The sequence below is a fragment of the Aristolochia californica genome, unplaced genomic scaffold (genome assembly GCF_029961685.1).
Source record: "Aristolochia californica isolate CCGP_79_NKW_82.1479 unplaced genomic scaffold, dmAriCali1.0.hap1 SCAF_11, whole genome shotgun sequence".
Lineage (NCBI taxonomy): Eukaryota > Viridiplantae > Streptophyta > Magnoliopsida > Piperales > Aristolochiaceae > Aristolochia > Aristolochia californica.
The window spans coordinates 31051384-31121828 of record NW_027181782.1 but is presented as its reverse complement, the minus strand read 5'-3'; the positions used below and the strand labels follow the sequence as shown (position 1 = coordinate 31121828).

General features: G+C 38.6%; 5 protein-coding genes across 8 annotated transcripts; 4 read left to right on the top strand and 1 right to left on the bottom strand.

Annotated features, from left to right (window-relative positions):
• Positions 1-2750: 2750 nt before the first annotated feature.
• On the top strand, positions 2751-7114 carry LOC137944768 (probable serine/threonine-protein kinase PIX13). The gene is made up of 6 exons (XM_068790513.1): positions 2751-2955; positions 3401-3726; positions 4966-5101; positions 5755-5897; positions 5995-6118; positions 6493-7114. Exons 1-6 carry the CDS (start codon positions 2886-2888, stop codon positions 6918-6920), a joined length of 1227 nt encoding a protein of 408 aa, XP_068646614.1. The 5' UTR covers positions 2751-2885; the 3' UTR covers positions 6921-7114.
• Positions 7115-11385: 4271 nt separating this feature from the next.
• LOC137943778 (pentatricopeptide repeat-containing protein At2g17210) lies at positions 11386-17828 on the top strand. The gene is made up of 4 exons (XM_068789211.1): positions 11386-12235; positions 12315-12358; positions 12394-14342; positions 17722-17828. The coding sequence occupies exons 1-3, from the start codon at positions 11386-11388 to the stop codon at positions 13582-13584; spliced, it is 2085 nt and encodes a 694-aa protein (XP_068645312.1). The 3' UTR covers positions 13585-14342; positions 17722-17828.
• Positions 17829-23689: 5861 nt separating this feature from the next.
• LOC137943932 (probable galacturonosyltransferase 3) lies at positions 23690-28531 on the top strand. Its single transcript, XM_068789373.1, has 8 exons — positions 23690-23722; positions 24272-24373; positions 25337-25411; positions 25492-25629; positions 25889-26038; positions 26130-26464; positions 26946-27894; positions 28132-28531. Exons 2-8 carry the CDS (start codon positions 24314-24316, stop codon positions 28420-28422), a joined length of 1998 nt encoding a protein of 665 aa, XP_068645474.1. The 5' UTR covers positions 23690-23722; positions 24272-24313; the 3' UTR covers positions 28423-28531.
• A 732-nt stretch (positions 28532-29263) lies between these two features.
• LOC137944767 (uncharacterized) lies at positions 29264-61899 on the top strand. Of its 2 annotated transcripts, none has more exons than XM_068790512.1 (39): positions 29264-29478; positions 30196-30275; positions 31439-31538; positions 31848-31955; positions 33060-33176; positions 33362-33512; positions 33624-33871; positions 33982-34173; positions 34317-34393; positions 34483-34600; positions 34721-34804; positions 43507-43602; positions 43707-43808; positions 46987-47055; positions 47218-47313; positions 47418-47525; positions 47684-47797; positions 47887-47970; positions 48104-48232; positions 48834-49032; positions 49199-49342; positions 49499-49542; positions 49731-49814; positions 49936-50004; positions 50102-50178; positions 50307-50376; positions 50492-50641; positions 51628-51693; positions 51788-51932; positions 52080-52144; positions 52234-52299; positions 58764-58857; positions 59031-59067; positions 59475-59532; positions 60297-60407; positions 61059-61126; positions 61276-61342; positions 61433-61501; positions 61617-61899. In XM_068790512.1, exons 1-39 carry the CDS (start codon positions 29434-29436, stop codon positions 61704-61706), a joined length of 3891 nt encoding a protein of 1296 aa, XP_068646613.1. In that variant the 5' UTR covers positions 29264-29433; the 3' UTR covers positions 61707-61899. The 2 variants fall into 2 exon arrangements, with proteins under 2 accessions (XP_068646613.1, XP_068646612.1); XM_068790511.1 differs by having other exon boundaries at positions 49490-49542.
• A 1131-nt stretch (positions 61900-63030) lies between these two features.
• Positions 63031-69679, bottom strand: LOC137944761 (protein NLP5-like). Of its 3 annotated transcripts, none has more exons than XM_068790501.1 (6): positions 69221-69679; positions 67710-68703; positions 67391-67438; positions 66242-67259; positions 63548-65148; positions 63031-63377 (listed from the first exon to the last, which is right to left on the bottom strand). In XM_068790501.1, the coding sequence occupies exons 2-5, from the start codon at positions 68649-68651 to the stop codon at positions 64250-64252; spliced, it is 2907 nt and encodes a 968-aa protein (XP_068646602.1). In that variant the 5' UTR covers positions 68652-68703; positions 69221-69679; the 3' UTR covers positions 63031-63377; positions 63548-64249. The 3 variants fall into 3 exon arrangements, with proteins under 3 accessions (XP_068646602.1, XP_068646603.1, XP_068646604.1); XM_068790502.1 differs by lacking the exon at positions 69221-69679 and adding an exon at positions 68906-69133; XM_068790503.1 differs by lacking the exon at positions 63031-63377 and adding an exon at positions 66046-66118 and having other exon boundaries at positions 65065-65148.
• Positions 69680-70445: the final 766 nt, after the last annotated feature.

Here is a 70445-nt window from a genome sequence, read left to right as displayed (position 1 = left end):
TCAGACAACCATGAACCGTCACAAAAACACATATCACAAAAAATAGAATACCATGTGATGGATATTTATCACACCCGAATCTCCTCACCACATGGCAAAATTATTCCATAGCACTTTAAACAATTTCAACAACATTCTAAAATATTTCAAAATTAATCAAACTATTTCTATTGCAAATGCACTAAACAATGCAAAAACACACACATCAAGTCCAAATTCACCGAACACCCCTAGTAGAGGCCCTTATGACTTCGCATTCACTACGAACTGTACCTCATCAGTGATGGGGGTCAAGTTTCATTGGCTAATGGACGTCCGTGTAGGCGACTCAACCTTATTTGAACTGGATTAAATACCCCAAACTCTAAACCCTAACCGAGAACCTAAAAATATTTGAAAAAAGCCCAAACCCTAAATCCAAAACCTAAACCCTAAACCCTAGACCTTAAAAACCTCAAAAGCCCTAAACCCCAAACCCTAAACCCTACCACCCCAAAAACCGAGAACACTAAAAAAAAAAAAAAAAAAAAACTAAACCCTTAAATACCAAGCACTAAACCCTAAATACACTAAACCCTAACCTTAATCCCAAAATTAAACCCTATAAAGATGAAATTGAACCATAAATACCATAAACCCTAATCTAAATCTCACAATTATGCAATAATCAATACAAATTACGCACATAAATTAAAATTAAATGAAATACAATACTAAATTAATCCAAAAAAATAGGGTTTAGGCTTACTTTTTGGAATTTGGGGAAAACTGACACCAAATGGTGAAATCAAAGCCGAATCGAAGTAGAATAGTAAAACTCGATGCCGAAATGTAAAAAATCAAAGAAAATAGAAATCGAAATGGGGGAAATTGAATGAAATCGGGAGGCATTTTGGGGGAAAAGAGAATAGTGATAGGGAGAAGGGAGAAAAGAGGGAGGCCAAGAGGGATAAGAGAGGGAGAGCGAGTGCAATGGAGAGGGAAGGAGGCCGCAAGGACGTTCACAACGATAGGGAGAGGAAGAGGGAGGGAGGCCGAGAGGACGTTCACAGCGAGAGGGAGAAGGTAAAGGGAGGTCAAGAGGGAAAAGGGAAAAGGGAGATGGAGGCTAAGAGAGAGAAGAAATTTTTTTCAGAGGCAAAAGAGATGAGAGGAGGAGACCGAGAGAGGCAGGGTGCGGAAGAGAGACTGGAAAAAAAATTGACGAGGGTTCGAAGCATCGTACCCGCTTCATCCGAATGATCATAATATACTACTGAATCCGGATTTTCGAAATTAAACCATGAAGATGATTTTTAGATTTATTTGATTCATCAACATGAATCACACGGGCTAAAAGTTATCTCCCATGTCTTAAGTACCCCGTAAAAATCCACTTTCGTTGACATTTTCTGCTCTACCTCTATTGCTGTGTTTATCGACAGCCCTACACAAACTTTCCTTTTTAATGGATTCAAGTGGCAGCGGACGAAAATAGATGGTGGCGTGGCAGTCGGCGGCACGAGAGAATAAATCGTGCAGCATCTATGAGACACGTAAGCAAGAACTTTTCTTTTTAATTTTGTTTTGTCCATCACACGTGACTCATTCCCCGTTTCCCTGCAGCTTTCAAATATCAAAAAGAGAGACGACCAGAACGAGTTTCCCAGCCGATTTCTCCTCCTGACGCGGATCCATTGAATCGCTTTTTTTTATCCGTAAGTTTCCCTCCAAATTCTCCCCAGCCTGCCACTGGCCCCCCCCCCCCCCCCCCCCTCCCATTCTGGTCAGAATATTCATTATTTATTATTCTGTTTTTCAATGATTCTATGATGTGGGCCCCCGGATATTTCTTCGTACGATTCGACATGCGTCGTATGATACATCATCTCATTTAATTTCAAATAAAATTACAAACTACAACTCTCAATATCTTCTTGTAATTATTATTAATGAAATCTTACTCTAACTACATTATTACTAATGCTAATATATATAAGCATTTTAATTAATAATATATTATATTAATTTAAATTTTTAAATATTTTTAAAAAAATAACTATCTCATATGTCCGATGGTGATTAACGACTCTATCTAAGCCATCTCATCAAATGACTATTCTCAGGGATAGCGGCTTAGCATATTTTGCATACTTTTCGTATTTTATCATATTTTTTAAAATAAAGCAAATGAATTTCCGGTTGGGTACGTTAGTCCAGACCGGCATAGCACAAATCCACAATTCACACATTGACTCAAACTCGGACCGGTGCGGAGTCTCTTTGCCTTTCTTCAAAGAAACCAATCTAATTGACCCAAATTTTCCTGGGTTTTAGTTGTCTGTCTAAATAAACTAATCAATCTTCGGAGTCAAATATTTGAAACCAATTTTGTTTCGCTTGATCCGACCTAACCTCATCGGTTGCCACCTAAGCCTTAATTTTTTCTCCACTGGGTCCCAAATTGATTGCCGGCTGGGCCCAGATCTTGATCGATGAAAGATACCGCATGGGACTCCAAAACGGGCCCACTACGAGGAATTGAAGCGCAAACAGGTAATTTCCACGCGTCGGCGAGGTTCACGCTACGTGTGGCGGACACGGCCGTTGACCACGCCCACATACTCTTTTTCACTGACCATCCAAGAAGCTGTGTCGCAGCGGGAACAGAACATCCAGAATAAAAAATTCAGAGGAGAAATTTGAAACGAAAAGCAATATATAGGTGAGACTGCAAGTCGTAGAGGACAATCGTTCGGGTTTTTCTTCTCCCTGCTTTACCTCTTCTCCAAGAAATATTCGGGATCGTGGATTCCGTCCTCTACCGCTTTCTGGCATAAAGCACAGGGGTGTGACAGTTGGAGGATGTTCGCAACTTGGTAGAGAAAAAAAAGGAGAGAGAGATTATGGGAAACTGCTGCGGGACGCCTGTTAAGGCCTCTCAGAGTCCGAGCACGACAAGAACCTCTAGCCCAGGTTGGAAAGGTTGCTTTGATGGCAGCTTCAGCTTCAGCCGCTTTATATTTTTTTTTTTTTTGTTTTTTGCGTGGAATTGTTTGGGTTCTCTACCTCTTCTCAATTTGTGCTCTGTATGAGAAAGCAAAATTGGGTAGCGGCATTTGCTCTATAATCGGCTCAAAGAACGACCCTTCTTTGGTGGCTTTCGGGGTTTTTACCTTTGGCTCTGTTTTCAGTTTTATGTAGTGAGGAAAAATAGGAGTTACCTGTTTATCTACGATTTGATACGTCTCTTGTTATTCCATTTCAAGCAATTCTACCTTAATTTTTGTCTCCTGTTCTTTCAACTTTCGAAATTATTGCCACCTCCTCCTGAATCATAAAAAGAAACTTCTTTCTTTTGTTCCTTTTTCAAATAATCAGCTGCTTATGTACTTATCTGTTTATTTTAAATCGCATACAGGCACTTCAAAAAGCACTAGCAATTTTTCTAGTAACGGAGGAGTGTTTTCGAGTAGTACGGGGTGTTCTTCGAGCAGCAACGAAGAGATTTACAGATACGGACAAATACTGCCTACTCCTAATTTGAGAGATTTCACTTTTTCTGAGTTAAGGAGCGCTACTAAGAACTTCCGCCCTGACACAGTCCTGGGAGAAGGGGGTTTCGGAAAAGTTTTCAAGGGATGGGTGGAAGAAAAGACGCTCAATCCGGCCAAGAGTGGCAGCGGAGTTATGGTCGCCGTGAAGAAATTGAATTCGGAGAGCATGCAAGGTCTGGAAGAGTGGCAGGTACCTCAAATTCGATCTTCTGATAGAATAAAGTTTTTTGGTTTTTTCTTTTAACAGTCGTTATTTTTGGTTGCGATTTTATTTCTTTAACAAAAATTAATCCTACTCATTACTTTGTGTTTCTTGTTCTCGTGATGGGTATTTCTATTTTCTTCTTTGTTTAATGCGTGATGACGCAGTTGTGGGACTTGCTAGTTGAAATGTTAGGAACCAGGCCTGCAAATCAGTGCATCCAGATCTTAGCATTTAACGTTTGACTTTGGTTACTTGTATTTTTCCTTTATTTTTTTTTCATTTTGAAAAGTTGTAAAGTGACAGGTCTAAGAAATTGGCAAAGTCAAAGTCAAAAACATCTCAGTTGCAGAGTTTGAATTGAATCAAGATGTTTCTATTTTACATTTTTCAGTCAGAGATGTTTGGTTGAAAAGTATAACGTGAGAGCGATAGAGAGAGAGAGAGTTTTCCTTACTACAGTGCTGAAACTTGTGCTTTCTGACGATCCCTCTGATCAGAATCTACTGATAAACTTGATTGACTAGTAATCCATCCGATGAAAAATGGAATAAGATATGATTTAAATTTTCTTATGCCTCTGAATCTTTTTGGAGTTAACTGAAATCCATGTCTTGTAGAGTGGATACCCTTGAGACATTGTTTTGAGGTTAAACTGCATTTATGAATGAAGAAATTTTTAACCATGAAGGATAAGTAGCAGGTGACTCTTTTCATAGCATAAGATTGTCGGTAGAAGACTTCCACCCCCTTCCCATTCATTGTCTAGGTCTGCCAAGTCCAAACATTTCTAATCGACTACTATATTGAGAAAGCTTTTGAGCTTGTTCTAGGTGGATTTGTGTATGGACACATACCATGACTTACTGGTTAATCAAGTACTGGAAGAGAGGCAAAAAGATAATGTGTATTTTTTTATAACTGGTTGGTGCATTGTTTCATCAAACTATAGTGAGAACAGATGTGTAAGATTCACAGTGCCACCTATGGGGACTGCTTGAGAAAATATCAAACCATTTTGTGAAAAGAAAAAATGATTCAATGATGCTACATGTATGGACTGACCTTAGGGTTTTCAATTTGAACTCAATTAGTATTATAGAAGCAGGTCTCTTTCATGCATAATACATCCCATGGATTGGACAACATGTCTTGACTATTTAAACCATGTGCACAACCATAGAGTACTAGAGTTTCATCCTCACTGATTTCATCGTTTCCATGCAGTCGGAGGTGCAATTTTTGGGGAGACTTCATCATCCCAACCTTGTAAAGCTGTTAGGATACTGCTGGGATGACAGAGAGCACTTGCTAGTCTATGAATTCATGCCAAGGGGAAGCTTGGAGAATCACCTCTTCAGAAGTACGTTTTCCCGGACTAGAATTTTGTTCACTATTTTTCATTGGTTATGGTTTCCAGATCTAGGGAACTACTTAATCAAGTTTGATCTACTGCAAGTCCTTCATTGCTGGGCTTGTTACTTCCACTACACTCTTCAATCACATGACTATACTTTATATTTCACACCTTCAGTTAGATGTTTTGAGATTTATGTTATCCCTCTGAAGAAAATTGTGTTTAAATTAGAAAAAAGTATGTCATTGGACTCAGAAAATGCGTTGCTTATTTTTCTTGATTTATTACAACAGTTTGGTAAAATTATATTAGAGTCAGAGACCCACTAAGTTAGAAACCTACTGTATTCAAAACTGAGCTGCAGAAGCAACTGAAAATGAAATTTGGTAGCAAGATCATTACTGCACATATCCTCTAGCTTTTGGACATCACTTTTCATGTTATACTTAAGGTTCAGTGATTGCTACCATATGAAAAAGTAACACAAGTGATGAGTCTAAACCGCCCATAGTGAAATGCAGCCTTCTTGTGGTTATTTTTGTCCTTTGCTTCCCATTTTCTGTTTAATATTCACATTGAAAGATTTTGCAAGTGCCTAGCTAACTTGATCATTCTCTTCAATGGTGTGATATATTTTGATCTATACTTTGGTTCTGCAGGGGGGTCAGCTTATCAACCACTTTCATGGAGCATACGACTCAAGATTGCCATAGGGGCTGCTAGGGGTCTTGCTTTCCTTCATACCTCAGACAGACAAGTCATATACAGGGATTTTAAAGCTTCGAATATTTTGCTTGACTCGGTAAAAAAATGAGTGATCTCAAACTCCTTCCTTCTTAATTAATGGAGATTTGGAGTCTTACATCTCTTCTTCGTTCATCTCTTCTTATTTTTCACAGGATTATAATGCAAAGATATCTGACTTTGGATTGGCTAAAAATGGCCCAATGGCTGGAGATTCTCATGTTACAACACGAGTCATGGGCACTAATGGGTATGCTGCTCCCGAGTATGTGGCCACAGGTACCTCCCTATAACTAGTAACCATGTGAAAGAATTGCTTATATGAGGATCTCATTGCTGATGTAGTCAAGCATCCTGGTGACATCAAAATGGAGGATCACAGGCCCAGTGAGATGTCACCAAAGAGGATCTGTCTGTTTTTTTACACTTTAAAGTTTATATACTCATTCAATTCTCAGAATTTTCTTCCCTTTGTGTTTAATCAATCTCTGGTGCCTTATTTTCCTTCTTCTTCTTCTTCTTCTTTTTTATGTTTTTTTCCTTGTCTTAAATCCCATGTATCTGTAGCTTGTACTGGGATGTCACTTGCCATTTCTTGTAACTTTCAAAATTCATGGCCTTGAGAACAATATTAACACCTTCCATCTGTGCAGGCCATCTATATGTAAAGAGTGATGTGTATGGGTTTGGTGTTGTGTTACTAGAGATGCTCACAGGACAAAGAGCACTGGACTCAAACCGTCCAAGTGGGCAACACAATCTGGTTGAGTATGCAAAACCGTTTCTCTCCCACCGGCGCAAGATAACCCATATAATGGACCCAAGGCTTGAGGGGCAGTACCCATCAAAAGCTGCTTTCCAGGCTGCTGAACTCACATTAAAGTGTCTTGGATCCAATCCAAAGAATCGACCTTCCATGAAAGAAGTTAAGGAGGCTTTGGAGCAGATTGAAGCAATCAAGGACAAGCCAAGAGAGCCCAAAGCTAGGGGTTCTCGCCCCAATCGTACAACGCACCGGGGGCATCAATCTCCTCTAGGTGGGGGATCCCGAGCTCACCAGCACTACAGTAATTCCAGATGAAGCACATGGAAGTGAATCTGTGTCCAATTATTTCCGTTTATTGGACCATCACAAATGTGTCAAATTTTTGTTCTTTGTAAGTTTTTATTTTATTTGTTCATGTGAATTCATTTTTGTTTGTGTGGACTGTATAACTATTTATTGAATTAGATACATACTCAAATTGTAGAGTTGTAATCATCTATTATTTCTGTTGTAACTGTATCAATGATAATCACGGTAATATTATTTTTTATTCTTATATTTTACATGGTATCAGAGCTTCCGATTGATCAATCAGAACTAGTTTGTTATATCAATGATTATCACGGTAATATTATTTTTTATTTTTATATTTTACATGGTATCAGAGCTTCAGATTGATCAATCAGAACTAGTTTTTCGTTGGTAGAAATCCTTATCAGAAACAGTCTTTGTCGTTGTAGCCTATTGCTATCGCCCATACCTAGTACTTCTCTTCCTCTTTTCTATACGATTTCATCGGAGATTAACTAAAAAAAAAACTATGGTCACCCATAGCTGGTACCTCTCTTCCTCTTTTTTATACAATTTCAACGGAGATTAACTCAAAAAAAAAAACAACTATTATCGACCATCTTTGTCGTCGTTGTTGCCTCTGCCTCTACCATTACCACTTCGCATGACGTCCTTGTCGTCGTCCATCTTCACTGTCGATGTTGCTTCTGCCTCTACCATTGCCACTTTGTGTGATGTCCTTGTCGTCGTCCATCTTCACCGTTCCCCCCACACACACACACACACCCACATACACCCGTGTATCACCTTCTTTGCCACCCATTGCCAGTACCTCCATCGTCACTGTCACCCTGCCACCACGCCTCTATCATCACTGCTACCACTGTCACCCATTGCCAACAAATTCCGTGCAACGAAAAAGCTCATCTCTCCCACCACTATAGCCGCAATTGCTCTCCCAACGTTGTCGCTTGATGTTCTTGTCACCAACACCCCGCTGCCACCGCCGCCACACTTAATCCCTCCCCTCACACATCGCCTTCTCTATCGCCCGTTGCCATCCACAACTGTAGCCACCATCGTCACCCTCCTCCTCGTCACCGTCGTTCGCCCCTACGTCCACAGTGCCACCCAGAGTTCTTCCCTCCTGGCATGTCTCGGCATAACTGAGATACCTAAGTTGAGGGGGAAAATTATTTTTCTCCTTCGACACCTCGTCCCACATAGTGTGCAAACTCGCACGTGCAGTTCACACATGCAAAAAAAAAAAATTAAAAAAAAACTCACTACAAAACCTCTTCTTTCCACCGGACGATGCGATTCCGTCAACCTCAGCCGCTGCTCTTCTACTGGACGATGCAATTTCGTCTGCCCCAACTGATGCCCTTCCTTCGGACGATGTGATTCCGTCCACCCCAGCCACTGCTCTTCCACAGGACAATGTGATTCTGTCCGCCTCCAATGATGTTGCTCTTCCCAACCATTGCTCCTCTCAACTGTTGCTCTCCCTACCCGCTACCAGTGTCGTTACTCTTCCACCTCTATTCACCGGACGATGCGATTCCGTCCGCCCCAGTCACTACTCTACCACCGGATGATGCGATTCCGTCCACCCTAGTCACTACTCTACCATCGGATGATGCGATTCCGTTCGCCCCAACCACTGATCTTCCACTAGAGGATGCAATTCCGTCCGCCCCAGTCGCTGCCCTTCCATCGAACAATGCGATTTTGTCCACCCCAGCCGCATCCAGTGCCATTGTTCTTCCTCCGGACGATGCGATTTCGTCTACCCGAGCTGCTTCCAATGCCGTTGCTCTTCCTAGCCGCTACCAGTGCCACTGTTCTCTCCAAACCATTTTCGAGAACATGCTTCATTTTTTTGAAGATCATGATTGGACTCTCCTCTCGGAGCTCCATCTTGCGGGGCCATAATAGAGATAAATATAAAGATAAAGATAATGATAAAGATAGAGATAAAGATAACTAGTGATTGAATTAGAGACATACTCTAATTGTAGAGTTGTAATCATCTATTGTCTCTGTTGTAACTCAATAAATAGTATACACTTGATAAATAATAATCACGGTAATATTATTCTTCATTTGTAAGTTGGATAATAGGGTGAACGGAACTAGTTTCTCCAACATGCAACGGCAACTTCATTTTCACATTTAATGAACCTTATTCTTTCTATAAGCGGTCAAGTTCTATTTACTTGCAACAATTAGTTTAATCTTTCCCTCTTTTCAAAGTACTTGCTTTCATTTGTTGGGTCTGATGCTAAAAGTTCACTTTCAGCATTAATGCATGTAAACGGCAGGTTGATCACCATCGAAAGAAAAATCCTTTTTCTTGAGCAGAAAAGAAAAGGAAAGAGATGCTGAAGGAATCCCTTGGTGGGGATGAAGAAGATAGGGAGGCACAAAGGCCCTCCAGCACTTGTAAAGTTACAAAGCAGCAGTTGCAGCTTTATCTTCTGCTACTTGCAAGGCTGAAACTTCATCACTTATGGCTACTTTTTTTTGTCTGAAGTGACAAATTATTAGATGCATTCCTAGATGTGAGGCAGTTTTGAGTGCTGCACCACCAAAAGCAGTTTTTGAGGTCAAGGAGTTGCACTTGTATAGCATTAAGTGAGAAAAATATCCTATTTGGAAAAGCTATAAATGATATTCCAATACATGAGTCCATTTGGAACCCACCCCTCCCCCAATAAAAGAGTCAATGCATCTCCCAATAACTAAGTTTAATTCCAAACATGATAAAATCTATGATTTTGATCATAATAAAAAAAATGGTTTTTTTTATTTCTCTCAAAATTTTGATTTTACCATTAGAATGAGATTCTCTTGGAATAAATACTTGTCAACTCTATAAAAAATATGCTATTGTTTCTACTCCAAAAAAAATCATATATTGCACACAAAAGTCAAGCCGATTTATAAGATCAAAGAAGTGAGGTAGAATGTGATCAAGATCATGAGCTCAACCCAATTACCTGTTAATTTGTGGAGACTAATTAACGCTCTACGCTGAGTTAGTTGCAGATTGACCTACGAGGTTAGGTCACTATGGGGGTTGGAAGGTGGGCGGGAAACCCCCCTCCCAAGGGTGTAGAGGGCAGAGCCCTCGCTTGGTCCACAATATATTAACTGTTATTTTATTAAGGGTAATTTGGAAATTTCACTCTTGTAATACGGTTGCTATAATTTTATCTTTATAATTGAGGGGTACTACTATTAGGGTTTTATCATCTTATACCAAGGAGTATCTCGAGTTGTAGCCCGAGAGGTTAGAGAGAAATACCTGTAAATGTGAGATTTCTGTTGTAAAGTATTTCATCTTTATAGTGGATTACTGCAATAGCAGAAGACAGGATGTAGTCTCACCTTGAGGCGAACCTGTATAAATTTTGTTGTGTTTTTTTATGTTTATTTTTTTTCCTTTTTCCGCGTTTATTATTATTGTTCCCGTTAGTTTGGAATTAGAGTGTCTAATTCCTAATATTACCCAATCATGTTGTCACTTTTCCTATGTGCTCTATATACATAACATTGTATGATGATGTGAGATTAAGTTAGTGCATGATGTGAGCGTAACGCCTTAGTATCAATACGACACTCACCTCTCAATGAACAATTGCCAAATGATGAATTTTATGAAGTCAAATAATGCATGTACAAATTGGTGAAAAAGTCTTTCTTGCCACATAAAAAGAACTACTCAACATGCATGCAGAGTGTTTAATGAATGGTACAAATCTACAAATTTGGCAATTTCTTCCACTCACATGAAAAGAGTGATTTATACAAATGGGTTCCTTTCACTCTTTCCATGTAATTAGAAGGGATTAACTAGGGGTGGCAAGGGAGTAACTAGGGGTGGCATCAATTCGAGTCGATCATATGTTCAAGTTGGTTTAATTTAAATACTTCGAACTTGAACTCGAGCCAAGCCCAACCTTGAGCCTGAATTTGGAATCGAGTTCAAACCCAATAATTTCTAAAGACCCGGTCGAGCTCTATAAAGTAAGTTTTTATAAATTTTTGTGATCTAAATATACAATTTCAGGTTCCATCGTTTATTGAAAAAGTAGGGTGATCCATTTTTCCTGGGTATAATGAATTCCTCTGCAACATTCCAAATGTGGTCAGGTAGCTAATAAAATTCATATTCCATTTCCTGGTCAGTTGTAAATGTCCTGAACACTTCCACGTCTTTACCATATTTAAGAGAGAAGATGTTGAGGTACCTGCTTTTGTAGTAAAGAGCGCTTCCTTCAGGAGCATTTTGTTGTAACCAATTCTTTTGCAGCCTCTGGCACTCTGGCTCTCTTTGGGTCTCTTGATTGATTGTGTTTTTTTTCTTTTTTTTTTTCTGTAAATTTGATCTCATTTGATTCAAACTACAACAAACTTCTATTATTTACAACAACGTGTTCAAGAAGTCCTATTCCCTTTCTACTCTAAAATCTTCAGTAATGAGATGCAGATCCGAGCTGCACCTTGTAACCAGCATCTATTGGTCGAAGAATTTGTATCCAAGTTACGGTGGCATGAAGTCCTTTCACAATATCATGGACTTAAAAGAGCAGGCAATGTGCCCGTTGATCCCTCTTTCATCCCACCCATTCTCAAAGCGTGTGTGAAGCTTCAGTACTTTAGGCAAGGCACCTGCTTCCATGCCGAAGTGATAAAGAATGGATTTGGGTTGTATCCCTCCATCCTCAATTCCACTATGGACTTTTACATTAAATGTGGTTCATTGAGTTCTGCTTTGATTGTTTTCAATCACTCTGCAGTACGGGACTCTGTCTCTTGGAATGTTATGATTCACGGGTTTTTTGGTCAACTTGCGTACGAGGAAGGACTAAGCCTGTTTAAACATGCTAGAGTGGCAGGATTTCAACCGAATGTATCCACTTTGGTTCTCGTACTTCAAGCTTGCCGCACTCTGGGGGACATTACGGAAGGATTAAACATTCACAGTCTCATAATTCGAAAAGGGTTCTCATCTGTTCTTTCTATCCAGAATTCTCTGTTGAGTCTGTACGTAAAATCTAGTAATGTTGAAACTGCCCGAACATTATTCGATGAAATGACTGACAGAGATGTGATATCATGGAGTGTGATTATTGGTGGTTATGCACAGAGTGAGAAACCTGAGGAAGCATTTAGGTTGTTCAGAGAGATATGTTCCACGGGTGTGGTGAGCCCCGATGGGGTTGCTATTGTAAGCATTCTTCAAGCTTGTAGCTATACTGAAAATAAAGATCAAGGCATGTTAATCCATGGCCTAGTGATATCTAGAGGGTTCGAATCTGATACATTTGTAGGTAATTCACTAATTGATATGTACTGTAAGTGCTTTGATATTGATTATGCTTATAAGGTCTTCAATGACATGCATCACAGGAACAATGTCACTTGGAATTGTCTCATCTCTGGATTTGCTTACAGTGGGAGGTATGTAGAAGGGTTGCAGTCATTTAATTTGATGCAGAGAGCCGGGTTAGAAGCTGATGCTGTGACATTAGTTAATCTCCTTCAAATGTGTTGGAGTCTTGGTGAAGCAATTTGGTGCAAATGCATCCATTCTATTATAATTCGAATGGGGCTTGAGATGAACATACTCGTTTCGAATTCTTTGTTGCATGGATATTCAAAATGTGAAAAGGTTGATTTTGCCTGGAAATTGTTTCAAGAAATTGGGCAAAGAAATTTGATCTCTTGGAGTATAATGATCAAAGGGTTGGCCCAATGTGGTATGCCTGATGAAGCCATGAGCCTCTTCATAGAAATGATACTATCAGAGGAGAAGCCTAGTTCAGTTACAATGTTAAGCCTTATAGAGGCTTGCTCTGTCTCTGCTGTACTGGAAAGGTCAAGTTGGACTCATGCTAAGGTGATCAAAACTGGGCTGCTAAATGATGTGGCAATTGGGACTGCCATTGTGGAGATGTATGGCAAATGTGGAGACATAAATTCGTCACAAATAGTGTTTGAGGAAATGAATGAAAAAAATGTAGTAACATGGAGTGCAATGATAACAGCCTGTGGTATGAATGGCCGGGCACAGGAAGCCATATCTTTGTTCAAGGAAATGGTATCCGGTGGCATTTGTCCTAACAAAGTGACAGTTCTTTCAGTACTATCAGCTTGTAGCCACGGTGGGTTGTCAGAGGAGGGATGGTCTATTTTCAAAGAAATGATTCAAGATCATGGTTTTGAGCCCGATTCTGAGCATTACTCATGCATGGTTGACATGCTTGGACGGGCAAAGAAACTTGAATTTGTAGCAGAATTGATTAAGAAGATGCCCAAAGGCTTGGATCCTGGTGCAAGTTTTTGGGGGGCACTTTTGAGTGCTTGTAGGAATTACGGCAACGTTGAGCTTGGGCAAGAAGCTGCATTGCATGTTCTGGAGCTAGAGCCTTCAAGCTCAGCAGGTTATCTACTTGCATCAAGCATGTACTCAAAAGAGGGTATGTGGGCTCATGTTGCAAGAATGAGAAGACTGGTGAAGGAGAAGCATCTAAGGGTGGTGGCTGGCTACAGCGTGGTCTATATTGGTCATCTGGCATGCAAATTTGTTGCCACAGATCAGTCTCATCCACAGACCTTTGAGATCTATAAAGTCATTGAGGATTTGCATAGCTGCATGAAGCTAGAGGACACAACTTAGTTTTTCAAGTGGTTTTACGCAATTACAGAGGATGAACTTCTTTTCAAATAACATCTGACCATAAGCAAACCACAGATTGGGCTAAGGATATGATTATAACCCTACATGAAGCTCACTTTTTGCAAATGTTGTAGCTCACCCAGGATTCTGGACATGAGTCCTAGCACTCAAGGATGTCCATTCATGCAGGTACCACGTGAATCGGCAGTCCTAAATGCCATGCCACGCTGAGATAAGTCTTATATAGTCCATGGAGATGTAGCCTGTCTGACCTACTTGGCCCAATCTGCAAAGAAATGCTTATTGTAGAAAGGGCAGCTGAGATAGAAATCAAAAGTTTACTCAGGGGTTATCACAAATCATCATTCATCTCCGTTCCCTTAGCCCTTACAAAAGTGCACACTTGATAGGACCCTCAAGGGTTTTAGGTACTTCTATCAAGGTGCTTGACTGTCACTTTTGTCATCATATATTTGCTTCTTGTATAGACTAGAGAGTATAGAACAGAGTGCTTTCTTGAGGACCTATACATCTGAATGGTATTGGGCCTTCAAGGCGAATTTGACAAGAGCTATCATTGATTTATGGTATGCACTCGACTATTAAAAAAGAAAAGAAAAAGATGGGACCTGCCTCATCTCTTGGAGTACACCAACTTGAAAGACCGTAAAATCCTATGAACGCAGCCCCAAGAATTGTGAGACGGGTATGAATTGTGAGACAGGGCGCAAGTAATCTCTCTGTCGATTACAGACCAGGTATTTACCAGTTCATCAACAATTCTAATTTTTTTTTATTTACTTGAATTTCCATTGCTTGCTATGAGATTGGATTTCCTGTTAATGGACATACTTTTGACTCGATTTTCAAAACTGATGCATGTCCCCTCGAATGTGCTAATTGCTAAATTACATAGGCAGAGGTATTTTAGTTATTCTCATATATCTAATAAGTGTCATAATGTATCAGATAGGTAGTTTTTATGTCATGATCCTATGTTTCAATTTTTGTGAAAATCTAAGTTGTATAGAGAGACCCCTTTTTAATTAGCAAAAAAAAAGAGATATGGAGGGTTGTACTTGAGGGGCATTTTTATCCTTTCATCTTGATTTCACTTAAAGTAGTTATAAAGAGGATTAGTCTCAATTTTCAGAGACTAATCACGCAGCCTCCACTGCTACTTCTCTCAACTTTCTTTCCCCTTTTACCTCTCCTCCTCTTCTAACTCAAAGTTTCTCTAATTTCTTGGTTTTTATCATGGTATTGCAGATCATTTCTCTCTCAGATTTCTCAATGTCAAAGGTAGAAATCTAATCGACCCCCTCCTTGGTAGGGAAAAATAATTTTTTTTTCTTCTACTGTCATGACCTCCTTTCGTGGATGGCTACTGCTGCTATTTGAGCAGTTGTCCAATTGTCTATAGAAGACTGACTGGATTTTTTTTAGCCTCAAACCTGCCTGCGTTGCCTTACCCTTGCTAACATCATCCTTCCCTTGCTGAAGTCATCCTGCCAAAAGTCGATTTTATGTTGTATTGAAAGTTTTATTGATGGAAATTGGTTTAATTGAATCAGTTGTGCAAGATTTGAGAAGGGCGTGCCCTAATTGGAGTGTGGGAACCACATGCCCTAATTTTGGAAAATTTGAAGTAAACTTCAATTGAGTTTGGTACTTCCTCTTAACTAGTTCAGTACACTTGTTGGGGTAAATTTAATACAGAAAATTGCAAAATTAAGCACTCAAGTTACTGCATTTAGACATTCAAAGGCTTCTAAGTGTAAAGAGTTTGGGTCTATTTAGATCACATCTATTAATTTGAGTGGGTCCAATTATGTGAATTGGTCTAGGTTTTTACTAATATGAAGGCCAAAAAGAAGGTACATATATAAGGGATGATCCTCCTACACCCATTAATGAAGATTGGGAAGTCGAGGACAACCACGTCATGACTTGGTTAGTCAACAATATGGAGTGTTTATTGGCCAAATTATGACCTATGGGATAGCCAAAGCAATGTGGGATACTCTAACTTCTATATTGTCATAAGATAACAACCTTTTCTCGCATATATGAGTTATATGTCCGATATTTTAACATGAGAGGGGTGATCATATAGTAAGCCACTATTTACTGTGATGAGAACTGTATTGCAAGAGATCAATATATTTCATCCATTTACTACAAATGCTAAAGACATCCGAAAGAAGAAGAATCAGATATAGGTTGCTCGTTTTCTTGGTGGTTTGAGATCAGAATATGATTCCATAAGGGCACAACTACTGGCTAATGATGATACCACTACTCTTGAATAGGTATTTAATAGAGTATACGGGTAGAGGGAGTAGTGGTAGGCAAGGAGGAGAAAAATAACGACTATTTGATGCAACAATTCTCCACCTTCATCCTTCATATAATAAGGTTGAGAATAGAAGAGATTCCTCCATGGTCGGAATGATAGAGGTGACATGAGATGTATTCACTGAGGAAATAACCATTTCTCAAAGAAATGTTAGGAGAAGTTTGGTATGCCAACTTGGGCTAACTCTATTATGACAAGCCCAAATACATCTTTTCATTATGGACTTCAGGATGACATACAATAGTTAATGCGGAGAAATGTTAGGAGAAGTTTGGTATGCCAGCTTGGGCTAACTCTATTGTGACAAACCCAAATACATCTTTCCATTCAGGACTTCAAAATGACATACAATAGTTAATTCAACAGTTGGGTTAGTTTACTATTGCTTCTACTCTAGCCACTACTACCATTGTGTCTGACTCCTCTACTGCAACAAGTGCCACAATGACAAACACATGTATGAGTGCATTAAATATGTCACATTCTCCCTCCTGGATCATCGATTGAGTGTCTATTCACATGTCAAATATGAAATCTTTGTTCCAATCAATTAGTTCCTCCAAGTCTTATCGTCATGTGGTCTTGGCTGATCTACTTCCCAATTTAGGGGGAGGTTATTGTTCTTCCTACTCTAAAAATGTCATTAGACTATTTTATGTGTTCCTACTTTTCCAATTAATTTGCTTTTTGTAGTCATATACTAAGTCCCTGATTTGTTCTATAACTTTTTCTCCTACCTCATGTATGTTTCAGGACTTGAAGATGCAGAAAATGATTGGTTATGAACATGATAAAGACGGGATTTATGTGTTGAATGGTGTTTCTACTCCGACGCCAATGACATTATTTGCAAAAGATTCTTCGTTCTTATCTCATCTAAGGCTGGAACATCCATCACCAGCAAAACTACATTCATTTCCATCTATCCCTGCTGGTGTTTATTTTGAGTGTTGGTCCAGTCAACTAAGAAAACGTCATAGGCCTAGTTTCTAACTAGTTTTAGTAGTAGTTCTTGTCTTTTTTAATTAATTAATTCTGATATATGGGGCCCATGTCGAGTCTCAAGTCCATTTAGTTTTAAGTATTGTGACTTTCATTGATGACTTCAGTTGGGCGACTTAGTTGTATTTTTTAAGAGAAAAATTTGAGGTCTTTGATGTATTATAATGAAATCAAAAACCAGTTTGATGTATGTGTTAGTGTTTTGTACTATTAATGGACTTGAGTACCTTAATCAACTGTTTATATCTTTTTGTGCCTTGCATGAAATTATTCACGAAACTTCGTGTGTTTATACTCCCTAACAAAATGGGGTTGTTGAGTGTAAAAATCAACATCTTTTTGAAGTAACCCATTCTTTATTATTTCATATGAACTCCCAATATCATATTAGGGAGATCTAGTGTTGACATCATGTTTTTCGATTATTCGGATGCCATCATCTGTAGTACATGATAAAATTCTGATCCAGATTTTAGAGCAAGGATGTAAGTTGTTTGATGTTATTCTTTATATATTTGGGTCTACCTGTTTTGTTCATTCTTGTAGTCAATCTATGGATAAATTGTTTCCTCATGCTATAAAACATGTCTTCATAGGTTATTCCCAGAATCAGAAGGGATACAAGTTCTATGATCCAGTTAACAAACAAAACAAATATTTCTTTTGATATCACATTTTTTTAGTCCACTCCATATTTTGCTTCTTCCATAGTGTTTCCTTCAATGCCTTGTATTGATAACCCAGTTCTATTGCTGTTATGGATGCTCCTCTTGCAGGTCATACTCCACTGCAGGTATATAGCAGGCATTCTCATTGTCTATTACCTCCACCAGCATCAACAATCCAACTAATGAGTTCCTTTCTCATGGCCAACCATCCCTCTTTGCCTACAAGTCATACTACTTTTGGTTAGATCTTCCAATCGGTCTTTAGAAAAGTTAATGATCTTGTACTTCTCATCTAATTTCCCAATATATTTGTTTTGATTTCTTGTCTCTCCTACAAATCCTTTGCTATGTCATTGTCCTTTTCTTCTGTTCCTTGTTCAGTGCAGGATGTTATAACTTTGCCTGAGTGAAAACGTGTTATGGATGAGGAAATGAATACTTTGTTATCTAGAGGTACTTGGAGCCTTTGTGATCCTCTTTTTGGAGTGGTTGTTGTTGGATGTCATTGGGTACTATCGAGTATAAAGTTGATGGGACTATTAAGCGATGTAAGGCCAAACTAGTAGTCAAAAGCTATATACAAACATTTGGCATGGATATATTTAAGATGTTCTTACTTGTTGCTCAACTTACTTCTATCCTTAAATTGTTTTAAGTGGTAGTGAAATGAGGTTGGCCGTTGTATCAGTTGGATGTGAAAAATGCATTTCTATTTATAGATTTGAAGGAAGAAATCTATGTGGAACAACCTCCAGGTAGGGGTGGCTTCGAACCGAGCCGGCTCATGAGCGGCTCGTGTTCGGCTCGGTTTCGGCTCGGTTCGACTCGTTATATATTGAGCTCGAGCCGAACTCAAACTCAGAAATGGGCTCGTTTAGGTTAATGAGCGGAGCTCGAGCAGAGCCAGGTTCGGCTCGTCGGCTTGCAAGCCGACTCGTTAATGGGGCAAATTTTTGGGAGTCTCGCACTCTCTCTCCCAAAAAAAAAAATTCGGTCTCTCTCCAGCCCTCGCTCTCTTCGTCTTCTCCTTCCCTTCTCTCTTCTTCCTCCGAAATTCCCTCTCTCGGCCTCCATCTCCCTTCTCCCTCTCGCCGTTGGTGCCCCTTCCGTCGTCGCCGCACCTAATCCTTCTCCCCGCTCCTCGCCTTCTCTGCCTCTCATCATCGTCGCCGTCGACTCCCATATCGCCTCGTCGTACCCCAACTAGAGTGGCTGCTCTGGACCCTCTTCCGTCATCGTCACCCCCCTACCACCGCCTGCTGCCGCCGTCAAATCAGCTAACCACCGCTCTCGCCGGAAAGGCACAGAACCCCCGGATACCTGAAGTTTGGATACCTAATTAGAGGGGGGGGGGGGGGGGGGGGGGGGGGATTATTTTCCCCCCTCAACGCTCCGTCCCGTACAACGTGTGAACTCGCACGTGCAGTTCACACATGCGAGTTTCGCACGTGTGATTTTTTTTAAAAAAAAAAAAAACTTGCAAATCCTATTCTCAGCTTATTTTTCCTTTGGACAATGCAATTATACGTAAAAATATAGTGTGTTAAAGTTAGCATTTGATCAAATTTTCTTGTTTATTTTTTTATTTTTTATAATTAATCATGTACACAGTTAATTGGCTCACGTAATTATTGTATTAATGTATAATAAACTACAATCATTAAATAATATAATATCTAATTTAATTAATTAATATATTAATTTATTTTAATTATACATTAAATTACTTATTTGTGTTGTAATCATGTTTGTTTTACCTAATTTAGGGTTTAAATATTATGTTTTAATTAAGTATACTTATAAGTTACTCATTTTCTTGTTTTTTATATTTTGCTTATTTTGGGGCACTAATACTGGAAACTGTTTTCCAATGTATATGAACTCGTCCACACTAACACCAAGTTTGAAATTGAATTTCATGTAGAGGAATTAAATGAATTTGAAGCAGGAGATGAAGATGAACTTCAAATTTTAAGTTTGTTGACTAACCCCCCTTAATTATAATTTTCATATCCACAGTAGCTTTGGAGTCATTATTTAGTACTGGTGGTAGAGTAATAGACTCGTATCGTTCTTCCTTGGTACCAAATACATTTCAAACTTTGATTTGTGGCAGTGATTGGGTTCAGACTCTTCACGGTATAAAGAAAAATCAAAAGGTGAATTTCTTTGATTAATTATTTATTACGATATGTTTTAGTATATTTTTTAGTTTTATTTATTAAAATTTTGTTTTATGATTACAACCTGAGAAGAAGAGTGCAGAGATAATGCTACCAGCTACATGATTTTTCATGGTTTTCTCATCATGGTAATTTTAATCTTTTTAACAACATTAAGTAAGTAGTAGTGGAAGAGTATTTTTGTATCTAACAATAAATAATTTTTTATTTTTTTTTTGTCATAGGTGGAGATTTTGCTCAAGCAAGGTCGTATATTATTTTCTAGCATGAAGAGAAATAACTATAGTTTGTAAATTTATAATGGATTTATAGTTTTTATTTGGGTGATTGTAAATTGATAGTGATATTTCATTTAATTTTGTTGTGTTTGATTATTGTATGAAATTTATTTATAATATTATGCAGTGTATGGAGTGTTTAGACTACTTTATGGAGTGTATAAACAATTTCTTGCAGTGTTTATGGAATGTATAAACAATTTTATGGAGTATTTATGCAGGTATTATGTATGTTGATTATGCCCAATTTTAAGTAGAGGTCATGTCGAATTTTATATAGGTATTATATATATAGATTATGCTTAATTTTAAGTAGAGGTCATGCTCAATCTTATACATGTATTATATATATAGGTTATGTCCAATTTTATGTAGAGGTCATGCCCAATTTTATGTAAAATGTATGCATAATTTTATATATATTTTATTTGATATATATTTTTTGAAAAGTTTTAAATGTATGTTGAGGCTCGAGTTTGGCTCGAAGCTCAGCTCGAAATATTTAAATCAAGCTCGGCTCGAACATAGGCAGGTTCCGGCTCGGCTTGGCTCGATGCCACCCCTACCTCCAGGTATGTTGCTTAGGGGGAGAATATTAAAGTGTGCAAGTTGAAGAAAACTATCTATGGGCTTACACAAAGTCCAAGAGCTTTGTTGAATTTATTGAAAAGATAAATACTTTAATGACTTGAAGTAATTTACAAGTAGAATTTGATTCCAATTAACTATTTTTGTCCAGTTACACTTAAAATTAAGTCTTAGCATAATTAAACATCTGAAGATAAATAGAAGACTGAAATAACTAAAATACCTTGTAATTCAAACTCTTTTGTGAGACATCATCCCATGAGACTCTTCTAAGATTCCACCATATTAATCACTGCTCTTAGAGAGTCATGTAAGTCTCCCCATACTTGTTCTTTAACACTCCCCCCCTAAGTTGACATTTATAATTTTAGCTTGTAAGGGAAAAGATTATTGGTCTCTGATCTTCTTTTGCTGAAAAAAAACATCATCATCATAGATGCAAAATGTATTTTTTTCTTCCCTTTTTTGAATATTTTGGTCACATAAAAATTACCACAACATTTGGAAAAAAAAAAAATACCTCTTACATATACTTCTCCCCTTCAAGCTAGGGATAAAAAGGACATAGAAACCCAACTTAGACAAAACTCAATATGGGAGAAGAAAATCACTCCTAGTCATACACCAAGGAAACAACGAGTACATGGATAGAAAAAGAAGAAAAAGGTAGAATACAAACCTAATTTCTATAAAGATGATAAATCAGAAAAGAATCACATTATCTTTGTGGGTTGACCGAGTCAACTCACGTAATCCTCTTTAATACCATGTTGAATTTTTTAAAAATAAAAATACTTTACTGATTTGTAGTAATTTGAGTACAATAAGCCTCTATTTATAATAGAAGAAACAAGTAGAGTTCGATTACAATTAATCGACCCTTGTCCCAGTTACACCCAAAGTTTAATACTTAAAGATAAGTCTTATCATAATTAAACAACTGAATAAAAATAAAAAATTGAAGTAACTAAAACATCTTTTATCTGAAACATTTTGTGAGACATCCTCTCATGAGAATCTTGTAAAATTCCGCCATATTAATTATTGCTTCATAAAACTTCTTCTTGTGGGAATCATGTAAGACTCTCCTATACTTGTTCTTTAAAAAACTTGATTTAAAAGGTTAAGTATCTTGGCCCAAGTGGCTTCTCAAGAGGGGGGTGAATAGAGGTATTCAAATTAAAAACAACTTGTGCATGTAATTAAAATATTATGCATAAAAGAAATTCAACGTAAATAACAAAAGGCATACACCATAGAGGCAAATAAATTTTTTGTTATCAATGTTCTCGTAGTTGTAGTCACCGCCCTAGAACCCGTGCTTGGAAAAATTCCACTATTAAGTTCTAATAGCTAAAAATTACAAAAGAGATTCTGGCTCGTTTTGGCCTCGTGTAGGTCAATACATGATTTTTCACAAGCCAATCTCCCCAAGAGATTGCTGCTAGATTCCAGCTGCAGTTAGGCCTTTCTATCTAGATTAACAGGTTCTAGATGAATCTTTCATAAATATATTAAAAAAAGAAAAAAATACACCATTAGATGTTTTTCCTTGAAGGAATCAAACTGCCTCCTTCTTTGTAGCATGTTGAGAATAGATCAAGAAACTTGTACTATGATGAATGTAAAGATGATTGAAAGAGAATGAAGGTTTTTTAAAGTATGTGGTTCTCTCTAAAGCACTTTGATGGAACTTTGCAAGATCTTTTAAGGATTGTGGCTTGAAGATATGGCAATAAAGCTCACTCACTCATTTACTCACAATTTTGTGGGGTATTTATAACTTCCCCAACTTAAACTTGTTGTTATTTGCCCATTTACAAAAATTAGTACTTTGATTGATCTATCACTGGTAAGTAATTGATCAATCAATCGATTATAACATCTACTTTTCTATCAAACATTGACTTATTGATCTATGGACTGATCAATCAATATGTTATCGTTAGTCCAGAAAAGTTAAGTTGATTGATCACTGCCACTGGTTGATCCATCAATAGAGATTCCCTTTGGCTGTGTCATACAAGTTGATCGATCAATGTACTTTCCTATGATCGATCATGATTGAAATCCCTTAATGGCAAAGTTCTAACTAATCGATCAATCTGGGACGGTATTGGTATTTTGTGCAATCAGATTGTAATGAAATGATATAATAAGAATGCTTCCATTTCTTTTTACATTGTCATTGTACAATTAGTGTACAATTTCAATGAACATGCATATTTTGGTCATTGAATGTGTGGTGGAAGTATGAATGGTAGTGTTAGGATTATCTAAGTCTCATGTTTGCTATTTAAGACCTTATCATGTTGATATAATCAGATAATTTAGTACTCTATTGGTAAAGCAAATAAACTCAGCTATCTCATACATAATTTTCTAGTCTTAGTCCACAGTTCTGTGTTAACCACCTAATATTAGTAGGATTTATTATAGATTTAAACTAATTGCATCATGTAACAAAAGTTTATGTTGTTCAATTATTCTTTATATAATATATTTAATTTCTTACAAATTTGCCTGCCTCTAGGACAAGCATCTTCGACTTGTAAAAGTGAAGGACAGGCTGATTAGCTTGGTAAAGAATGTTCCTAGTATTAAGTTAAGCATCTTAACTTAAGCGTAAAGGAAATATACCTTAAAGAATAGTTCTACATGGATTAGTGAGTACAAAGATCTTAAGTTTATTACTTGAGAAAGAGGCTAATTATTTTGGGATGGGTTTTGGACTCAATTTCACATGGTATTAGAGCAGGTACTCATATGTGGGTCTTCACCCAAATTATCTACTTGTAGAGCCACAAAAGAGGGCCTACACATCATGAGGGGGAGTCTTAAGGAATTATTTCACATGGATTAGTGAGTACAAAGGTATTAAGTTTATTAGTTGGTAAAGATGCTGGTTATTTTGGGATGGGTCTCTCAGATAACTTCCCAATATATGATAAAAGGGAATGTGATGGTTTTAACATTAGCAAGAAGCAGCACTAATTTAGATGATGAAGATAGGGGCGGGATAAGAAGCAAGAAGGCGCACTAGCACCCATAAAATTTCTGGTTAGTGCTTGAATTATCTAAGCCTTAATGATCATCTAAGCAATTTCTAGTTAGTGCTTGAATCATAGAAGAATTTTCTGTCCAAAGAGGGATTATCTAACCAAAGTTCTCTCCGTAATGATTTCTTTCCCGTGGAGTTCGATAACGATAGGAGATTAAATAGAACATGGATGTGTAAAGTGAAAAATGTTGTTAAGAATAGATCTGAAATGATGCGTATGAGGGGGATCACGAAAGGCAACAGCCAAGAAATTGATCAATTCCCCAGCATCGCCTAGAAATTTTTACCCTTTTTAGCTTCAGATGCCTTGGAAAATCATGTCCAGTGGGCCAGTGGCCACTTCAAAGCGCGCTCAGTTGTGATGCGTGTGTACAAAATGTTAGATACAGATTAGGGAATACGGATACACTGCTAATGGGATCTCCAACTAATACGAAATCGTACTGAACATGGAATTGATTGGCCATGTTATTGCGTTTCGCGCTGTACGAGGAGGAATTCCTCTCTAAAGGATTTGATTCGGTCTTTGTCTCCTCTCTCTTTTTCAGCTTTTGCTCCAGCTCCTCCATCGCCATCGCCATCGGCCGGCTATGGGAGTCTCGCCGGCTAGCTTCGCCAGCTGCAGGTTTCTCATTCCCTTCGTTTTCCAGGTGACATTTGATCTCCGCTTAATTGCAATGTTTTGGATTATGTTTTTCCAACCTTTACCCGTTTTCTTTGTTCATCTCATCAGGATCTGATCGTTTTCGCGTTTGTCTTTTTATTTGTTTATTTCTGTTTTGGGTTTATTGCTAATATTTTGTTTTGACTATAGTCGAGGCATGTGCGGGTGATTTACAGAAATGGTGAAGCAAGGGTATATAGATATAGATTTTCTTTAGCATTTGGTCGAACCTGTTTATCACCTGATTTGGCTATTCACTTATTATCGGGTTAGTACACTCTGATCGAGTGCATAGAATAATTTTGTCTTCGAAGATGCGGAAGGAGATCCATCCCATCTGTATCTTTTTACATGAATAAAAATCATTAATGTTTCGAGAACTCATCTTCTGAAAATTCGATACTTCTATCTTTTTTTAAGCATTTGATATTTCTTGGTACCGAAATTTCTGTAGAATTGGCACTTTGCTTGCCGCCTACACTTTTTGTAGAGAAAGGTTTTGGGTTTCTTTTTCCTTTTAATTAGTTTACCACATTGCCTTTCACCAGCTTTGACTTTAGACTTTTGAAATGTTATTTTGATGAATTTGGTGATTGAAACAAATTGCTTTGATGGTCCAAGTCTTATTCCAACTTGTTAGGTAGAATTTACGCCTGCCTATTTAAGTGAAATAGTAAATACACAAGTTGGTTCTTCTTCTTCTTCAATGTATGCTGAACTGTTCTGTCTTGGTCACTCTAGTTGTCAAGCTTTGTGTCTTATATCAGTGGAATGGCCTGTTAATTTAATGCCACTACTATGAACATTTTATAACTGGTCATTGTAGTGTTTTATTACTTCTTTCTGGTTGCTCTAACCATTTTGGCAGTTGTTTTCTTTTTCTCTGTGTTGTGTATGAGAACTCTCTTCAAAATTAGCTGGCTAATTGACATTTTCTTTTTTGTTTCAGCTCATGCTTTCTATAACTCTGGTGAGAGCTGGCATGTTAAGTCATGGTTCCCCTGACAAAAACGAGAGAAAAGAGGTAACCAATTGGGGTCCATTTATGTTCTTAGAGAATACAAACTTAGATTTCAATTACTCAAAAGTTCAGGTTTTGTGCAGAATGTCAACATATTTGCAACATACACGGATGCCTCTGGTGATATTCAAACAATCACTATAAATTCGAAAGATCTATCTGATTCATGGGTCTGGGAGAATTCGGCAGATAAGAATCATGACTTGTTTAAAGATACCGGAGTACACTCTCATTCTCTCATCATTTACTCTTACTCAATACAAAGGCTAGTTGAAGCAATAACTAAAATGTCTAGCGACCCCATATTTTAACTGAGCCTTTGAATAGCTTAGGCACAAAATAACGCTGAAGAAATGGAATCAATTATCAATCATATGAAGCCTAGGATACTGAACTTCTTATTATATCCCAGTTATGATTGGTAAAACCTTAGCTGCTTGTAGTCGAAATGAAAATTCAATTCATCATTCTTGTTCTCAGGAAATTGCTGACATCTTTTCCACATTTCACTATAAGGTGACTGGATTAGAAGACAGAGACCAGAGCACTACAGATGAACATGGACCAGGGGAAGGAGTATTCCTATATCGACACCCCTCACCAATTACTCCGGTGAAGCTTTTGCGGAGGGTATATTGTGTAAAATCTACTGTCTATCCCCTTTTTGCATATCTTATTTTAGTTGATTAAGGTGTCCCTCTTGCCTTGCCTTGCCTTGTAGCAATTGCGACAAATGCGAAGGGAAAATAGAACTGCAGGGCTAATCCAACCGGATAAAATTTCAGAGTACCAGATGAAAGTAGCAGCAATTGAACGGGCCAAAAATCTAAACAACACAGTCAGGGGTAGGTACAGCATATGGAAGAGAGAGTATGATAATCAACGTGGGGATGATGTTCTGAAACTTATGAGAGATCAGATCATAATGGCTAAAGCATATGCAAGCATTGCTCAGGTTAAGGATGATGTTAAACTATACACTTCCCTACTGAACCGCATTCGAAGAAATCAAAATGCCATAGGAGATGCTAATTCAGATGTTGAACTGCACGCAAGGTACTTCTTTGTTCATTTTTATGTTGTTTTTCAGTTTTACACGTATGACCATGCCCGGGAAGTTATCTGGTTTCGGTTCAAATAAACTCAAGAACATTGCATAGTCTGTTGTTTCACTCTGCACTTGTCCTCCAGTTCAGTTTAACAATAAAACTCTCTCTTTTCCGATTTAAAAAAAGAAGTTCACATATACAGAACTTTTTTAGAATTTGTGATGACCTTGTGTCTTCAGAATTTTTTTTTTTATAAAATACTTTAAAGAAGAAAAGGAAAGATTATGCAAGGTAACAAGAATTCCAAAATGAAGGAAATAAGGTATAGAAGAAAGAAAAACAGTGATATGATGGACTGATGCTAATATGAATTATTTCTATTTTCACTTTAGAATTCTGCCTGTCTTACTTGTGACCACTTTCTGATCTCTTAGTTTTATAAGTATGGCATATATTTTACTCATGCTTGAAAACCCTCATTTCTGCAGTGCACTTGAACAAGCAAAAGCCATGGGTCGTGATTTAGCAGTGGCAAAAGACAGGCTATATGACTCTAATTTACTGGCAAGAAAACTGAGGGTCATGCTTCAATCTACCGAAGATAGTGTTACTGTACTGAAGAAACAAAGTACATTTTTAATTCAACATGTTGCAAAAACTGTCCCGAAAGGTCTACACTGCCTCTCTCTGGATCTGACCACAGATTATTTTTCATCGGATCACAGTAGTGAAGAAGAACTCATAGACACGGAGAAGCTGATCAATCCAACTCTCTATCACTATGCAATATTCTCTGACAATGTGCTTGCAACATCTGTGGTGGTCAATTCTACTGCCTCACATGCAAAGGAACCTGAAAACCATGTATTCCATATAGTTACTGACAAGTTGAACTTTGTTGCCATGAAGATGTGGTTTCTTGTTAACTCTCCCCCAAACGTGACCATTCAAGTCGAGAACATTGATGATTTCAAGTGGCTTAATTCTTCCTATTGTTCAGTTTTACGTCAACTTGAATCTGACCGGCTTAAAGAGTATTACTTCAAGGCCAATCATCCTACTTCCCTATCTACTGGAACAGACAATCTTAAATATAGGAATCCAAAGTATTTGTCAATGCTGAATCATTTGAGATTTTATCTTCCTGAGGTGTATCCAAGACTAGACAAGATCTTATTTTTGGATGATGATATAGTTGTTCAGAAAGATCTAACTCCACTATGGTCAGTCGATCTTGGAGGAATGGTGAATGGTGCAGTGGAGACATGTAAAGAAAGTTTTCACAGGTTTGACAAGTACCTTAATTTCTCTAATCCAAAGATTTCAGAGAATTTTGATCCAAATGCATGTGGATGGGCATTTGGGATGAATATGTTCGACTTACAGGAGTGGAGGAAGCGGAATATTACTGGCATATATCACCGCTGGCAAGATATGGTATGTCTTCTCTTTCTTCTCTTGCATTGATGATATAGAGCAGATTTCTTAAGCATGTTTTAGTTATTGTCAATCAGTTCTTTGATTTTTTTTAAGTAACATAAATAATAAAAAAATCTTCAATATTTTGTATTCTTTCCGTTAGCTCTTATTCATACGCATCAGACAGCTTCTGCTTTTGTCTCCTCTCCTTTGCTACACCTCTGTGCTGATATTGGGGAATGAATGTTAGTGCAGAATGAGGACCGTACCCTCTGGAAGCTTGGGTCTCTACCACCGGGTTTGATCACGTTTTACAATCTCACTCATCCTCTAGATCGGAGCTGGCATGTGTTGGGCCTGGGTTATGATCCTGCCCTCAATCATACTCAGATTGAGAATGCTGGAGTCATCCATTATAATGGGAATTACAAGCCATGGTTAGATCTCGCTGTGGTCAAGTACAGACATTACTGGTCCAAGTATGTATTGGCCGATAATCCTTATCTCCACCGCTGCAAGATTATTGACGACGAGGTGACCCAATAGCCACTTACTTACAATATTCATTATTCGTTGTAACCATTTTTTAGACCAATTCCCCTTGTATAGTTGATACCAAATTTTGTTCCCAGAAATGCATTCTTTATCATTTCTACGTTCAGATAAATTTTGTTCCTAGAGACATGAGACGAGAGGAATTTCACGCTTCCGAGGCGCGGCGCGCCATCATGCTTCGCAATGATGCGTCTCCTCCCACGGTCAAAGCTCAAAAACTTATCCCCCATTATTGCTCCCACCTCCTTCACACCTGCAGTCTTCTGGGCCCACCTGATGGTTTGTTGTGCTTGTGCCCCGTGGGCCCGTGCATGATTCCTATCGGAGGGGAGGGGGTTGGAACGAGGTGGTTGGCACATGGATGCGGTCGTTGGAATTACGGTTGCACCTAGTCAAATCGGTTCACAAACCGAACTCAATTTCACATGCACACTAGGTGTTGGAATGTTCAGTTTTTTAAATTTTTAAATAAAAAAATAAAAAGAATAACTGATGACCCGGCCCATTGACTAGAGTAGCAAGAGAGAGTTATCACTCTTCCGCATGCAAGCCACCGAATCAACTGCATGCACCATGTGATAACGCGTGGCGTTTCTCTTCGCTGCACGCGAGCCTCGCTAGCACTCCTTTTGGTGGCCGGGCCCAATCTCGCAATTATTCTGAATCTCTGATATATTAGTTTAAACGATTGCCAATGGAGGAATTCAATTCCCTTCCCTATCCACGTTCACGCGAGAAACCAGACCGTGATTCAGTTATTTACGCAACGGAAGCGGGCAAGTGAAAAGACGTAAATACCCCGAATGCGAGGCGGATTCTCTTCCTCATCTTCTACCAAACCCTGTCGTTTCGTGCTGGAAACTGGGTTACAGTAGGGCGGAAATCGAGGGCTTTTTTTGTTGATGAACTATAAAACACTGGAGCTTTGACCGTTGTTGCTATTTGCAAGCTTTCTCCAGCAGAGCGGTTACGTTCTCACCGAGGTACAGGGGGCAAGGAAAAATGGCGCTCCCATGGAGCCTGCTTCTGGCGGCGTGTCTTTTACAGGTGAGAAATTGCGAGACTGATTCGTCATGTTTACCTTTTTGTTTTGACTGTTGTCCACTTGTCTGTTCATCGATTTTTCCCTGGTGATAGAGCTTAGATTTTTTTGTGCTGTGATCGGTGGAGCATGGATTAGCGTCTAAGAGGTTTGGAATTCGTTCAAAGGAGTTGTATAATTTTTTATTTGTGTGAGGAAATGGAGTTCGTTTTAATCGGTTGACTTGTTCAGTTTAGTTACAATGTGAAGCTGATGATTACTAGTCGAGTTATTAAGCTTTGAGCTTGTTAGCTTTCTCCTGGGACTTTGTTTGTAATCCGCAATCTCTAGAGTAGTTTTTCTCACTAAAACATATGCATTAGGAAGTTATTGGGAGGGCCGGAGTAGAAGCTTCTGATTGCGGGCTTTATAAATCAATGACAATGACCCTTTGTCGGCTGATACCAATATCGACAAATTCATAGCCACCTTCTTTTCTTTTTGATCCCTAGTTTCTTATTAACTCGTCATCCATTTACTCAATCCTTTTTTTCTTCCGACGGTCCTCATGTTCCTGTTCTAACTTTTTTCTTTGGCCACTATGGCAGGTTGTGTTTTTATACTCTTTCTAGAAATTTTGAGAATTTTTTTAATTTTTTCCTCAGTATCCTGTCTAGAGTACCGGATACATGCCCTTGAAGGTTAATGGCATTAAATGACCTGCTGCAATTTTACATACGCAGGCTATACTTTTTGTGCTGCCAGTGACTGCGGAGGAGACATATGATGCAAGATTTCTTCTGGAGGCCAGTTCCACTTCTAAGTAAGTCATTTAAATGTCAGGTCTTTCTAATCAATTGGAATCTGATAGATAAATATGTACATCCTTTCATGTATATTTTTAGCACAAGTTACAATTTGGGATTGTTTTACTCATTTCACTAGACTTCAGTGAATTTTTCTCTTACCTGTTACTCCTGTATGTGATGCTGCCAATATAAACTGAAAATTGTATTTTCATTTAATATTTTTGAGATATCATTACGTCTATTTGTTTGAGCCAAGGGTGGGTGGATGGATGGCCAATACGTATCGGGTTTGCTTTATCCAATACACCGGTTATGTATTAGATTTTGTGGTCCCCAATACCAACCCCTTTGTTTGAGCCAAGGGTGGGTGGATGGATGGCCAATACGTATCGGGTTTGCTTTATCCAATACTCCGGTTATGTATTGGATTTTGTGGCCCCCAATACCAACCCCTTGTTTGAGCATTGTCAAATAGGACAAACAGACTTTGATAGAAGGTGCAAAACTTCTCACAGAGATAAAGCAAGTATGCTCAATGAACCAAGAGATCTAATTGCTTGTTCTGTTTAAAACATCTTATAGAGATTAGCGGGCCTATTTGTTAAACATTTTTTGTGGGCCTGCACTTTGCTTCTGTTTCAGATTCCTCAGAAGATATTATGCTCTAGTTGAGTTTTATTTTCAAATGGAAGAAAGTAGAATTTTATTTGATCAATTTGCTGACTCAACCAATTCATCAAGTATGTTTAAGTAGATTTGTTTTTTGTTTCTCTTCTTTCTCTATGTGCATTGTTAACTATGAAATAGTAAACCCCTCAATCTTTGAATGTTTTGTTAATTTCGTGATGGTGTATTAATGTCTAGAGGTAGATCCACCTGAAGGTATTATTACCTAAAGCGGATCAAAGTTTGTGGTAGTCCCTTTGTTATTTGCTGAATCATTTATTCCTGTGAGGTGCTTCTGTTAGATTCTACATTGAATAGAATGATCAAGTCTAGGATTCCTCTAAAAAAAAGCTAAGCTACTTCTTTGTACTCTTTAATAATGCTCTTTTTGTGTAATATGCTTTTATTAAGAGAATATGGCTCTCTACATCAAATTTCCACTAAATTTCTTTGTACTTCCCTCAACTGAGTTATTGGAGTTCTCTGCTTTCGTTTTGTTTTACATGGACAGAGAAAGACATTCAGAAGAGTATTGTGCTATGTATGGTATTTGTGGACAGCGTCAAGATGGGAAGGTTTTGAACTGCCCTTATGGTTCCCCTTCTGTTAAGGTAGTAGTTCTTTCTCTCTGGCTTGTTTGCTTGGTGTGGAAATTATTTGTGAAACAAACTAAATACTTGGTTATTTTTGGTGATAGAATAAGTTTGGAGAATGTTTCAGCGAAAAATGATATATACATATATATATAAATATAAGAGCATTTTTATTTATTTTTAGGGTTTTCTCATCTTTCAATTGTTGTAACCTTTTTGAATGAATCCATCATTTCTTGGTTTTATACTATGTTATCTTTTAATTATGTAATAGAATTTTTGGAATTGAGTGTTCTTACAGTTTGCACCCTACGATGTTTTTTCCAGCCAGATGATTTACTTTCTTTGAAGATTCAGAGCTTATGCCCGACAATCAGTGGAAATGTTTGCTGCACGGCAGATCAGTTTGACACATTGCGTGGACAAGTTCAACAAGTAAGACATGTGACTGAAGCTGGTTTATATTTCATCTATTGTCTACAATTTTCTACAGTCTTTCTGCTGACATTTGTGCCTTCCATGAAGCTATCAGGTTGACATTCCATTATCTATAAGATACTCAATCACGACCCAATGACATTTTACCGGGATGCATTACTCATTCAGGAAAAGATCTTTTTTTTTTTTTTTTAAATGAGTCTTGAAAAGATCTTGTATAACGGGAGAGGAAAGAAGAAAAGTTGAAGAGATTTTACTTAGATGCGCTAATCTGCTTTGTTGCTATTTAAAATTGAGATTTGGAGGGTAATTGAGCAGAAATTAGAGAAATACAACGTCCAGTAGTTTGTATAAAAAAGATAGGGAGTGAAATCCACTCTATTAATAAAGCATTACATGTGTGGACACAAATGCCCTTCACTTAATAGGACAATAATACCCTGAGCAACATAAACATATATTTTGAGCAATTGAAGAAGACTCTCAATTTTCTAATTGAAAAAACAAACACAATGACAAAAGTTACAGAAAGACCCCTAGCGATAAACTCTATATCTCAGCAGAGGATTTTCTTTTCATAAGTTATTTGAGTAGAAAAAAAGTAGTCATTGAACTTTCTCACTGATGAACTATTACTCCATGCGTAGAATTTTTTCATTTTGTCAAACTTCCCAGTTTCTTTGAGGGATAACTTCCCAATTTGGTATCTATAGAACTTTCACAGGTCTCTACCCCCCTTCCTCTTCTAACTGCCCTTTTCTTTTCTTTTTCGCTAATTTGCATCAAAGTATCCCGTATATAGCACTAGATCTTACCGAAGAACAGAAAATCATAGTACTTGCTCTTTCGTTAAAGAAACATCATTTTGTACCCGTTTGAAAGAAAAAAAATCATTTCGTACTGTTTAAAAAAAACACCATTTTGAGTTTTAGTGGTATCTGATGAGATGAACTTTTAAATGAACCCTGTCCCTCATGACTGTGAATCAACTATTGCCTGATCTGAGCTGTTCCTGACTGATTAGTGTTCATCATTTTTGTGAGCATGTCTGATATTGATGATTCTCATTGTTTGGCTAAACTGGTTGTCTAATCTGTGCAGGCAATTCCATTCCTTGTCGGTTGCCCATCGTGCCTGAGGAATTTCTTAAACCTCTTCTGTGAACTTTCTTGCTCACCACATCAAAGTCTTTTCATCAATGTGACTTCTTTATCTAAGGTATGCTGTTTTATTATTATGCCCTTTGTGTTATTTGATATTTTCTTAGTTGTTTTGTATGCCAGCCTGATCACTGTTCTCTACTGTTGAACTGACTGTTAAACTGATCACTCACTCACTTTTCTTTTTCCCTGTGTAAGCAATATATGGTTCATTCAGGAAAATATATCTGCTCTCTTTTATAGGTTAATGGTAGTTTCACTGTTGATGGCATCGACTTTTTTGTAACTGATGCTTTTGGTGAAGAGTTGTATAACTCTTGCAAAGATGTGAAATTTGGGACTATGAACACTCGTGCCATGGAGTTCATAGGTGCAGGGGCTCAAAATTTTAAAGGTAAATGCTACTCAAAACAATAAAAAATATATAATGCTGACATATTGCTTTCTCTAATACTTTTAGAAAAAAAGTGATTTTATAATCCCTTTCTCATTTCTATCTGTATAGAATGGTTTGCATTTATTGGACGACAAGCAGATCTGAATGTGCCCGGATCACCCTATGCAATAAATTTCCAATCAAGTGCCCCTGAATCGTCTGGAATGAAGCCAATGAATGTATCTGTTTATTCATGTGCTGACACTTCATTGGGCTGTTCTTGTGGGGATTGTCCTTCCTCTTCTGAATGCGCTGGTTCTGCTCCACCTCCTCCGCATCAGAAACGTTCATGCTCTGTTAAAATTGGGTCCCTTCGTGTAAGATTCAAGTACCATTATCTTCTTAAAGTCCTTTTATGACGAAAACGTTTTTTTTTTTTTTTTTGGTGCTCTGACTATAACATTTTTTATGTATATTATTTATGCAGGTGAAGTGTATAGAGCTGTCATTAACGATACTGTACATTGTTTTAGTGTCCGTATTTTTGAGCTGGGGTTTTTTACACAGAAAGAGAGATAGAGATGGCCATTCTCCTAGAAGAAAGCCTTTATTGAATACTAGAGATGATAGTGGACTCCATTCTGCAAATAAAGAGGAAAGTGAAACCCACCCAGTGCAGGTACTTCTTTTTTTAATCTATGCAGCCGATTTCATTTAGTTTTTTTTATATATGGTAAGGGCATATTGGATCCAATATTTTCAATTTATCTAGAGATGTACTGTTTCTGTGGTATGTTGGTTGATCAACATAATGATCTACAGGTGCCTGAAGAGGATTCTAGAATAAAAAATGGCCTCCAACTTTCTGTTGTCCAAGGCTATATGTCGAGCTTCTACAGGTCATTCTCTGTTCTACTTTGCACTGTTCTTTCTTTTTGCTAGCCTGTACTGCCTTCGATTTTGTATTCAGCCTTATGCTATTGTGCAGGCGATATGGTACATGGGTTGCTAGAAACCCAGCTCTTGTGCTTTGTTCTTCATTGGCTGTTACACTTGTATTGTGCTTAGGTCTTATACGTTTCAAGGTGGAAACAAGGCCTGAGAAGGTATGACTTTGGATTGTTTTGGGTATTTTCTAATGAAATTCTTAAGATAACAAACTACATGTGCTTGTCCTAGTCTTTGTGGATGAGTAATTTGGCCTCATTATGGGTGTGCCATTGCAGCTATGGGTGGGGCCTGGAAGTAGAGCTGCTGAAGAAAAAAAGTATTTTGACAGCCACCTTGCTCCTTTTTATCGAATTGAACAGGTAGTGCACCTGTTGAGTTGGAGTTGATTTCCAGTATTCCATTCTAAGCATTCGTCATTTATTTTATATTCTGTTATATTCTCTATTATTGGTGCTTTGGTAGATAGCAAAACTCAGATGGCTGATTTAATATAACTCCCAACTAGGAATAGGGTACTTTTTATTTTTTTTGAAATATTGAGTATCTTACTTCCAAATTAGAGTATAGTCACATACTGCAAAATGAGGATGGGGGCTTAGTTAGATTTACTCGTTAATTTTTTTGAGTATGGATGAACATAGGCTATCTGCCAGAGATCATCAACAGCATTCTCTTGTTTCTTTAATATAATAGTGTTTATTCTATCCCTTCTCTTTTTGTTTTGTGCCTTGGGGGGTTTATTATATTTAGAATTTAATCGCTAGAAAAAAATGTACTGGAATTTTACTACTAGGAGTACAGTTTTTGGAACAAAACTCTATAATATAGAATTCTATAGTAAACTTCAGTAATTGTTCACTTCTCCCAACAATTGAGTTCTGCTATTGAGGACTGTTTGTATTGTTGTAAGAATAAAAAACTGATGGGAAAACCACCTTGACCAATTTGCCCATTGAATTTTTTTTCTATTGGAATAGCTGTTTTTCTTGCTTTTGTGCCTTCTCGATTTATTTTTTCAATTATTTCTTAGTGGAGCCATAGGAAACTCATTTCTTTATCTCCTTTAACCATTTGATGGATAAGCAAAATTTAGGTTAATGCTCCACATAGTCCCACTTGCCTCCATGATTAGAAAGATTTTGTGTTTATTACTTGGGATGAGGCTTCTTAACGTTGGCTTGTCATTTTTGGGATAAAACTGGACTCAACTATTGATGGTATTAGAGAAAGTTCAATATGTGGACCCACATGTGAGGGGGAGTGGTACAATAGTCTTTTTTTTTTTTTTTTGAAGTTACAAGAGTCTTAGATAGATCCAAGATGTGCTAATTAATTAGGAGGATGGTGATTAATTTGGCTAGTCATTTTACACACGGATGCGAGTTGGCGTACTGGTCATATGCGCTAAATGCAAACACTTGCGCGTGTGTTCGAATCCCCGCCGGCGCAAAAAATTTGATTTTCCCCCCAAACGACTGTCCAGATCCTGACCATAACCTTACCCCCCCGCCATATTCGAAAATGGGAAACAAAAGCTCAGCGCCGGATTAATTGTGGAATCCTCCTCTGAAAGATGGAACAACACTAGCCTCACGCTTTGGTTCGGCAAGTCCTTCATGTTTCAGCCCATGGTAGCGTAGATGGAACCTCGGAAATGGCTGGTTCTCCCCAAAACGAGGGAGGAGACATAAGAAATTCTAGAGAATAGGAAATGGCTATAAGAATAAGAATTATTTGTATCGAAGTAGGAAGAAACTCCGGTATGCCAAATTCTCGGGCAATGGGTTTCTATCCGAGGTCTCCCGATTGAGTTATGGTCGAATGAGGTGCTCAACAAATTTTTTAACACATTCGGAAGGATCATTCGGTGGTCGGACACCACATCGGAGGGTTCAAAGCTCAACGTTGTGATGGCATTTGTCGACCCAAACTCCTATTGGAGAGAGCCTTGTTTTCAAAAATTAATTTTCGGTGGTGATTTCGTGTGGATAGAGGTGTCCTTCGGGGAACTTTGTATACTGAGACCATCGGAATGTCGCCGGACGCAAAAGAGAAGCAACACGTCGGAGGTCACAGCTTACGCAAGTCTCGGACGAGTTAACTCAGGGGACACCAGACAGGATCTCTCCCGCTCAAGTGAGTCTACGTCACTACCGAGACGTCACTACCGAGTTTTGACTCAGACTCAAACTCGAGGTAAACTCATAGAGTAGTTTTTCGAAAATTATTTCTATCCCGAGAATCGAGGCGTGCATGTCAGAGGATTTTAAATTAATCCCGGATTCCCAAGCTGGGAAAACGGGCTCTGTGTCAAAAATTTTAAAGCCAGTCCCAAATTCCCCAAAAGGAAAAGAGGGTAGCGTGTCAGGCCTCCCATCCAGCCTGTCCTTCATGGTCTCCAACGTGAAATCCACTCAACCCCCCTTTCAAAATATCTCAAAAATCAAATATGACGAGCCAGCAGTGTATTCCGAGGTCTGATCATATCTCAGAAATGGAGTCTACCCCAAATTCAAATATAAATACTCAATCCCCATTCAAAATATTTCAAATCTCAAATCTGAAGAGTCAGATGTGTATCCCGAGGTCTGACCTTGTCTCGGAAATTGAGTCCACTCCTATCTCAAATTTAAATTATGGCGTCCAGAACGAGAGTGAGTCAGACCCCACCTCCACTTTGTAGAACTCCAACACTGAATCCTCTCGTACTACGGACAATCCCTTGTCTGGAAAGTCTACTCATTCAGCTTTTTCAAACCCCGAAAATACTTCCCCTATTTTCGCTTCATTCTTCTCGTCTTTCCAGACCCTTCACAAACCCTGTCTAAAACTCTCTTCCAGAAAGGCCCTCCCAATGTTTTTGCTTTGTATCAAGAGACAAATGCACAGGTTCTGAGGCTATCCGGTGGCTACAAGCACGCTGATGATTTTGGAAACAAAAAAGGCAAAAGGAGAGGTTTAATCTGAACCTTGAACCAAGCACCTCGCATCTTCCTCAGCTTGAGGGCCCAATGATCCTCTCGGGGTCTGAGACCTCGAGCACCGAGATCACAAGGAGTCATCATGAAAATGGATCTAACTCTGTCTCTTTTGGGGAATGGACTGAGCATATGCTCGGAGCTGCCCTCACGGATTTAAACCTTCGCCCTACTCCTGTGAAGCAAGACTTCGTCCCTGCCAGAACAGAAAGGCCGGCGGACTCCACCCCACCCCAGCACACTGACATGGAGCCTGAGTAGCCGGACTTCCAGACCCAGAAAAATCCCCCCCTCATCCACTCCCAATCTCTCCACCTATCCTGGCTACAAAGAAGAAGAAGGCATTTGGAAACTGATTTACTGAAGAGAGAATCTACTCGACTTGCTGAGAGGAAGAATATGACCCAACCACACCCCCTTCCAAGCGACAGATCTACTCGTCTTGTGGAGGAACTCCAAGTGGAGCGTCATAAATATGACGAAGAGACATGGCAAAACAGATTGGCGTGCCTTATGGGTGTTGTTTACCAAGGTCAACTGCTTGGGGACAGTATTGCATCGGGAGTCCAAAACCGAGGTAGCAAATGATCTTGCTATCTTGGAATGTCAGAGGAATTGGTGCTGTCCAGAAGTGGGGCATGATATCAAGCTTCCTTTCTCAATTCAAGCCTTCTATAGTTATCTTCCAAGAAACAAAGTGCCAAGAGATGACAGATGCCATTGCCAAGGAGCTCTGGTCGTGCCCCTCAATTAAGTGGGCAGCTGTGAATGCTATTGGCCACTCCGGAGGTATATTTGTAGCCTGGGACTTGGCTAATTATGACTCTATTAATATCATTGAGGGCCGGTTTTCGCTGGGTATTCAATTTAGAGATCTCTCCTTCGGTAAAAGTTGGTGTTTGGGCGGAGTGTATGGTCCGCGACCAGATACAGGGATCAGATCCTTTTCTGGGAAGAGCTCAATTCGCTTCAACAGAATTGGAATCTCTCGTGGATCTTTGCAGGGGATTTCAATGCTATCAGATAGTCATGAGAAGAAACCTCCGTCAGTTCGAATTCAGCCTCTATGCGAGGCTTCTCAGATTTCATTGGCGGGTGTGGGCTGGATGAGAATCCCTTATCCGGGAAGAACTACATGTGGACTAATGGCCAACAACAGCCCATACTATCAAAATTGGACCGTTTCCTGGCTTGCCATGACTGGCTGCAGATGTTTGAGAATGTCACGGGGAGAGTTCTCAATAAGGTAGGTTCTGATCATTGGCCTATCCTGCTGACTACCGCTTTCGAAAAATGGGGGCCCTCGCCTTTCTGGTTTTGAAAACTCATGGTTAATGGAGGAAAATTTTGAAGCTCTTATTGATGATTGGTGGGATGCGGGTCCAAGCTTCGGTAGAAGGGAGTGGGCATTCCCTCTAAAGCTGCGATTCTTAAAAGGAAAAATTAAGGAGTGGGCCACTAGTCGCCAGGCCTCTATGGTTGCCGAGAAGGGCTCTCTTCTCTCTCAGATCGCGGCTCTGGACCTGGTGGAGGAACAAAAGTATTTAAATTTTGATGAGTTTTCGTTCCGAAATTCTCTAAATTATAAGCTCAAAATTATCCTGCATCAAGAAAAGGTTCGGTGGAAGCAAAGAACCAGATTTAAATGGCTAAAGGAGGGAGATGCGAATACAAATTTTTTCCATGCCGTCGCCTCGACAAAGAGGAGATCTAATCAAATTACCTCATTATGCATTAATAATGAGGTAACATAGTGTTAGATCTCAATTACTAATGTGCTGGCTAAGTTTTTTATAGATTTATATTCAGAGGAGTGTACTAACAGGCCGAGGTTTCCGCACATTAGCTTCTCTCGTATCTCCATAGCAGCTGCCTCACTTATAGAATCTCCTTTCTCTTCGGACGAAATTGAGCGGGCCGCCTTGGGCATGGAAAGTGACAGGGCCCCGGGCCCTGATGGTTTTAATGGAGACTTTTTGAAAAAGTTTTGGGCCCGTCTTAAGGAAGATATCAATGCTATGATCGATGGCTTTTTCAGAAATGGCATAACATTCCGCAGCATCGGTGCATCATTTATCACGTTGGTTCCAAAGAAAGCAAGGAGAAACCAGAGGATTTTTGCTCTATCAGTCTGGTTACGAGTACATACAAAATTATTGCGAGAATCCTTGCCCACCGTTTAAAGGTATTGCTCCCCATCGTCATCCACAAAGGGCAAGACACTTTCCTCAAGGGGAGAGAAATTTTAGACTCTACAATGGCCGCACATGAGCTTATGGACCACTTCAGGCATAACCAGGACCCGAGAATCGCCCTTAAGCTTGATCTTGAAAAAGCTTTTGACAGAGTTAATTGGATCCTACTTGATGAGACAATGGAAAAAATGGGATTTGGAGAAAAATGGCGATTTTTGATAAGAAGCTGTGTGGGCTCAACATCCTACTCCCTGATCCTCAACGGTTCAGTATGTGGATATTTTAAAGGAACCAGGGGAATTAGGCAAGGTGACCCTCTCTCTCCGCTCCTATTCAACATAGTAGCAGAATTCCTCTCTGCTATGTTTTATTCGGCGGTTGACATTGGATGGCTCTCCCCAACAAGCCCCCACCAGGCATTTAATATACTGATTTTGCAATATGCGGATGATACTATTATTTTTGGAATCGGTGATATGGATAGTGCAAGGAGGATAAAAGTAGTATTAGGGCTTTTTGAAATAGCATCTGGGCAGGAAGTTAATTTGGGGAAGACCTCTCTCATAGGATTTAATGTGAGCCCGGAGAATCTTGTAGAGATGGCAAATTTATTTGGTTGCTCTACGACTACTCTTCCAGCAAAGTATCTTGGCCTCCCACTCTTTCATGGGCGTATCTCCCAAAGTTTATGGAACCCAGTGGTCGAAAAGATTGAATCTCGGTTAGCAACTTGGAAGGGGCGCCTCTTCAGCAAGGCGTGCAGACTAATCCTCCTTAAGTCATGTATTGCTGGCATCCCAAATTATGCTTTATCCTTTATGCCTTGCCCATCTTCTGTATGCAAAGCCATGGATAAAATGAAAAGAAGATTCCTTTGGAGAGGATCAAGTGATTCTTTCAAATATCACTTGGTCAGATGGGATGAAGTATGTCTACCTAAGAGATTGGGCGGATTAGGGATTCAAAAATCAAAAGAAATGAACAAAGCTTTACTTCTTAAATGGATATGGAAGTTCAACACAAATTTTTCTAATCTTTGGAAGGATATGGTTCGGGCCAAGCTAGGTTGGAATTCGTCATGGTGGATGTCCAGAGGAAATCGGAGAGGGCTATCCTCAATATAGATATCTCTTTATTTGCTTCTTCAGAATTTCTCCTCAGCTTGTAGATTCTTTGTTGGCAGTGCCAAATCGCTTAAATTCTGGGATGATTGGTGGACAGGGTAGGAACCTTTGAGGAACTCTTTCAGGAATCTTTTCCTTCTCTCCACACAAAGGGAGATTCAGTAGCCGATGCCTTTGAGGGGGGTAGTATGAACCTACATCCCCGAAGGGGTCTGTCTGATACGGAGGCTATGGAAGCAAGCTGTTTATTGGATTCTTTGAATCATGTCAGAATAAGGCTTTCCAATGCAGACAAGCTCATTTGGTGGCCTGACAAAAGCAGAAAATTCTTAGTTTCTTCGGCATACAGATACATTAATGGTTGGGATTCGACGCAAAGTGAGCATGATATTTACTTCATTTGGCGTCTTTGTGCCCCTCCAAAGATAAAATTCTTCATGTGGGGTGCTTGCCAAAGTAAAATTCTTACGGCAGATGTGCTCCGAAGAAGAGGTCACCCGTCTATAGACCCACTTTGTCCTTTTTGCAACAATGAAGCCGAATCCGCCAGCCATACTTTGCTCCTATCTCAATTCTCATGGAATGTGTGGACCTCTGTTTTATGCAAGTTGGGGTTGCAATTCTGTATATCTGCTGATCTGATCGGCTTTTGCAAGTCGATCATTGGCTATCCCATCCTGGTCTTGATAAAATGATGATCTCAGCTTGCGCTAGTTTCGTTCCATGGGGGCTTTGGAATGAACGGAATAGAAGGCGGTTCGATGCTAAAAGTGAATCTGAGGCAAAAGTAGCAGAAAGAGTGACAGGGCAAATCTCCACCTGGCTTCTGACTAAGAAGCCTTTTTGCTCTTTCAGGGGCACCTCCATTCGAGATAACTGCAGCAATTTGGCAAGGATACACATTGGGATCAAGGTTCAAGTAATGAAGGAGTGGACTCCCCCGGAGGTTGGTTACTTAAAATTGAATTTTGATGGCTCTTCTCTTGGCAATCCGGGATCACTGGTTTTGGGGGTGAGATTTCGGATCTGTCTGGAAATCAGTGCTTCTCTTATGCTGGTCCATTAGGCATCTCCGATTCTACGTTGGTAGAGTTATATGGCTTCTTAATGGGCTCCGTGTGTTCAGAGACAACTGCAGTGGTCCTATTCACATTGAAGGGGACTCCAAGGTAGTGATTGGTTGGTGCTAGTGTGATTCCCTTCCTCCATGGAGGCATTGAGATATATTTCAGGAGATTTTAGATATTGCATCATCATTTTCTTGTATTTGGTCTCACATTCCGAGATCTGCAAATTCGGGCAGATGTGCTTGCCAAGTAGGGAGCTTCCCTGCAATCTCTTGTTGTAAGGGATCTGCTCCCTCTTCCTTTGTAAATTTTTTCTTTTGTTAATATAAATACATCTTTTTCAAAAAAAATAAAATTGGCTAGTCATTTTAGGATGGACCTAGATCCAATTTTAATAGGGTGAAAATTTTCATCTCCTAAATAGGCGCAAACATAGCAAAAATTAGGTCAAACAAAAAAATTTCTGTTTGCATTTTTTTCTGAGGTGGAGAGTAAGTAGCAAGAAATATGTATTTTCTCTTAAAAATAAATTGTAGCTCGAATATATATCTTGTTAAGATATAATGTTAATATAAATTAACATAATTCAGTGCATTTGTATTTTTTACTAAAATTTTAGGTATTTATTAACATAATGTGCTATTTATATAAAATATTTAACAATTAGATATAAACATGTATTTAATTTTAGAAAGGGGGAGGACCCACCCCTCCTATCTCTCTCTAAGGAGAGTCCTCTGTTCCTTTGAAATGGGAGAAGCTTATGCCCTCCCCCAGAACAATGATGGAAAGGGGCTTGTTCTGTGGAGAGGATAGGTTGGGGGGGGGGTCTCCTCCCTTTCATTGTTTGAAGAAGCTCTCCATTCATACAGTAAAAGGGAAGGGCTGACCTTCTCACCAGCCATAGAGAAAAGGAGGAGAGGGGGAGAGGGGGAGGGTGTTGGGCTGCTCCCAGTATTGGGAAAGGGGAGGAGGAGAGTTAATTCAATTCCAATTCTGGAGTAATTTCTCATACAATAACGTCCATGTGGTTCTCTTCAAGTTAGATTAGTAGACTTGACCATCTCTTTATCACATGTTGTCATACATCTTTAGTCTTTTGTAATCTTGAACTAGTTTTTTGGCTTTCATGTAGATGCTGTTTATCATTTGCCAACAGTTTTGAAGGCACTATAACAGTTCCTCTGAATGCGGGCTTCAACTCTCTCTAGTTTTTAAAGTTTTTTGCAGGCTAATCTGCTGTTATCTAATATATTTGAATACATAATATCTGATCATATTTTATCCTAAGTTAGTTAAATTTGTCCCCTCTGTTATTAAGATTATTTATCCATTTGTTCATTTGAAAACAATCTTGACTGTACTAAAAAAGCCTTCGGGGAGTTAGTTGAACGGGTGTTAATTTTTATGTTTCAAGACCAGTTATTGCATAAATATGGGGACACTGAATCGATGTGATTGCCATCTCTTGAGCTGAATATACCTGATTATCTCTTCAAGTGATTGGCTTTAGAAATGGCATTCTTATAGATGCTATAGGGTAGGGTGTGCGATTTTTGTTGTGCTTTTTAATTCCATGTGACTGAATCTCATAAGTGAATAAATTTCACTCTAGCAAATTTTCTTTTCTGTTTTTTTTTTAATGTATATAGTGATTTCTTGACAAGGTCAGTGTGCTTCTCTTGGTTCCTGTGCAGCTTATATTAGCAACTATTCCAGATCCAAGGAATGGGAACTCACCAAGTATTGTGACTGACAACAATATCCAGCTTCTCTTTGAAATTCAGAGGAAGGTACTCTATAGTTATAGTGACATACCGCAATACTCTGGATTTGCTTTTGCTTGTCATAACCTGATTTTGAACTACAATGTTGCTATCATTTGCACGTTTCTCAGGTTGATGGAATCCGTGCAAATTACTCAGGCTCTGTGGTATCACTTACTGACATTTGCATGAAGCCCCTTGGTTCAGATTGTGCAACACAGAGTGTATTACAGGTATCATGATAGCACTTGGATGGTGTTTATATAATATGAAGATTAAGGAGAAATAGAGAAAGAAAGAGAAGGAAAAATAGAAGAGAAGAAGTTGAGGAGGTTGTGTTGAATAGAGCTGCAGCCATTAGGGTCTGGGATCAACCTTCAATAACTTAATGTACTCACTTATGAAAAAAGACAAAGCGACAAATATGACACTCTTTCTACACATAAGCCCTCATATCTTCATAATTACACCTCAGAATGAGACAAAAATTTAAACATATAACTCTAGCATAAAGATAAGCCTTGTGCTATCCTATGAGGGACATAAGACCATTGTAAATTGTTAAGTTGGGTCGAAGGCCCATCCCAAAATGACTAGCCAACTTAGGAAACTTTTTTCCCAACTAATAAATTAAAGATCTTTGTACTCACTAATCCATGTGGGACTATTCTTTAACACTCCCCCTCCCGTGTAGGCTCTCTGGGCTCTTACATGTAGATAATTTGGGTGGAGGCCCACATATGAGTACCTGCTCTGATACCATGTGAAGTTGGGTCTAAGGCCTCCCAAAATGACCAGCCTAACTAAAACACCTTTAAACTGAAACCCTTCTGTGAGACCTCCTTCCATAATAATTTTGGCTCTATGAAACTTCTTATTGTGAGAGTCATATAAGATTCTTCCATATTTGCTCTTCAACACTCTCCCTCAAGTTGGAGTTTATAACTTTAGCTTGCAATAAAAAGGATTATTGGTTTTCAATTTTCTTTTGCTGAAAAAATATTCTTCACAAATACAATGCTTCATAGATGCAAAAACTTCATGGACTTGATGTAATCAGAGTACATGAACCCCTATTTATGATAGAGGAACTACCCTTGTCCCAATTACACCCAAACTCTAACACTTAAAGATAAGTCCTAACATAATTAAATAACTCAACATAAATAGAAGTTAAGGCATAGTTCCACATTGATTAGTGAGTACAAAAGATCTTGAGTTTATTAGTAGGAAAAAGACTTCCTAAGTTGGCTAGTCATTTTGGGATGGGCCTTGAACCCAACTTAACATGGTATGAGAGCAGGTACTCATATGAGGGCCTACACCTAAACTATCTACTTGTAGAGCCACAAAAGAGGGCTTACACCTAAACTATCTACTTGTAAAACCACAAAAGAGGGTCTACACCTAAAATTATCTACTTGTAGAGCCACAAAAGAGGGTCTATACCTAAAATTATCTACCTGTAGAGCCACAAAAGAGGGCCTACACATGAGGGGGAGTGTTAAGGAATAGTTCCACATTGATTAGTGAGTACAAAAGATCTTGAGTTTATTAGTAGGAAAAGAGGCTTCCTAAGTTGGCTAGTCATTTTAGGATGAGCCTTTGACCCAACTTCACATAAATGACCAAAATACCTTTTCTACAAAATTTTCAACTCTCCCCCTTTAGCTAGAGTGTATATATCAAGGAGCCCCTATTTGTAAAAAAATTGCCAAATTCTCTCTTTTCTAATGCTTTAGTAAAGACATCACCAAATTGATCCATGGGCTTGTCATAGGGAGTGACTACAACTCCACTCATTGCAGCATCTTGGACACAATGATTATCAACTTCTATATGTTTAGTCATTCCATAGAACACTGGGTTGCCAACAACGAATATTACAGTCTGGTTATGACAATACATTGTTATAGCTTCTGTTGTAAGAAAATCCAACTCTTATTACATTCACCTTACCCTCAATGGTTCACTAATTGTGTGGGCCATTAGTTGAACTCTGTTTTTGCATTAGAGCAGGCTATACCATTCTGTTTCTTGCTCTTTTGTTAGTGGTGAAGGGATGATAAGTCTTCGTCTCCTTTAAAATACTCTGCACTTCATTGAAATAATCAATTACTAATCGATCTACTCTCTTTAAGCCAAAGAACCTCATATACAATTCACAAATCACAGACAAGTGGTTCTCTTGATCATACAGAGCTTCTAGAGACTTCCAAATTTCTTTTGAGGTGCCACGATTCATCACATGCTTCTTGAATTTTGACTCCATGATTTTTTTATGACTTGATTATCCTTTGCCTCCTTATCATCAGTCATCAGGTCAGAGGATCATTATTCAAGTATGTTGTCTTCCGCTTAACCTTCAAATAGATCTGGACAAATTTGAACCAGCCCAAATAATTGTCCATTCAAGTTCTCCATGGTGATCACAATAGTGTTTTTACAATCTAAATTACCAGACTCTTTGGCTGATATAATCATTTCACCTGAATCAGCCATCATCTACTATTAATGACACCAGAATTCTTACAATTAACAATCTGGAATGTGCTACCACAATAATCAACACAAGAAAACTACTGAGATGGCACCCGAGCACCACATAAAATTAGGGCACTGAAAGCACAATTTTGATATTATCATACTATTAACATCCACTAATCTAAGAAAACAAGCTGAAGAGGAAGTCAATTAGGATTGACATCTACTCTGTGGATGATGACATAGGCAGTTTGCAAGTTTGGAAGAGTTGCGTGGACACAATATTGGGAGAGGACCTACACAACCCTCAAGGGGTACCAACGCTTTATAAAGTTGTTCAATTGACAACACAAGCTATAAACCCTAGGATTATGACCCAAAAAAGGGGAAAAAGGTCTAACCTTTAACTTCAATCAACAGCAATTCTGGAAAATCCACCTTCGTGGAGGGTTCACAGACCAGAGGAGAGGAAGCTTCTTGTTAAAAACTCACGGTAATCGGATCATATACTATGAAACCATGTAAAATATGAAAATTAAGGAGAAATAGATGTAGAAAAAGAAGGAAAATAGAGGAGAAAAATTCGAGGAGGCTGGTTGAATAGAGCAGCTGCTGCTAGGGTCTGAGATATCGACCCTCGATAACTTATATACTCACTTATGAAAAAAGATACAAAATGACAAATATGCCCTTCTACACATAAACCCTTATATCTCCCTAGAAAGAAACAAAATTGCACTGCTATCTTATGAGGAACATACAACCATGGTAAATGACCAAACTACCCTCTTTACAGAGATTTCAATAGTGTTTTTAATTCTTTTCCAGTAAAATAGGTTTTCAGTATTACTCATTTCAGTTCAGCCTTTATTTATTGTTGACTAGCATCTTTCTGATCATTAAATCTTTATTTCCTGTTATTGGCAGTATTTTAAAATGGATCAAGAAAAGTATGATGATTATGGAGGAGTCGAACATGCTGAGTACTGCTTTCAGGTATATAGGGAGTGTCTTCTTGCTTTTGAATGGATAGGTTGATTCAAAGAAGCATGTTTGCATCATATGATCCTCCACACAGACTAAAACTTTCTTACCCAATGCTTAATTTTGTATCTCTGATATGTTTAATTTTGATATACTTCCTGGGCTCTTCTTCAGCATTACACATCTGCAGAAACATGTTTGAGTGCATTCAAAGCTCCTGTGGATCCGAGCACAGCGTTGGGGGGCTTCGCAGGGAGCAATTATTCTCAGGTCCTAATTGTGGTCATAATTTGTGTTTTAGCCTAAAACATAGACACAACTGTTCATTCATAAAGATATCCAATTAATCATACAAAATCTCATCCTTCTATCAGGCTTCGGCATTTGTAATTACCTATCCAGTAAACAATGAGGTCGATAAAACAGGCAAAGAAAACGGGAAGGCCACTGCATGGGAAAAGGCTTTTATCCACTTAGTAAAGGTTCTTATTCTTAATCATTATTACAGTGTTCTCTTTCTTTATTTTTGTTCTCTTATTGTACAAATATTTTGATGGCTGGGTTTGTTAGAGTTTAACTTCTCTTCTAATATGTTCTCATCATATTTTAAAAAATAAATAAATCTGTGGCTGTTTGACAGGAAGAGCTGATTCCAGTGGTGCAAAAGCAAAATCTTACACTTTCTTTCTCTTCAGAAAGTTCTATTGAGGATGAGTTAAAAAGGGAGAGTTCTGCCGATGTGATAACCATACTGGTGAGCTAGTTAGAGGTTGTTCATAGCTTTGTGAATGTACTTCTGGTATCATGTCAAACAATTGATATGTACCTTCGTGTTTGGATCAGATTAGCTATCTAGTGATGTTCGCTTACATATCATTCACTTTGGGAGATTCACCTCGTGTAGCTTCTTTCTATATTTCATCAAAAGTAAGACTTTATCACAATTTCAATTCTGTTTTCAGCATTGCAATGTTCTCATCTCAATTGATGACTTGTCTTTTTATTAGTGTTGTAGCCCTTACATGTGAGGATTCCCAATGGCTTTTTTATGGAATTCCAGGTTCTCCTTGGACTGTCAGGAGTTGTGGTTGTTATGCTTTCTGTTCTTGGGTCGGTTGGATTTTTCAGTGCAATTGGAGTTAAATCGACCCTCATCATTATGGAAGTTATTCCATTCCTTGTTTTGGCTGTAAGTTGTCTTTTCTTCTTATACTACTGTTTCTTCTCAGCATTTCTCCCCAAATGTTTCCTTAAAGTTATGGGCTTGCAATATCACAGCATATCTTGGTGAAGTCAGATCCATTACAATGAGTCTGCCAGTGAACTGGGCCACAGTAACTGTAGAAGAATTAGCAGACAACTCCAGGGGACTAAAATTTAGTTCTTAGGCCTGAAACCTTCAATTACTTGATCAAAATTCTCATATGCCTCGTATGCTGCAACATATATCATGTCTTTGTGTTTCTCTGATGGTGATTCCTTCATTTTGATTTCAGAAATAAACAAGAGCATGTTCTGCATACCAGGGAAAACAATACTTGTACAGTAGAATGCTTGTCAGTGCTAGGATATTTGTCTCCCAAGCATAGATTGAAAAAGGGTTCATTTTCCAGCTTTCATCTCTATTGTTTCTCTTCTAGGCATGTCAAGTATACTGTACACTAAGCAACTTATCACTTAACTGGGCAATCCTGAACTTCTAAGATTGCATATAAAGTCTTAATAATCTCAGCTATCCCGTGCAATCAGCACTTTGCTTGCATAGATCATTATTTTCCTCGTGTTGTCAGGTTGGAGTAGATAACATGTGCATCCTGGTGCATGCTGTCAAACGTCAACCATTGGATTTGCCTCTAGAAGGACGAGTTAGTAATGCACTGGTTGAAGTGGGACCATCCATAACTCTAGCAAGTCTATCAGAGGTTCTAGCATTTGCAATTGGAAGTTTTATTCCAATGCCTGCATGTCGTGTATTCTCCATGTTTGCAGGTTAGATAAAATTGGACACTTATTTTTTTCAACAAGAAATTTGAATTATACTATTAAAGTACAAGATAGATTTTCTGTTTGGAGTAGGTGAACTCGTTCTTAATATTTTCCTGCCTTTTTCCCTCTTGCATCTGATGATGATTTTAACTGATCTATTTTGTTGCAGCACTTGCTGTTCTGTTAGACTTCCTCCTACAAGTTACGGCCTTTGTTGCCTTGATAGTTTTTGACTTTTTAAGAACGGAAAACAATAGGGTTGATTGTTTCCCATGCATCAAAATCCCTGTATCCACAGCTGAAGGTGACAAGGGTATGTGGCACAAGCTTCTTTCCCATGATGTGTCTCTATTTATTTGTTATTTAGCTTTTTTTTGGGGTCTGTATAGGTTATTTTGTTCTTTGAGACTTCTTTTCTGCCTGGGGTATTTATTGATTAGAATGGGGAAATATTTTTAAGATATTGTAGGTATTGGGCAGAGAGAAACTGGTTTGTTAGCCCGCTATATGAAGGTATCATTCTTCTCATATTTTGTTTCCTTTTATTTTTAAATGAAGTGTTAACTGTGGTCCCTTTTATGATTTGTTTTGCTTTTCATGTGCGTTTAACTTTTTTGTATTTTGTAGAAGATCTACTATCTGGTGCATGGTTGTCTTTTCAAAAAAAAGTTTGCAATCTTAACTTATTTTTTACTCTGTAGGAAGTTCATGCTCCACTTCTCAGCCTTTGGGGAGTAAAAGTTGCAGTGATTGCTTTATTCACTGCATTTGCTTTTGCAAGCATTGTAAGTACTTAAAATAGAGTAATCTAGTCATTCAACAGAAGTAAAATCTGTCCAATAAGAATGTTGTTCTTGATTTCGTTATAATTTTATGCAACTCTACCCTTTATATCGAACCTCACAGGCCCTTACCACAAGGATCCAAGCTGGTTTAGAGCAGCAAATTGCTCTCCCCCGTGATTCATATCTTCAGGTTGGCTTCGTGTTTACTTTATCTCCATCATTTGAATGTATAACATGTTGGCTTTTTTATTTTCTACTTGCAGCAGCTGACTGCAGTTCTCTTGCAGGGTTACTTTAGTAATGTATCTGAGTATCTCAGAGTAGGCCCTCCATTATATTTTGTTGTGAAGAACTACAATTATAGGTACTGTTGATTATGCCCTTCCTGATGTCATTATGATGTTCAAGATCATATTTTTACTTTACCACAATATCAATAAGTCTAAGCAATCATCAAATCTGTTCTTATTTCTGTATTAATTATGTTTTCAGTGTGGAATCTAAACAGACAAATCAGTTATGCGCAATCAGCCAATGTGATGCCAATTCTCTTTTAAATGAGGTGAAACATTTGTTGGCTAGTCTGAGAGATAAATTAGGGATTGTGACATTGAAGTTTTGTTTGCATCTCTATTGCCTTTGTGGGTGTACACATTCAGTTATCTTGTTGTACGCAGATATCAAGAGCATCATTGGAGCCAGAATCAAGTCACATCGCTAAGCCAGCAGCATCGTGGCTTGATGACTTCCTTGTGTGGTTATCTCCAGAAGCATTTGGTTGCTGTCGTGTATTTACTAATGGAACATATTGTCCTCCTGATGATCAGGTTTCTTTAGTTAAACTTTTAAGTGAAACTTTAAATTGGCATTAATTGGTCGTTGTGAAGAAGTATGGTCAGTGTTTTCTGAGATTCTGTTGGTATTAAATTTTTACATGAGAAAGAAAAACAACTTTACTTTTTTTGGTTTCTAGACAATCAACTACTTCCGAATTATCCTGTTTCTGTTTCTTGTTGTTACTAAACAATCTAGTAACCTGAACTCGGAAATAAATTGGAATATTTAGTACTGCAAACATGTTTCTTTCAAAGAAGTCAAATTGTAGGGGTAACATAGTGGTTGATGAGTACTAGTGTAAGCTGGTATTTTGTTCCTGTGGGTTTATCTTGGCGTTTGGCTGGTGGGTGGATCCAACCTAATATGATTAGATTTAAAGACCTAACTTTCTTTATTTAATAAGTTTTGGAGCTTTTGGCTTACTGGTTAGGTACCTAATACGTGGTATTAAAGTAGAAATTATATTTCATGTTCAAATCCTAGGGGCGACGTATGAAAAGAGTGATCTGGTGCCCAAGTGAGTCTTTAAAAAAGTGGAACAAGATTACTTATTTCAGAGTGATAGCCATCATAGAGTGGGCAACCGTGTTCTAGAGTGTGCAACCCATGAAAAGGGCTACTTTGGTCCAAGAGCAGGAGCCTGATAGAAAGGTGAAAAAAGCTACCTAGTCCAAAGTGAAAATCATCATAGAATGAGCAGCTAGGGACATTCACACGTAATCATGGTGGATAGTTATGATCCAATGGGGCCTGACTTAGGTATGGGGGTCGGGTTAGGCCACTTGGTACGGGATATGTTTAAACTTCTAGCTTTATATGTCCCATAAGCTGAAGGGTTTTGGGCATATTGGTTAGGTTCCTAATAGCTGGTTGCAACCTGGGGTTGTATAATCTTTCATTACATCTTTATAAAAACATGTGATGTTTCTTATTTACCTGTAGCTGTTTAATCAACATGTCCCTTTTTGTTGTCCAGCCACCTTGCTGTCAATCTGATGATGGTGCTTGTGATATTGATGGGGTTTGTAAAGATTGTACTACGGTTAGTTGACTTCTTCCATGGATGAGAACTCTTTGCCTTTTCTATCTTTAAAAAATCAGGTTTCTGGAATGACTGTAACTTTCTTTGGTTTCAGTGCTTTCGTCACTCAGACTTGCAACAAGGTCGTCCATCTACTGCTCAATTCAGGGAGAAGCTGCCTTGGTTTCTAAACGCATTGCCTTCTGCTGATTGTGCTAAAGGTGGTCATGGAGCTTACACAAACAGTGTAGATCTGACTGGTAATCTGCCCTGAGGAATCCTCTTACTTTTTATGCAGATGATGGTGTCTTGATATGTATTTTGTGAAATAGGTCTAGACACGGGATCTGTATTCATAATTTTTTAGCTCCAGTTACATGTGATTTTGTCTGGTATCTGTTTAGCAGGTTATGAAAGTGGTGTTATTCAAGCATCAGAATTCCGAACATATCATACACCACTTAATAAACAAGTAAACTGTCCTCTGAATGAATATTTTCATTTAATGACCTTTTAGCTTGATTGATATGACTCACCTGGTTTGACTTTGTTCTTTTCCAGCGTGACTACGTGAATTCAATGCGTGCAGCTCGGGAATTCAGTGCAAGGGTTTCTGATGCTTTGCAGGTAAAATCAGCAAACCTGAGTTAAGGAGTCTTTTATTTCTATTGACATGTTGTAGATGTGGCTGAAATAAATTTAGTTTGGAAGTAGGTAATTCAATTGGCTTAGCTTGCTTGCCAACGAGATAAGATTTCATGTGAGAGAGAGAAAGTCGGCTCTTGGGAGTTCAATTTTCTCTGCAGCAAGTATAAATGTGACAATTCTTTGCAATAATTGTGTACATCAAATGACCTTTTATTCTTGGTGTTTTGATCCGGCAAGCTGACCCATGGCTTGGCTAGGTTGACCAGTGACTCAGCTAGGTCGATCCGGATTTGACATGGAGTAGGTGACGTAGTAGATAACTCTGATGTTGAAGAAATTGCTTTAATGTATGAGCATGAACCGAGTCATTGTAAATCATTGAAGGTTTATGAAAGGAGGAAGCATAAAAAGTAAGAGGAAGACTCAAAAGGACAATGGCTTACAATTTTTGGTCGAAAGCACCATGATTTGTACTTTCTACCAAAGGAAAGTCAGCAAGTTTTTATTTTTATTAGTTTCTGAGTTTGTTAATAAGTCCCAATTGGTAGAGTTTTATTTAGAAAGTGTTTGATTAGTAGTTTCTTTTATTAGTAATCAATTTAGGTAAGTCATTAAGTGTTCATTGTTGGTAGTTTCTATTTTAGTTATGTTGAAATTAAGAACAGGGGCATTTTGGTCATTTTACCTTGTCATTATGTATATTTCTTGATGTTATCTTATTCTACAAGTCAAACTATGTCTACGGACCAAATTTCATGTAAAGGGGACATGTAGTATAGAATATATATAGAATTAGGGTTTTCACTTAAAGTAGCAATGTTGTAAATTGACCTCACCTACTCAACCCTAAATCTGTAAACAGAAGTTGGAGGAAGTCCAACAATGAATTTTTCAATTTCCTTTTCTCAATTTCTCTTCTCCAACCTCTCTCATTTTTTTGTTTGAAATGATGCTGAATTTTATTAAGAGAGCTCAAATGAGCAGATTACAAGGGGGGAACCCTTCCCAAACAATGAGAGATTGTTGGGAGGTTCCGAATTTTGCCAATTTATCAACCAAAGAATTGGCTGATCTAGGAACGAGGTTCCAATTACAATGAATGGATGACACAATGTCAACAATACAATCAGTGATTGGCTCGTGGCGCTAGAGGGGGGGGAGCTATATTTTTTGAACACCAGTTGATGAGAGTCTTTGAGTCTCCTTCGATAAGCAGCTTGCCATGGAGACGCTCTTTGAAGATTTAGACGCCAAATAGAAGAGTGCTCACTTCAGTAGTATTTGAATTAACAATACCCACCGGCTCAACATAGGATACAATAGGGTCTCCACTGCTGTCTCTGTAAACACTACCAGCTTCAGCCAGCCTAGGACAGCCTAGAGCACTGCCATCAAAATTGAGTTTGATGCAGTCGCAAGGGGGAGGATCTCAGGTGGCCATAACCGGATTCTTGTGGAGGCCCGTCATATGTGCGATCAAACCCCAATTTTTATAAGGGAAACACCGGATAGAGAGGCAAACTCCTTCCTAGTATGTAACCAACTCGAGATAGCCCACTGCCTGATAAGCTGTATTATCCGGGGTGCTAGCCTTGGAGTTGAATCTCTGGTTATTTCGCTAGCCATAGGCACCATGGGACATGCGCAAGGCATACCAAGAGAATTAGCTTGCCCAACCGAGGAAGGTGGATCCCCATAACCATCTCATAGGTGCCAAAAAGGTCCTGATGTAGCCCCATTTGGAGTCCAATCTTCTGAAAGATCTTCATCCAGACTTGCTAAGAAAAATCACAATGTAAAAGAACATGCTAGACTGTCTCATCGCACACACCACAAAGGGGACAAGTATGATCGGGGGCTGTGTAGCCTCTTTTATGGAAGTTGTCAGAGGTGAGGATCTGTTCCCTGATGGTCGTCCACACAAAGAATTTGATTTTACTAGGCGCTGAGAGCTTCCATGTCAGGTTTGCCTTGTGCTCATGCATGCTGTAATCTTGCTTTCTAATATGAGAGTAGCTTTCTCCTTCTCATTCTCTCTCTGCAACCTTTCTTCTTCTTATTTTTTCCATGGTATCAAAGCAGTAGATCGCATTTGGGAAAGATCTTAGTGATTTTTTTCTCCTCTTTGAAGCAGAAATCTACATAAAGGTAGATCTTTTTCTAGGTTTTTTGATTTCGGGTTTGTAAAAATTCATTTTTTTCTCTGCCATAGCCCTAGGGTTACTAGTCCTACTGTTCTAAGAATATATTCTGATGTTCTAAACTGCCAAAAGAGGCTCTTTTATGCTGACCTGGAGGTGTGTGCCAAAATTTCAGAACTGTAACTGCTAACATCAGCCCTGGTGCAGGTTCCAATGCACTTTTTCTTCTAAATTTAATCCCCTTGTTGGATTATCTGGAGTGTTTGATTTGCGTACACCTTATAAGTGCCCTAATTGTGGTTTTTTTTTTTTGTGGTGGGGCCCACTTGAATTGGTTGATGTGGAATTTTTTGAAGGGTTTATTTGATCTTCTATATCTGAAATGGCTTACTCTGGTGAGGTTTACACTCCAGCAAGGGGGTCATATAATATTGATGGTAAAGATATTATCACTATCACCTCTAATAGGTTGAATAGTGATAATTACTTTACTTGGGCCAGATCTATTGGAATGTACTTGAAGGACAGGAAAAGTTAACATTTATTAGAGATGACCCTCCTGTTCCCCAGGATGATGATGGGGGGGGGGGCTGAAGACAATCAAGTGATGACTTGGCTTGTCAACAACATCAAATCTAATATGAGGAACCAAGTTATGAACTTTGAAACTGCCAAGGCTATGTGGCTGTCCTTGGAAGCTCTTTATTGACAAGAGAGCAATCTTTCCAAGGTTTATGAATTATATACAATTTTTTTTTGTTTGAAAAGAGGTAATAGAACTGTGACAGACTACTATAGTTCTTTTTGAGTATATGGTAGGAAATTAATGTCTTTCATCCTTTTACTACGGATGAAAGGGAACTTCGAAAACAGTAGACTCAACTCCTTGTGGCAAAATTTCTAGATGGATTGGGTGCTGAATTTGATAGCATAAAAGAACAAATTTTGGCCTCAGATGAAATACCTAACCTCTATATTACCTTTAATAGGGTACAGAGAGCTGAAAAAATTGTTGTGCCTAAAGCTGGAAAGATACTAAAGTAGGTGAAACTACTGCCTTTAATACATCGGCTACAACATCTAATTCTATTGACACGTCCAAGGTATGTACAAGGGCTGGTAGAGATAATGTTGGCAGAGGACGAGGTTGAGGAGATGGTAAATCTGAGCGACAGTGTGTTCATTGCGGACGCACCAATCATTACTTAGATAGATGTTGGGAAAATTTTGGAAAGTCTGCTTGGGCAAATGCTAGTACACATGAAGGTACACGACCAGGGTCTGAAACTACAATTCCACCTGGTGCCCCAGATGAATTACAAAAATTGATCCAACAACAACAACAAATCTCACAATAGCATAGGCGGGGAGGCTCATCCTTCTCAAGTCTTGCATTGTAGGAATTCCTAATTATACACTATCTTTTATGCCTTGCCCTACTTCCATATGTTAAGTCTATGGATAGGCTCAAAAGAATATTTCTATGGAGGGGATCGAGCGATGCTTTTAAGTATCATTTTTTTTATAAATTAAATATCATTTGGTCAGATGGGATGATGTATGTTTGCCGAAGACTATGGGTGGCCTGGGAATTCGGAAATCTAAGGATATGAATCAAGCGCTGCTTCTAAAATGGCTATGGAAGTTCAATATCCATTCTTCAAATCTTTGGAAGGAAATGGTTCTTGCTAAGCTTGGTGGGGACACTCATTGGTGGATGTCAGGTGGTAATCGGAGAGGTCTATCCTCAATATGGAGAGCATTATACCCTCTACTTCCAAAATTTTCTTTCGCGAGTAGATTCTATGTTGGCAATGGCAGGTCACTCAAGTTTTGGGAAGATTTGTGGATGGGGCAGGAGCCATTACAGGTTGCCTTCAAAAGTCTTTTTCTCCTCACATCTCGTCGAGACATATCAGTAGCCGAAACTTTTGAGGGGGGTGGTATGAGCCTTCATCCTAGAAGGGGTCTTTTGGATAGTGAGGCTCTGGAGGCCAGTCGTTTGATGGACTCAGTTACCTTGGTTAAAATTTGTCCTTTGGAAGGAGACGAGCTCATTTGGTGGCCAGACAAAAGTGGCACATTCACTGTATCATCTGCATATGGCTTCATAAATGGTTGGAATTCGTCTTGGAAGGAGCATGAGATCAATTTCGTATGGCGTCTATGTGTCCCTCCAAAGATAAAATTCTTCATGTGGAGCGCCTGTCAAGACAAGATTCTCTCGGTAGAAGTGCTTAGAAGAAGAGTTCAGCCCTCAATTGACTCCCTATGCCCATTTTGCAACTCTAAAGTTGAAATCACAAACCACATTCTGCTTCAATGCATATTCTCTTGGAAGGTGTGGACTTCCATTCTTAGTAAGTTTGGGTTACAATTCTACATGGCGGCTGATCTACTCTCGTTCAGTAAGGCACTCAGTGGTATCCTTCTGCCTGGCCTCGGAAAAATTATGCTCTCTGCTTGTGCTAGTTTCATCCCGTGGGGGCTTTGAAATGAGCGTAACCGAAGGCGATTTGATGCAAAAAGTGAATCTGCAGATTGGGTTGCGGACCGAGTGGTGGGTCATATATCTACTTGGCTTCTGACTAAGAAATTCTCCTCTTTTTTGGGCACCCCAATCCGTGAAAACTGGAGAAATTTGGCTATGATGCACTCTGGGACAAAGGTCCCGGTTTTGCAAGAATGGACTCCTCCTGAACCCGGTTACCTTAATAACTTTGATGGCTCGTCTCTTGGTAATCCTGGGATTTCTGGTTTTGAAGGAGTTATTTCAGATCATTCCGGCAATCATCTTTTCTCTTATGTTGGCCCTCTAGGCATATCCGACTCTACGTTTGCAGAGCTTCATGGCCTCCTCTCCGGTCTCCGCGTTTTCAGAGACAAATGCAGCGGTCCTCTTCATATCGAAGGAAACTCAAAAGTGGTTATTGGATGGTGTGAGTGTGCATCCCCTCCCCTGTGGCGGCATTGGGATACCTATCGAGAGATTTTAGAAATTACCTCAACTATATCTTGTATTTGGTCTCACATTCCGAGATCCGCAAATTCGGCAGCAGATGTGCTTGCCAAGCAGGGAGCTACCCTACAATCGCTGGTTGTAAGGGATTTGCTCCCTCAAATCTTGTAATTTCTCTTGTTTTATTAATACATCTTTATAAAAAAAAATAAAAAATCTCACAATAGCAGCAACAGATTTCCCAGTGTATGACACAACTATCTATTCTTTCTGCATTCTTAGCACATACAACTACTGCAAGTATGTCTGCACTCTCAGTGTCTTATTCTCCAACTTGGGTTCTTGATTCCTGTGCTACAAAACACATGTCAGGATGTCCTCACTATTTTCTGGTTTAAAAGAAGTCTATATGGAGCAACCTCCGGGGTATGTTGCTCAGTGGGAGACACATAAGGTTTTGGAGATATAGAGAATTAGGGTTTTCACTTAAAGTAGGGGCAATGTTGTACATTGACCTCACCTACTCAACCCCAAATCTATAAATTGAAGCTGGAGGAAGTCCAACCACGAATTTTTCAGTTTTCTTTTCTCAATTTCTCTTCTCCAAGTTCTCTCCTTCTCATTCTCTCGCTTCAACCTTTCTTCTTTTTACTTTTTACTAGTTAATTGCTGGAATTCTTTTCCAGAAAGTGGTTTTCAATTTAGTAAGTCTCAATTGAAATTAGTAAGTCTAGTCCTAGGAAAATTCTATGGAAGTGATGTAGCCTATTTTGGTAAGGACATGGTAGTTTTAGAGTCTATAAATAGAGAGATGTGTTGTAACTTTTGTAAGTTGTTCAAGAATAATACAAGTACTCTCTTTGGCTGGTGGAGCACCATTATTTTAATGATTTCTTAGCTTATTTTTTTTTCACCTGAATAATACAAGAATAATACAACCACTGTTAGTTACAAAACAACACCTGAATATTCAAGTTCTTTCCTTGAACTTGAAAACCTGGAATTTCTAGAGAAATAAAGGTTGGGTTACTCATATTCCAGCTTTCTTTATCAACTTTATTTCTGTAACCTGGGGGTGTTAGTCGGTCAGATCGGGGAAGCAGATTCGTCCTTTGTATTTCGGGTGAGTTTGGGCCAACTCTTGATCCATCTCGGGTTTTTAGGTGTCCAAGTTGGTTCCCAAGTCTGGTTGGAACTCAACTGCTTACATTAACGAGCATGTTTGGCAAGGTTTAAGACATTTAGTTTTGCTGCTTGTGGTTCCTTATTTGAAGATCCATGGATTGCATTTCTTCAAAATTTAAATCTCTGAGAGCTGATTTGATTATTTTTTCGTGTTGCAGATGGAAATATTCCCATATTCAGTGTTTTATATATTTTTTGAGCAGTACTTGAGCATTTGGAGGACTGCACTGATCAACCTTGGTGTAGCTCTCGGTTAGCCCTCATGTCTCTAGCTCATAAGGAAAATCTGTCCCTCTGAAGTACTTCTTAATATTTGAGTGGTTATTTGTCTTCTTTTTATTACTGATTTGGGTTGCAGTTTGGTGAACGTTTCTAGACCTACTCCCTCTAATTGACTAGTTACTAATATCATAATTTGTTTTTAGGTGCTGTATTTCTTGTTTGCCTGGTCATCACTTGCAGGTAAATGCCATTAGCCATTAACCCAGGATCATATAGTCATTTTATTTAGATATTTGTAGAAAGTGATTATTTTGATTCTTATATTTTACACAGCAATTCTATCTCGATTCATGTTGTGAACTAGATAATTTAACTTCATGTGTCAACATCTGATGGCTGGTTGATATCTAACAGATGTGGAGATAATGGATATTAATACTGGAAGTAAAAGAAAAGAAAGGAGAGAAAATTTAAGAAAATAGATATTGGAAAGAAAAAAATAAGGATAGAAATTATGTACCATCAGATGTTGACAATTTTCTTGTTCCAACTTTTACATGTTCCAGTGTGAGTGTGAGTTTGGAATTTCTTTTACGAGGGGTGTCCTTTCATTCTTGATGTATATTTTCTTGCATTCTTTAATGCAGTTTATGGGGTTCAGCAATAACTTTACTAGTGCTGGCAATGATTGTTGTCGATCTCCTTGTAAGTCATATTATACTCTTTTCCAAATGAAATATGAATTCATCTGGTCTTTGTTTTCTAGTTCAGTTTATTAAGTCAGATTCACAAAAGATCCCTGATATGATTTGCAGATAATAGTATCAACTGTAAATAAACACAATTTTGTAACGCATGACTGATAACTGAATGCAGTGGTCAATAGTTTTCATACAGGACTTTAAATTGCATACTGAATCTTCTTCAGCTGGGTGGAGTTTTGGGTGGGCTGATAAATTGTTAAAAGCAGTATCACTTGGCAAATGAGCAGAAGCTCAGGCCTTATTTGGCCAATCACTCTTTTAATGCCATAACGCAGGAGGTCAATCAGCTTCCCTGGACTGGCTAAAATGAGTTTGGCATTTAGAGAGCCATCATATGTAGTGTGTTTAAAGCTGTAGTCTTTACTGCTGAAGCCTTTTTTAGGTACACCGGTGGTGAATATTTCCCAGTACTCCATGGTGCCATGAAATGTTTTAAAAAAAAAATAAAGCAAAATACATTTACTAGTTGTAGGTTATAGAAGAGTTAGCAGTTCACCTCTCACTAATGATGAAAAAGTTCTGGTTTTTGTGGTTGAGATGGACATAAATTATTTCATGAACTTTGCATTTTCAACGTATTCGTAAGCCACAAAATGCACCAAAATTTGTTAGTTTATATTTCATTATTGTGTTTTTAACTTTCTTCCATTTGTCTGTATTCTCTTGAGTTAAGATTGTTCATGCTCACAATAATGACCTTTGCAGGGTGTTATGGCAATTCTGGACATCCAACTTAATGCAGTTTCTGTTGTAAACCTCATAATGTCTATTGGAATTGCTGTTGAATTCTGTGTGCATATAACACATGCTTTCTCAGTAAGTAGTTTTCTCCTTTCTGATTAGATCGTACTTGTCAGTTTCTTTCTTGAAATTTGTAGGTCTTTCCTGTGCTTTGTGTTGTCCTCTAACTGAAGTTGGGGTTTGTGGGTTGAGCCGGTTCCATCCGAAAATGATTAGTTATGAGGCCTATTGTGTAACATTATAACCCATTAACATTTCTTATCATTTTTTCTATGTGTGACTTTTGTCATTCAACAGAGTACCTTGAATGTCCTCTGTTTTAAACTACAGGCCACTGCCCTCCATTTCTTTCGGCAGATGACCTTGTTTGGGTGCAGGGTTTATGTTCTTGTTGTAACACCCGCTTGGAATGCAATATTTATAATCGAGGGATCATAATTCTGCATGGGATCTTTTATTTTCCTTTTGAAAATTGGATCCCAAGTATCAATTAATGCTTTGAAAGGTTGAACTGTCACTAGGGTCTTTTTCTTTATCATAATGTAAAATTTTTATGCATAAAAAAAAAAGCAAGTAAAAAGTAAGAAGAAAACATTTGCCTAATTGTAGACATAATTCTTGCTATAACCATATTGAGCTGTCTTGTCATTAATTTCATTGTTTCTTCTTTTATACTGATTTCTCTCTCCACTTTCTGTTTGAATTATTCGCTGGTTCTCTTTACAGGTGAGCATTGGAGATAGGGGACAAAGGGCAAGGGAGGCACTCACTACCATGGGTGCTTCTGTCTTCAGGCAAGTCCTACGGTGACTTTTTCTTTTATTACTAGATTTATTCCGCAACCAGAAGATGCTTGACTATTTTCTGAAAAGGCATCTTATTGTTACCCTTATAGCTCTCAAAATTTCTACTAACATTCATGTTCGTGCAAATGTATCTGTAGTGGGATAACATTGACAAAGCTCGTGGGAGTGATCGTCTTGCACTTTGCAAAATCAGAGATTTTTGTGGTGGGGCACACTTACGATTTCTCGTATTCATAACTATCTATTATTCAATTTCAATCGGTCTTACAAGATCACCTTCCTTATGATTTGCAGGTTTATTATTTTCAAATGTATCTTGCCTTGGTACTAATTGGCTTTTTGCACGGGCTTGTTTTCTTGCCAGTAAGAGAAACTGTACTTCCTTTGCAAATTTATTAAGCTCTAGTTCCGTCAGTTTGTTTAATGATTTTGAAAATAGAGAGAGAAATCTCATCAAAAGTACAATAATTACTTGCAGGTATTATTAAGCTTATGCGGTCCTCCTTCGAGGTTCGAGCTCATTGACAGGAAGCAAGACATGCCCAGCACTTCCTCACATGTTAGCTGAAATTTCTATTATGGTAAGCTTCTTTGCTGACATTCAAAAGGAGAAAAAGATAGATAATAGCTCTTTGTTGAAGAAATTATTATAATAACATTGTAAATAGTTGTATATTGCTAATTTCTTTTTATCTAAAGGTTCTTTTCTACATTCATTATCGAGCAATATTTATTAATAAATATTGGCATTACTTACATTATTTTGTGTAGAAAAAAAAAACTCAAAACTCAGTAAGGAACTCGCCCAGCTCACCCGGGAATGCACATTAATGTGTGATACTTCAATTCTTCAAATTAATTTTTTTTTTTTTAAAAAAACTTCTTAGTGAGTTCTAACAAAGGAACAATATTTATTAAATCAGTTGATGCTAATAGAAAAGTCTAAGCATTGCTGGATAAGTGGTGTTGATGAAATCACTGGAGAAACATTGTGTGCATTATCATGGACAATACATCAAATTATAAACAGGCTAGTAAAATGTTGCAAGAGAATGAGACTCTTTGGTACTAAAAAGCAGAAATTAGAGTGATAGATAAATACCATCTAAATGTGTTATAATTGCTTTCTTAGAAATATCTAAACTATAACATATATTTTTTACAACTGATGAGTGGATGCATTTTAGGACTGACAATTCAAAGAGAATGGAGAGAGAAATGCACAGGTGTTAGGATATGGTAGGAATAATAATAATAATAATAATAATAATAATAATAATGACAGTTTGGATCTGATAAACTTTTGGATAACATTTTTACAGAAGATGACCCTTTGGCTGTTTGGACTGTTGAGGTTCAAAAACCGATTTTGGTGATGATGATGATAGATCTGGTCGATGGCTTCAATATAATTTGACATTAGATGATGAAGATAATGAAGAAGGGAAGAGTAATAATAATGGTGGGTCTGGGTCAAACAATTCCAATTCAGAAGGAAAGTCTATGGAGGCTCTAGTACTAAAGGCAATAGAAATGTGGTTGATACAAAAACCATCGATCTTCCCAAATGATTTTAGTACGACGGGGATAGTCCTTGCCAAATCATAGGGAGGGGCTTTCTCTAAAGAATCAGAAAAAAAAAAAAATAGGAGACCAGCAAAGAGAGCAGGAGGAGAACAACCTCCTTCCTCTATCTCAAGCAAAGAGAGGAGGAAGCAGGACGCCACCCCTCATTTTTCTTGGACGCAGGGGACAACACCACCTCCGTCTAAGTGAAACAGGGGACTGAGCCTCCTAGCTCCTTCCCTCCTTTTGCACGACGGGTAAAGAGGAGAGAATCGCCTCCTCTCTCTAGTGAGCAACATCTTCAACTGTTCGAGCAGCTCGGCCAAGAATATCAAAAACTAAGCAAGGGTAGTCATACCCAAATTAAAATACTTAACATATTGGCACCTTTCAACCAATAAAGGGTTCATAGAGTTCATGTTTCAGCTGCCCTTCCACAGTTTTGTACAAAAATCATCTGTATGTTGAACCGTTCATTGTATGCAGCTGCCCTTCCACCATAGTGAAGCAAGACGATGAAAGGTCCGGTTCTTGTTGATCAATTGTACTCTTAATTGCTAAAGACATAATCAAGCACAAAGACCCATGAAAAAACAGACAATCCAATGCAAGCTATGCTCCCCACACTTTGTTGTGTTTTTCTTCCTCTGGTTCAACCCAATGGTATCTTGCCCTGAGGATGCCAAAAGAAAATTGACACCCAGTCAATTTAATAATGCAATATCATGTCGCTGAAGGTGTTTATTGCAAAGACACACCGAAGAATAATACTATTTGCAGGATCACCATGAGAATTAACCAAGATGTAAAAAGCAGCAATGGATTATATAATACCAATATTACCTTGTGGTACGAGAGTTAAAGCTGCCAAAGATTCATCAGGAAGCGGTTTCAGCATTCTAAAAACTTTAGTGAAGGCCTACTCCCCAACACCATTTCTGGACCCAATCATGTCTTGTAGTTCCTGCTAAAATCGCACATTTCTATGCCCACACATCCCAACTGCCATATGACATGTGTCCAAGAAAGTTTGCCACCTTGGAGGTTTTGAGAGCAAATAATCAACAAATCCCCCTCTGCCCATATATTATTCCTCTTTACTATTTTTGTTCCCAGTGTATGATACTGCAAACTTCACTATGATTCTCTGCATGTAGCTTTACTGATGCCCTATATTTACATATGACTTCCCTGTGAATTCTGTTCATATCCACACGCTTTTTGGAGAATTCTTCCTCTAAAATTGACACCAGAATTTTCAAACCTTGTTATTTCATGAGACGAGAGGTTTCACAACTATCATGAAAGCCCACCTCAACTTCCCACCCATTTATTATTCCTCTTAACTGTTTTTGTTCGAAATGTATGATACTACAAACTTCACAATGATTCTCTGTATGTAACTTTACCGATGCCCTATATTTACATATGACTTCCCTGTGAATTCTGTTCATATCTACACACATTTTGGAGAACTCTTCCTCTAAAATTGACACCAGAATTTTCAAACCTTGTTATTTCATGAAACAAGATGTTTCACAACTATCATGAAAGCCCACCACAACTTCCCATGGAATTCCTTACACCCAAATTTTTTTGGACTGACAATTTGATTGCATGAGGCCTAGATGATTTGTAAATATCCTTACACTCATCTAGATCAGCATCACATGTCAGAAGGACCCACTCGGAATCATCGTCCAAGTACTTTACGTCCATGATACTCATATCCTCTATATCAAATCTCTTACCAACTTCTTGTAGTAGATCTTGGAAACTCCATGAAGGTTGCAAGCTGAACCTTACCTTCTCTTCTCCATATGACACTTTCACTCTCAGATATCCACCTCGTGGCAAATGAGTATGATTACTCTTTGGAAGAGGAGATAAATTCCCCACATAAGGGTGATCAGGGAGGGACTTATGGCTAAAAGACCTAACCGGTGGTTTTGGCTCCTCTTTAATCAAAGCATGCAGCTCGGCTTCACTGTAAGCTCTCTTTAGCATGGTGCTCTTGTTTACCTCCATCAATATATCTTCATTTGTAGGTGGGGCTCCATCAGGGTTTTTCTGGGCTCCAGTAGAGCAACAGAGGCTAGAGCTTGAGCTCTGGCTGCAAGAAGATGATAGGGATTTTGATGCACTGGGATGGTTGTTGGACATACCTTGGGCTTGAGGTATGTTTAAGGATGCCAATGGTCCCGTTGGGTTTAATTTTGAAAACGTCGTGTTTCCTGATAAATTTGGGGACATAATATCTGAGCCACAGGCTTTTGGGAAATTTGCATACAAAGAACTCAATTGAAAAGCTCCCTCTGCACCATGCACTGAATCAATTACCACTTGCAGTTTTCTTAAGGAGTGCCCTACTTTCTTGATTTTCCTTGAAGGCCAACGTGTAATTCCATGTTGCCGGCATATGCGCTTCAAAGTAGTCGGACACACTACAACAAAGAAACTTGTTTAAGTCACTGGCTGCTCAGTTAAATTACACAAACAGTTAAAAGAATACCATTAGTATCCAAGTATACTAGTGATAGTAAATGACAATATGAGATTAGATATTCATTAACAATCAGGTTTAACAATCTCTCTCCCCAATGTACGGAGAAGTTCCGATTGAAGGATTATTTAGTTGTGACAGGCTATATGGCTGCGACAGGGTGCCACTCAAATTGGTTCTTTACTAATAAGCAGTTCAAAAGGGTCATGGTTTGAACAAAGAAAGAATATTTGATCAAACCATTTTCTAGAAACAGTCATAAACATGTTTAAACAATCAGTTAAACAGGTAGAGTTAATGTGATTGGACGTGTACCATGAGTTCCAGAGAAGTTATTTCTATGTTATAAAAACACATAGAAGAAGCAAATCAAAATTCAGTAATGGACAAACAAAATCTTACTGTTTTAGAACATTTTTAGTTTATTTTTGAAATCTGTTTGTAAACAAATCAACATAATAATGGTATCAGCTGCCAAGAGCTGCATACAAAGAGATTTCTGTTATAAAGCGCTCCATTCATATTTATACCCTTGCAGACTGTTAAATTCTCTTTACTGGCAACCTAGACTTGATGTTTTGCACTCATTAAAATGTGGGAAGATCCACTTAAAGAAAAAAAAAAGTACAAAAACATGTCGAGAAAACGTGACCTGTTTGAAGGGTTCTACCATAGACAGAGGGATCTTCCAGTTATCATATCAATCAGAAAGTTTTGGGGTTAAAGAGTAGTTACACTGAAAAGTACAAAATAAAATTGACAGAGGGTTGGAGACTTTGTGAGGTACTGAGACAGTGGAACCCATGGGAAAAATTTTGGAGGGTCTAACAAAAATCACCTGGATCACCACAGAGGTAAAATTTGACTAGGGATCCAGTGCTGGATTGCTCAAGTGGAGGAAGATCTGCAGGCTAGTATAGAGAATCCTGGTTGGATTGCTTAAGTGGAGAAAGATCTGAAAGGAATGCTGGGAAAATCCCGGTTGACAAGTTAATGGGTAATGAATCTTGATTAGGTAGAAAGGAAAAACATACCGCCAATGCTCTTTGCTGCATCTTTTAAACTTCCTGCAAAATACTGCCGAAGAACTTGCAAGCTAATATTTTTCTCTGTTTTTGTTCGTTTCTTTTCTATGCCCATTCCACCACTTGAAACTGCATTCTCACCAAGCGAAGCATTCAGACACTCAAAATTCTCTTTGACAGAGTTTCGGTGTTGCTCTTTGAACTCTGATAATGTTTCTTCATGCTGATACCGTTGTGTAGTAACACTAAATCCAACAGGCTCCGGCTGTTGAAATTTTGATGAAAAGGAAGCAGGTGTCACAATGCATTTCCCCTTTTGCGCACTTTGCTGGACACCTGTCATGTACTGTGTTTCCTCTAATGAAGTTTCCATAAGGTTTGGAGTTGTGTCCCCAGTAGGTCTTCCAACTTGACTGCAGATTGGTTTGGCTGAATTGCCACCAGCAGGAATCATTTCATTAACAGGCAAAACAGATTCACTTTGAAGTTCTTCATCTGTGACCACCCGCAAACTCCGGCAAACATGTTGTATAATAACAGATAATGAATTCAGCATCTGCTTTTGTTCTTCACTATCTTTACACTCTACAGGCAAGAAAAATTCCAGGACATAATCTGAAACTCCAGTATACATACTTCTAAGACGAATTGCTACTGCAGCTCTTAAACCAAACATCATAGCATAATGAGAAAGAGGATACTCGGACTTGGTAAAGGCTGTTATATCAGTAGAGAAGCAAGGTTGATTCGTGGTAAAAGCTTTTCCTGCCACCCCTTGGCCTCTAAACAAGTGGTGCTCAGAGCAAGCTTCATGGAAACCTTTCACGCGAGGATCAGTCACATGACAAGCCGCATCGACGGTCGAGACACAATTTAAGAAGTTTTCTTCAGAATGCCGACTGCCACTTTTGCCTTGTTGGATGCATGGTACCCAGGTTTGAGCCAATGGTAATCTCTGTGTCTCACATACAGCTCTCAAGACTTCTCGGATCTCTAGTATTGCAAAGTGATAAGAATTGTTGCCTTCCTGATAAAAGACCACCTTTAGATGATGATGAAGAACTTGAAATTGTATTTCCACGGAGTCAAATCTATAATATACAAGAGACTGAAACAGATTAGGTTCTGCAAATAAGATGGAAGACTGTGATACTATACCTTCATATGAGGAATGCTCGAAACTTCAGAACTTCTAAGATCAACAGCCTGCAAACAACAGTTTTCTTTAATGGAATATGAAAAGATAAACAGAAGTTTCAAATTTGTTTGCATAATTTGCCTACATGTTATAGGCTTCATCTGGATCTTGTTTCTTCTTGTTAAAATTGTTTGTTTAATATATCCATAATAGTAAAAGAAATTGTATTGCCTACAAAAATATACAAGGAACAAATGAAAAAGGAAGACCAAGAATATCCAAGCTTTGAATAGAAAACTGAATCAAAATTCAGAAAGTTCCAGAAGGACCAAAAAATACCTTAAGAGCACTGCAGATACTTTTGAGTTCAGGCTGATAGTTAACCTTTTGAGTAGTCAACACAACCTCCAGAACACCCAAACAAGACTGACTTCCATGCTCAAAGACAGGAAGAGCAAGAGTTCCTTGGACTCCATTCTGCTGAGCATGAGTAACTCGTGGATACTCCTCTCTACTAAAATATCTTACATCTGGAGTCCACTCTGGCAACCTCCCAAGATAAACCCTACCTGGCATTCCAGTGGCTTCATTTGCATTCTCCTCAACGTCAAACTGATAACTGGTCGAGATAGTCCTATAATTTGCAAGTTGTTGAGAATTTGGAACATGCCAGAAAGGTTGGCCATAAGTAGTAAGAACACTTCTGCCTCCATGCTTTATTGGGACCCATACTTGAACAAGGATATCCCCACCATTTGTAGTGTCTTTTATGTAACTAAGTGCCTGGATTAGCCTTTCTTTCACAGATATTAGGCTCGGATGTGCCTGTGGTTCAATCCACCACCTGCTGCTGAAGTCAGAGATTGGAGCAATCATCCCAGATTTGTCACCATCATCTTCAACTGGACACAGCGCTGATTGGGCAGAACAGTCTGCAATACCACTCATACTTCTGTGAAGAGCCCGACTTCCAGTCAGGTTGTTGGATTGTGTTTTGTCAGATGGTTGTTCTTCATTGAGAAATGAATTTTCCTTTCCATCTTTAGCACCATTTGGGGGCGGGTTTACATTCAAATCAGTGTTGTTAATGTCGGAAGAAGGGCAAAAAGAAGAAGAATTAAAAAGGGTAGATGTAGAGGCATTGGCTAGGAAGAAATCAGAACCATCTGTAGTTTCTAACCAGCATCCTCCAAACAAGAAATCATCTGAGAAATCGAACTCAGGGGCAGAATCAGAGAGAGCCCGCAAGATTGCTCCATGTGGGAATATGGCATCTTCCATGACCAGTTCTCCTCAGAATCCCATTCGACAGAGAGTAAGAAGCACCTTGTCCCTGGTTTTCAAGAAACAAATCTGTTTAAGCTTCACAAGAGCGAAACGTTTCAAAATCTGCAAAGAAGAGGAAACCAGAGAACAAAATGAAAAAAAAAACTCTCTTTCTTTGGATTTTTTATAAAGATCACTTGGAAAAGATGGGCTCTCTAGCTTTCTCCTTCACAACACAAATCAGCTAACGTTGAAGAAAGAAGACCCACATAAAGAGAAATCCCGCGGGTTAAAACAAGATAACCCTTTGGACAGGTCCCGAAAACATCACAGTTGCGGAAAGATCGAGATCGAAACCAGTCCACTTTATGCAGATTCGTCCAGTATGGACATGTATGGCTTTGTAACTTTTCTTCGGATTCCTATCTTAAGGATAGTCGTGAAACCCAGGAAAAAACTTCCAATAACATCGGAAACAAGTAGGAAACAGCACGGACAACCCATCTCGCCCCACCCCAAATCCAATTTAATAAGGAAAACCGCCAAGAAAACACAGACACGATCCTGAAAAGAGAACAACTCACTTTATATGGAGAATATTCCAAGTACTCAGAGATGTGTTGATGTCCTCTTATCCTCGAATACCCACTGCTTCCCCAGATGCAAAAACATCAAGAACACAATCTCCACCCTTCAAAAGTTACGTCCCCAGGAAAACCCATCTCCACCAAAATCTCATTGAGTGTTACTCTCCAACCTTGTTTTCACTCTTAGAAGTCGCTCCTAGCTCCCTTCCCTCTCCCTTTCGTGTAAAGGAGAATCTATTCCAAAGGGACCCACAAGGCTTTCGGATTTCCAGCCTTTCGCGACCACTTGCTGCGCAAATTGCCAAGTCAACTACGGTGAAAGGATTTTTGTTCACCGTGATTCGCAAGAGAGCGTCACTGTGAGAGAACACGGGAGGCTCTTCACTTCCTCTGCTGGGTGCAAGATTTCGGAGAGGAGAAGACGTTCGATGTCACAGTCGGGATCAGAAGAGAAAATATTTCGAGTTTCTGGAGTGCAAGATGCGGGTCATTTCTGAGATAGGTAAATACGGACTGGTGGGATGAACGTTGGATAAAAATTGAAAAGATTCTGCCCAAATGCAGTAAAGACTCGAAAAAGGATGGTTCCTCTCAGATTCATTGCGGCCGGTTTGGGAATATTGTCTGGCGCGACTTTGGTAATTCGTTACCAGAAAACAATTCCTGTTTTTATACGTCGTATGGCCATGCCATTGTGACAAATTCTCAACATGAGAAGCATAGGAGACCCTCACTTAGCAACTTCAGGGGGGATAGTCAACAATGAACTTGAAATGAAGTTCACGTGCATTATTCCGTTCATTCGATTAGGGCATTAGTGGTGAATGAGCACTAACATCATTTGAATCACATAGGTAATTTTCTCAGGCAAAAATCATGGAATCATGTTTTAATCCAATTTTCTTAATCATTCACTTGAAGCGTCACATGGGACGTGTCATTCTTTCTTTCGACGAAATGTTTTTCTTCATTTGCGCTATGTTCTCTCTCTCTCTCAATCTTCCTCTCTCGATGATTTTTTTTTGCCCGCTCTCTTCTTCCTCTTGTCTTCACTCTTTTATCCCTCTCGGCCTCTCACTCCCTTCTCCCTGTCACTACTCCCCCCCCCCCCCCCCCCCCCCCCCAAATACCTCCATCTTTTCTCCCACTCCTTTCCCCCATTTTGATTTCAATTTTCGACATTTTGGCATTGATTTTTTCAAATCTACTTCAATTCGGCTTT

Coding starts and splice junctions, on each gene's coding strand:
- LOC137944767 (XM_068790511.1), top strand. CDS start 29,434: ATGGCGCTCCCATGGAGCCTGCTTCTGGCGGCGTGTCTTTTACAG. Junction 43,809..46,986: donor CAACACAGAGTGTATTACAG/GTATCATGATAG, acceptor TGTTATTGGCAG/TATTTTAAAATGGATCAAGA. Junction 47,526..47,683: donor CTTTTATCCACTTAGTAAAG/GTTCTTATTCTT, acceptor GCTGTTTGACAG/GAAGAGCTGATTCCAGTGGT.
- LOC137944768 (XM_068790513.1), top strand. CDS start 2,886: ATGGGAAACTGCTGCGGGACGCCTGTTAAGGCCTCTCAGAGTCCGAGC. Junction 3,727..4,965: donor AAGGTCTGGAAGAGTGGCAG/GTACCTCAAATT, acceptor GTTTCCATGCAG/TCGGAGGTGCAATTTTTGGG. Junction 5,898..5,994: donor CGAATATTTTGCTTGACTCG/GTAAAAAAATGA, acceptor TATTTTTCACAG/GATTATAATGCAAAGATATC.
- LOC137943932 (XM_068789373.1), top strand. CDS start 24,314: ATGGGAGTCTCGCCGGCTAGCTTCGCCAGCTGCAGGTTTCTCATTCCC. Junction 25,412..25,491: donor ACAAAAACGAGAGAAAAGAG/GTAACCAATTGG, acceptor GGTTTTGTGCAG/AATGTCAACATATTTGCAAC. Junction 25,630..25,888: donor ACTTGTTTAAAGATACCGGA/GTACACTCTCAT, acceptor TCTTGTTCTCAG/GAAATTGCTGACATCTTTTC.
- LOC137943778 (XM_068789211.1), top strand. CDS start 11,386: ATGCAGATCCGAGCTGCACCTTGTAACCAGCATCTATTGGTCGAAGAA. Junction 12,236..12,314: donor CGAATCTGATACATTTGTAG/GTAATTCACTAA, acceptor CATGCATCACAG/GAACAATGTCACTTGGAATT. Junction 12,359..12,393: donor CATCTCTGGATTTGCTTACA/GTGGGAGGTATG, acceptor CAGTCATTTAAT/TTGATGCAGAGAGCCGGGTT.
- LOC137944761 (XM_068790501.1), bottom strand. CDS start 68,651: ATGGAAGATGCCATATTCCCACATGGAGCAATCTTGCGGGCTCTCTCT. Junction 67,439..67,709: donor GTATCTGCAGTGCTCTTAAG/GTATTTTTTGGT, acceptor TGTTGTTTGCAG/GCTGTTGATCTTAGAAGTTC. Junction 65,149..66,241: donor TGCAGCAAAGAGCATTGGCG/GTATGTTTTTCC, acceptor TCTTTGTTGTAG/TGTGTCCGACTACTTTGAAG.